The sequence below is a fragment of the Odocoileus virginianus genome, chromosome 17 (genome assembly GCF_023699985.2).
Source record: "Odocoileus virginianus isolate 20LAN1187 ecotype Illinois chromosome 17, Ovbor_1.2, whole genome shotgun sequence".
Lineage (NCBI taxonomy): Eukaryota > Metazoa > Chordata > Mammalia > Artiodactyla > Cervidae > Odocoileus > Odocoileus virginianus.
Genome location: NC_069690.1, coordinates 41,265,615 through 41,337,703, shown reverse-complemented (window position 1 = coordinate 41,337,703; position 72,089 = coordinate 41,265,615). Strand labels below are relative to the sequence as shown.

At 41.0% G+C, this 72,089-nt stretch overlaps 4 protein-coding genes and 1 pseudogene across 4 annotated transcripts in view; 1 reads left to right on the top strand and 4 right to left on the bottom strand.

Annotated features, from left to right (window-relative positions):
• Positions 1–7,194: 7,194 nt before the first annotated feature.
• Positions 7,195–7,761, top strand: LOC110152628 (keratin-associated protein 9-3-like; annotated as a pseudogene).
• Positions 7,762–31,258: 23,497 nt separating this feature from the next.
• On the bottom strand, positions 31,259–32,245 carry KRTAP29-1 (keratin associated like protein 29-1). Its single transcript, XM_020916410.2, has one exon. The coding sequence runs from the start codon at positions 32,243–32,245 to the stop codon at positions 31,259–31,261; it is 987 nt and encodes a 328-aa protein (XP_020772069.2).
• Positions 32,246–37,992: 5,747 nt separating this feature from the next.
• KRTAP16-1 (keratin associated protein 16-1) lies at positions 37,993–40,492 on the bottom strand. The gene has a single exon (XM_020916413.2). The coding sequence runs from the start codon at positions 40,456–40,458 to the stop codon at positions 38,383–38,385; it is 2,076 nt and encodes a 691-aa protein (XP_020772072.2). The 5' UTR covers positions 40,459–40,492; the 3' UTR covers positions 37,993–38,382.
• Positions 40,493–47,486: 6,994 nt separating this feature from the next.
• On the bottom strand, positions 47,487–48,248 carry KRTAP17-1 (keratin associated protein 17-1). Its single transcript, XM_020916409.2, has one exon. It carries the CDS (start codon positions 48,214–48,216, stop codon positions 47,890–47,892), a length of 327 nt encoding a protein of 108 aa, XP_020772068.1. The 5' UTR covers positions 48,217–48,248; the 3' UTR covers positions 47,487–47,889.
• A 23,261-nt stretch (positions 48,249–71,509) lies between these two features.
• The window catches only part of KRT33A (keratin 33A), a 5,455-nt gene continuing 4,875 nt past the window's right edge, over positions 71,510–72,089 (bottom strand). The window contains exon 7 of the mRNA XM_070478445.1: positions 71,510–72,040. Coding sequence (XP_070334546.1) covers positions 71,923–72,040 — 118 coding nt within the window. The 3' untranslated portion in view covers positions 71,510–71,922. The remainder of the gene's footprint in view (positions 72,041–72,089) is intronic.

Genomic DNA, 72,089 nt, shown 5'->3' with positions numbered 1-72,089 from the left:
CTCAATCCCTTATTAGCAATTGGTCTGTTCAGATTTATTATTTCTCTCTGCTTTTCTATTTCTTTTTAATTTCATGTTAGTAGATTGTATGTTTCTAGAATATATGTATTTCTTATAGGTTGTCTAATTATTTTGGCATTAATTTTTCATAGTAGTCTCTTATAATCCTTTCTATTTCTGTGATATCAGTGGTAATGTTTCCCCTTTCATTTCTGATTTCATTTGAGTATTTTCTTTTTCTCAATGAGTTTAGCTAAATGTTTGTCAATTTGCTTATCTTTTTATTAAAAGCAGCTTTTAGCCTCATTGATCTTTTCTATTGTCTTTTTTGTCTCCATTTTATTTATTTCCACCATGCTTTTTGTTATCTCCTTGCATCTGCTAACTTTAGGCTTCTTCTCTTCTTTTTCTAGGTTTTGAGTGTAAATTTAGATTGTTTATTTGAGATTTTTCTTGGTGTAGACGTTCATTGCTATGAAATTACATTTTAGAAATGCTTTTTATGTATCCCATAAATTTTGGCATGGTATAATTTCATTTTCATTTGTCTCAGAATATTTTTTAATTTCTCTTTTGATTTCTTCTTTTGACCCAATGGTTGTTAGCTGGATGGTATTTAATTTCCCTATATTTGTGAATTTTCCAGATTTCTGCTTGCTATTGGCTACTATTATGGTTTCAAAAGACATTTAATATAATTTTAATTTTCTTAAACTCATTAAGACTTGTTTAGTAATCCAACATATGATCTATCCTGAAGAATGTTACATGTTGCTTTTGAAAGGAATGCTTTATACCTGCCTCTTAAGTCCATCTATGATCTGTGGAGCTATTTAAGTTCAATGTTCTCCTGTAGGTTATCTTTGTGGGTGTCTGGATGACCTATCCACTGGTGAAAGTGGGATATTAATCTCCTCAACTACCACTGTATAGCTGACTGCTTCTTCATTTAGATCTGTAAATATTTTCATTATATATTTAAATTCTCCAACAATATAAACATTCTGATCAAGAAGTTCCATGAGCATTTCTACTGTTGGTATTTTCCAAGGAAAATGGAAACATATATATAATATTTATAAATTATATCTATATATTTATAAAAATACATACAAAAACATTTATAACAATGCTATTTAGTATTTTCAATAGTCCCAAACTGCAAAATATATATATACATATACACATTTATATATACACACATATTTGTATATTATAAAGTATATATGACACAATTTAGCTGTTTGCACTGCAGTTAATATATAATATTATAATATAAATTATATATTTTATACATGCTATATAATGTATATAAAATATATTAAAGTATAATATAAAGTATAAATATAAAATATATGTTGCATTATATATTATATATAAATATTATATATATCCATATTGCATATATTTATCCAATATTATACCAACATTATAAATATTATATATGTTATTTAATGATCTATATTTAGCTGTTGATACATCAGCAGTCGTATAAATAGTCAAATTGTGTCATATTTATTCAGTGGAATATTATACAAGAACAAAAACAAATAATACCTAGATAGATCTCACAGTCATAATGTATGAATAAAGCAGTCACTTCTATAATACTTCATTGATATAAAGCATGCAAAATCAACTAACAGTGTTGCAAGTAAATAAAATGGTTGCCATCTTTGGGATGATTGAGGGGTATAATATGAAGGGAAGGAGTTTCAGGTTTTTTTTCTTATCCTGGTAACAGTGACATGGGTTGTTCACTTTGTGATAATCTATCGGACTGAAAATTAATAAATTTTAACAAATTGTAAATATTTTTTCCATTTATTTTTATTAGTTGGAGGCTAATTACTTTACAATATTGTGTGCTTTTTGCCATACATTGACATGAATCAGCCATGGATTTACATGTAAATTTTTCATTTGAACACTTTACCATCATTACCATCTTTCTAAATTCCATAAATATGCATTAATATACTGTATTGATGTTTTCTATAGGTGAGACAGCGAAAGAGACACAGATATAAACAACAGACTTTTGGACTCTGTGGGAGAAGGCCAGGGTAGGATGATTTGGGAGAATAGCATTGAAATATGCATATTACCGTATGTGAAATAGATGACCAGTCCAAGTTTGATGCATGAACAGGTCACTCAAAGCCAGTGCACTGGGACAACTCAGAAGGATGTGGTGGGGAGGGAGATGGGAGGGGGGTTCGGGATAGGGGATACATGTACACTCATGGCTGATTCATGTCAATGTATGGCAAAAACCACTACAATATTGTAAAGTAATTAGCCTTCAATTAAAATAAATTAATTATTAAAAAAAATCTTTTTGAATACTTTATAAATGAATGTTAACCACAAAAATATTTTGAACATGTTAGGACACATAGATACCTTAGGTATCATCTCATCTAGTCTACTTCTTTAATAAAGTAACCAACAAAAAACCATTCAGTGATGAGAGGTCATTGACTCTACAGGCAAAGAACTAAGACTAGAGTCACTAAGTCTTGACTGAAACTGCTTCCAGTTATATGTGAAAATTTCACATCCTGAGAATCCTTCAAATGGTACAATTGGTCACCCCAGAAGACGAACTGACTTATGCTTTCTTAATCTCAGCATATTACTTCCATTCTTCCCACCTGCTTTGTTCTCCTTTGCCATATGAAAGATTGTGCCAAACATCCTCTACCAAGTGTCTGATAGAAGTGAGATACACAAGGAGAGTAGATTGCTAGAGAGATGCCTCACAACAATCCCTGGAGATTATTATCTCCATTTCTCATAAGAAAACATTTCACAGTGTAATGTTGTATAGCTGATATAGAAAGACTCAGATCCAAGACTGGGTCTTCTGCTCCGGCTCAAGGGTACTGGCATTCATATCTCAAGCAAAGTTATTAATAGAAAAACCCTGGGGCAGAGCAATGGGGAGACATTCATTTGCATTTCTTCTCTAAGAAGTGGAAGTAAATGGAAGTAAAATTTTCCTGTAATACAGATAGCATCTCTTTACAAAATTCTTCCCAAATCAAGTCCCCACAATTCAGTAAACACTAGCTACATGCTGGGGGCACCAGGGGCTGCATTTTAGAGCTCTCATAAGTGCAGGCAGAAGGAGAAGAGGATGTCAGAGGATGAGATGGCTGGATGCCATCACCGATGCAATGGACATGATCATGGGCAAACTCCAGAAGATGGTGAGGGACAGGGAGGCCTGGCATGCTGCAGTCCATGGGGTCACAAAGAGTCAGACAAGACTGGGCAACAGAACAACAACAAGTACAGGGAGCTTCAGTCACTAACCAGCCACTCATACCTTCATCTGCATCAAATATTTGTGAACTCCAATTTGGAGAAAAAGACTTATTTAAGAGACTTATTCTTTTATGTCCCATAAATCATACTCTTGTATGGCTTCCTTGTCCTAAGTACCTATTGACAGAGTAAAAAGGAATTGAGTAATTTTCTGCAAAATGTTATGCTCTCCACTTAAAAGCAGTTTGTCATCCTGATCTAAATGTTTTAAGAAAATTAAGTAAGGACAATGTAGGGGACTGAGAAACTATGAAATGGGTATGTATGACTTTGAGTATCTGTAATCTCTGAACCATATAAGGGTTTTGCTTGTGTTTTGTGAGGCAACAATGAAGCATAGTGTTAGTCGCTCAATAGTGTCCAACCCTTTGCACCCCCATGGACTCTACCCACCAGATCCCTCTGTCCTTGGAATTCTCCAGGCAAGAATACTGGAGTGGGTTGCCATTCTCTTTTCCAGGGGATCTTCCTAACCCAGGGATCGAACCCAGGTCTTCTGCAATTCAGGCAGATTCTTTACTATGTGAGCTACCAGGGAAACCCATGAAGCATATGGGAGAAATAAAAAGTCACGTTCCAGGGGAATCAGAAGAATATGAGAAAGATTAAAAGTGGAAGAACCTGTGCATTCCTAGAAAGCAGGACAGATAGAAAACTGGTGCTTTTGGTACTGCACTCATATTGTTGCCTAAGCATTCATTAAGATAAGGCTTAGTTCTATCTCTGAGAGAAGCAGAAGAGTTTCAGACCTGTATCATCTCCTTGGAAATGGTAGACATACCTCTGATGCACTAAAAATCCAATATACAGGACACATGCCAACCTCTGAGACCATGTATCTGGGAAGCTCTGAGGACGCTGCCAAGGCCAAGCTTGCTGACTGCTATTTCTTGCTGGATGTGTGAGTGCAAGAGGTGAAGAACTAACATGTTCTGGGTTGCCTACTATTTGATAGATATTAACTAAATGCTTCCTATACATTATTTTTAATTCTTGAAGAAATATTCAAGGTAGGTATAAATATTCCTATTTTAGAAATGAGGAAATTATGATTGAGAGTGGTAAAGTAATGCTATTACCAAACCAAACTTGGTTCCCCTTATCCACTCACAGTTAAGCCAACCCACTGACACTGAGTTATAGTGAAAGTGGAAAAAAAGTCAAAGTGTCAGTCACTCTGTCATGTCTGACTCTTTGTGACCCCATGGACTGTAGCCTGCCAGGCTCCTCTGTCCACAGAATTCTTCAGGCAAGAATACTGGAGTGGGTAGCCATTCCCTCCTCCAGGGGATCTTCCCAACCCAGGGATAAAACTCAGGTCTCCTGCATTGCAGGCAGATTCTGTACTGTCTGAGTCACCTGAAAGAAAGTGCATTCACTGCAAGACCTAGCAAGGAGTATAGGCAGCTAATGTTCTACAGACCCAAACTCCCCTGTGGCTTTCAGGGAAAGATTTTTAAATACAGGGCGAGGGAGAGGGTTGTGAAGTAGGTGATTAGCTCATGGACATACTTCTGATTGGTTGGTGGTGAGGTAATCAGGAATCAACATCATCAACCTTCTGGTTCCAACTGGTCTGGGGTCTGTTGTTTGTGGTCAATGTGCAGTCAACTTCTTCCATCAGATGGGAGTTCAGTATCTGCAAAAAGGCTCAGAATATTATCTACAATCCTTGAGGGGAAACTAAATGTCCTTAATTTTGTTTAATGGCTAAATTATTATTATTTTGTCTACTTGATTGTTTTCCTTTGTTTCTACATTTTCTCACCTCTGGTTAAATTTGTTCTTTGGATCTGGGGGAAGACTTAGGAGGCTAAAGATTTTCTGCAAGCAAGAGACAGACAGAGGACATGGTCGGTGGGGAGGGGGAAGGTCTGTCCCTGGAAGGCCCCACAGGGTCTTGCTCAGTTACAGTGCCATGGTTTGTTTTCTCCCAGAAGTTACTTTGAACAAAAGATTCAAGTGAAAGTAATTTGGGAAGTGTAAACAAATTGATGGAGAACAGGGAAGTGATACAGGAAAGAGGTACTTTTAAGCCAGGATCACAGTGGGCAACTATAGCTTAAACCCAAGGAGAAATATCAGAAATAATGTAAAACACACATATTAGAATTATCCACATTGAGGCATAAAGGAGCTGGAGTTTTTATTACAACTCTCCAAAGGCATTGGTTGAAGGCTGTTCTCAGAGTGGCAACACAGGCAGCATGAATTCCTCCTATTTTGTGAAAAGAGCTCTTAGGCATAGAGATGCATATCTGGAAAATTGAAACTGACTTAACATCAGTTCAGTTCAGTTCAGTCGCTCAGTCATGTCTGACTCTTTGCGACCCTAAGAATCGCAGCACGCCAGGCCTCCCTGTCCATCACCAACTCCCGGCGTTTACTCAAACTCCATCACGTTGGTGATGACACCAGCCATCTCATCCTCTGTTGTCCCCTTCTCCTCCTGCCCTCAATCCCTCCCAGCATCAGGGTCTTTTCCAATGAGTCAGCTCTTCACATCAGGTGGCCAAAGTATTGTAGTTTCAGCTTCAGCATCAGTCCTTCCAAAGAACACCCAGGACTGATTTCCTTTAGGATGGACTGGTTGGATCTCCTTGCAGTCCAAGGGACTCTCAAGAGTCTTCTCCAATGCCACAGTTCAAAAGCATCAATTCTTTGATGCTCAGCTTTCTTCACAGTCCAACTCTCACATCCACACATGACCACTGGAAAAACCATAGCCTTGACTAGACAGACCTTTGTTGTCAAAGTAATGTCTCTGCTTTTACTATGCTATCTAGGTTGGTCATAACTTTCCTTCCAAGGAGTAAGTGTCTTTCAATTTCGTGGCTGCTCTTAACATACTATGATCCAAATAGATGGTTGACGTATTAAAAACATCGTCATCTATCTTCAAGTTTTTTCACTCAGCTCCAATATCTGCTTCTTCAGTGTGGTAGCTCAAATCCTAGAAGAAGGAGAAGGAGGGGTGAAGAAGGAAGAAAGAAAGAGAAAGAGGGGGGAAAGGAAGGGAAAATGACACAATAACTATACAGTCAGTGACATGAGGTCACTCACTCTGCCGGCTAACAATGTTAGCTCCTCCTTGTTAGCCCAAACTTTCCCACCTACATCTTTTGAAAGTCCCTCATCTTGGGAACTTCCCAGTCCTGGGGAAATCAGAACTATTGTTTACCTCAGGCCATAGATTGACTGATACTTTCTTAGTCCCAGCATAGTGCTTCTGCTTCTACCCATCTGCTTTGATTCTTTGAAAATTTTAAGATATTGTGCCAAAAATCCTCTACTCAACTGTCTTTGATAGAACTGGAATGCACATGACAGGTAGTCTATAGATGGATTCCTCTAGTAGTCTTGAATTCAGGCTTCTGTGACAAAACAGATCTAGACTCAGGCATGGATTCAGTTTGTCACTGTGAAGAATATCACATCCCTCACCCCAAAGATACTTTCTAGTCTACATACACCAAAGGAATGAAATTGAAAAGAGATGTTTGCACTGACCTTCATGAGGCCATCAGGAACTATAACATATAAGCAGGTTATGATCAAAGCAAGAATGGTGCTGATGACAAGACCACCTTCCTTTGTCTGAAAAAGTTCTATGATTCTGTCAATTAAGAAACATCGTAACCACTTATTTTCTGAAGACTCATGGCTTTTAGGGAAAAACTTCTTTTATAATTCTCCCAGTGACTATGGAAAACAATGTAAACAACAATAAGGAAAGTTCCACTTGTTAGCTCCAACTTGGGGTGGGGGGTGGTCCTTGTATAAAAACTCTAGAACCAAAGGAGCCACTATATTCTGGGAAACTCATCATTAAAGAGGAGCCCACTCTCCCCCACCAACACCATGACCCACTCTTGCTGCTCTCCTTTCCATCAGCCTATCTGCTGTAGGACCACCTGCTGCCAACCAACTTGTGTGACCCCCTGCTGTCAGCCCACCAGCTGTGGCTCCAGCCAGCCTTGCTGCTATCCCGTCTGCTGCCAAACTGCCTGCTGCCAGCCCACCTGTTGCAGCAAACCCTGCTGTCAGCTCACCTGCTGTGAGACCATCTGCTGCCAGCCCTCCTGCCCCCCAACTTGCTATCAAACTAGTGAAACTACCTGCTGTAGGACCACCTGCCGCAAGCCTGCTTGTGTGACCACCTGCTGTGGGTCCAGCAGCTATGGATGAACATTCAGTGGGTCCAGCTGCAGCCAGCCTTGCTGTCAGCCAGCTAGCTGTGCACCCGCGTACTGCCACAGACTCTGCTACCACCCCACGTGCTGCTGCCTCCTTGGGTGCCAAGACCAGAGCTGTGGATCCAGCTGCTGCCAGCCTTGCAGCCGCTCTGTCTGCTGTCAGACCACCTGCTGTAGGACCACCTGCTGCCGCCCCAGCTGTGTGTCCACCTGCTGCCCTTCCTCCTGCTGATCCTCCCATCATGGAAGCATGTGAGACACATCAATCTTCTGAGAGCTAACCTATGAGTGCTCCAGTTACTGCCACAGGCTCCACTGCCAGGCTTTGCTAGCATCCAGCATGCAGAAACCATCTTTCTATGAGTCATTTTCCTGATTAAGAGGCTGTGTGAGGTGGTATGGTAGCATGCAGTTGACTTCAGTCTGACTTTCTCCATCTTCCTTTTCTATTAAACTCGGTGATACCTGCAAGTTTTAGGTCTCCTTGCCTTGCAGTCATTGTGTCAGCCTTGCAAAAATGATCACCACTTTTCTTAAGTAACCTTAAGCACAAATCTTTGTGCTGGATTTCCTAGGTTTCTTTCATGCTTAGTAATTTTTTTCTCTAATGGATTCATTAGAGAAAATGACTCATTCTATTTTACTTCCTCCTTCTTAGGATTACCCTGTGTTGTCTTCCCAACTGTGAGAAAGCTTCTCTGATTCCTTCCGAAAAAAGTCTTTGCTGTCTTCTAGCCTATATTCCAATTTGACTTTTTGTACACCATTTTCTTTTAAGTCTTCTCATTCATACTGTATTTATGAGCCTGACAATGACCCCTAAACTGGCAGAATCAAGATGATTGCCCCCCTCTTCTGGATGAGTAAAAGCCACTCGACTATTCATAGGTAGAATTTGGTCAAGAGCTAGGGTCCCTTTGGTTTGTGCTCCAGGGTCTTACAATAAGAACTTACTACAAGCACAAAGTGATCTGAGCACTGGGAATATGTGTGCTTTGGACTGCCTGTGTACCATTGAATATAAACCTTTCCATATGCAGATAACTTTTCGTGTCTATAAATGTATTCTCTCAGCTATTTCCCAAACTTCAGTGACCATTTGCCCACATATGGCCAAAAGACTGGTTTTAAAAGCCAACTACTAGGTTTAAGAATCTTTTGTATTCCTGGCACTCTGCTGGCACATTTAAGCCAGAAACTCATCTAAAAACACCTGCTTTTTTATGTCAGAATAAGTCATTCTGGGATGGTCTGGTTAGATAAATCTGGGGTTTTCTATGGCCACACATAGTATGGAATATTAAAAAGGAATCAGTTGAAGCATATACACTTAGCCATATGTCTTATACTTCTAAACTCTAAGTTCATTTTTTTCTCTAAATTAAAATATTATCAAGACAATTATGTATGCATGCAGAACTGGGAAACGAGCTAACCACACCATGGAAATTTTACCTTAGAGCTATCCACAGTCTCTACAAAACATCCTGAAGTTTATGACATGAAACTGAAGCATGAATCAAATCCAGATGTGTCTGGGATTCTCTGAAGACACTGCTTAGTTTATAATAGGGGAAGGAGATATGGTGGGGTAATAATATGTAATTATATTTAGATAGTAGTCTAAATCAGTGTTCTGCAACTTGGGACTGTTAATATCTGGATTGGTGGGTGGGGGGCAATGTTGTGAACATGGAGAAAGGTTAACAGCATCCTGCCTCTACCCACTAAAAGCCACCAGCATCCCATTCTAGCTTGTGTGACACAGAGCTAAGATGGATGGAGGAGCTGGATGAATGGTAAGAACACAAGTGTGCAATCTACAGAGGAACTGCATAGATATATAAAATTGGATAATAGTGAAATGTGACACAAAACCCATAGGATGTTACAATAGCAATCTTTTAAGGGTAACTTATATGTTTCAATCTTGATATCAGAAGAGAAGAAGACCTCAAAATTAACGTGTTAGATGTCTCACCTTAAGAAATCAAGGGAAAACAACATGGCTGCCACAAACCACATAAAAGAAAACAAATACTCAGAAGGGTGGAGATTAGTAAAACAGAAAATAAAGGGAAAACAGTGAAGCTTGACAAAGCCAAACTTTGGTCTTTAAAAAAAGTAAACAAAGTAGGAAAAAACTCTGGGAAGATTGAGCAGCTAAAAAGAAACAAGACAAAATTATTATTATAAAAGAAAAATTAGGTGTAAAATATAGATTAAACAGAGACTTAAAATAGCAAAAATTATTTTAATTATCTGTTGTTGTATAACAAACTCTCCTAAATGACAGGCCCGTCAATCAAACTTGCTAGTAAACTCCACTTCCCCAACTTTGTTGACAATCAAACATTCTGCTAATTATCTTGTTAATTTGTGAGGCTTCTCAGTAGAGTGGAGCCTGCTTTGGTTTTTGTCTTCCTGATTTCCTGTAGATCCTTGTGGTCTCTCATTTGTCCTCAACACAAAATCATGATCTCAGTCTTAGAAATAAGTTCATACCCTTTCTCTTTAAGAGGGAGGGGATATATGTATACATATAGCAGAATTACTTCATTGTATAGCAGAAACTAACAGAACATTATAGAGCAAAATTAAGAACTTTTTGAAAAGTTTTTAAAAAATAGACAAACAATAAGAATATATGCCACAAGGAATTATAGTCACTATCTTGTAATAATCTACAATGGAGTATAATCTGCAAACATCCTAAATCACTCTGCTGTATACCTGAAACTAGCACAATATTGTAAGTCAACTGTACCTTAAAAAAAAACAAACAAAATGAAGTATATCAGAGAATATGTGCAGGTTTAAAAAAAAAATCTTGAAAAGCAAATTCTTAGGCTTATTCTCCTAAGGATCTGCAAATGATCAGTATATCTGCAAATGATGATTATCAACCATATTATATCAATGTGCTCATTACCCCCGTGTCTGACTCTTTGCAACCCCATGGACAGTCCACGGAATTCTCCAGGCCAGAATACTGGAGTGGGTAGCCTTTCCCTTCTCCAGGGGATCTTCCCAACCCAGGGATCGAACCCAGGTCTCCCGCATCGCAGGAGATTCTTTGCCAGCTGAGCCACAGGGAAGTGGACCATGCACTGGGATTTTGTTTTGCATGGCGATTCCTTTCAAAGTCCTTACACATTTATTGCATCTCGTATTATCTCTTCTACTCTCATAGTGAGTCTCATAGGAATGCCACAAATCGAACAGAGCAAGGATGATCATTTCCACAAATGAAAAAGTCACTTGCCTCATGTGAAACAGTTCATAATTGATATAATTGAGTCCAGTAGCCCAAACCAGATGGTCTGACTACTGATCCAGGACTTTTTTATTTAGATTTTACTGTAAATGAAAATAATTCTGGTGACTGAGTTTGGAGAAGTTTCACAATTTGAGTTGCTTGTCTGCCATTGGGAATAATAATACCTTGCACATGCAGGTCACTTCTCTACCTAAAATGGCAGTTTCCAACTCCGTTTCCCACATACCTACAAAAAATAGCAGCTGGTTTTAATGACTCAAGAAAGTGAAAGGAAACTCATTGCCTGAGGGCTCTGGTCTGCAGCTGAGTAGATCATTCCATCCTGTTTCCTGACACTATCAGAGGGCATTGAAAAGGAAGCTCACTTACAGTATTTTTTCCTCCATATCATGGAAATGGAAGTCTTGCTTGGTCTCATTCATTTGGTGTCAGACACTATATTTCTCCCACCCCCTCTCCCCCCAAAAATGGCCACAGCAGTGGGTATAGTCCTGTTTACTTTCCAGAGACTTGCTAAGTTGTTTGAGTCATGTCCAACTCTTTGCAACCCCATGGACTGTAGCCCGCCAGGCTTCTCTATCCATGGGCTTCTCCAGGCAAGAATACTAGAGTGGGTTGCCAAGCCCTCCACCAGGGGATCTTCCCAACCCAAGGATTGAACTCAAGTCTCTTACATCTCCAGCATTAGCAGGCATATTCTTTACCACTAGCACCACCTGGGAAACCCTAGAGTCTGAGGGATACGAGTAATTGAGCAATGAATACATAACCCTCTGATCCAATCAGTTTCTAGATTTTGTAAGACAAAGATGGAGCTTAAAAGATTCAATATCGTGGGAGGGGGAATCAGGATGGGGAATACATGTAAATCCATGGCTGATTCAGGTCAATGTATGACAAAAACCACTACAATATTGTAAAGTAATTAGCCTCCAACTAATAAAAATAAATAGAACAAATTTTTAAAAAATTTAAAAAGATTCAATATCAAAGTACTAGCTGAAAATGGAAGGACTCAATAAAGAAAAGAAACCAGGCACTCCTGGAAGCCGTGGTGGTATAGTTCTGCAAGGTACGAGACATATTTTCTGAAGAAGAACTGAACAAAAAGATCTCCAGATATTTACTAGAAAAAAACCTGATATTGGCTCTGGAAGGAAAAGACTATTTTGTGACCAGAACAGTCTTCTTCTTTTTTTTTTTTTTAATTTTTTATTTTTTTTTCCATTTATTTTTATTAGTTGGAGGCTAATTACTTTACATCATTACAGTAGTTTTTGTCATACATTGAAATGAATTAGCCATGGATTTATATGTATTCCCCATCCCAGTCCCCCCTCCCACCTCCCTCTCCACCCAATCCCTTTGGGTCTTCCCAGTGCACCAGGCCCGAGCACTTGTCTCATGCACCCAACCTGGGCTGGTGATCTGTTTCACCCTAGATAACATACATGCTTCAATGCTGTTCTCTTGAAACATCCCACCCTCGCCTTCTCCCAGAGTCCACAAGTCTGTTCTATACATCTGAGTCTCTTTTTCGAAGTAAGCCAGAAAGATAAAGACCATTACAGTATACTAACACATATATATGGACTTTAGAAAGATGGTAATGATAACCCTATATGCAAAACAGAAAAACAGAACAGTCTTCTTGTGTTAAATCCTAGAAGAACTCACAGGGACAGGGATTCTGTGAAGAGGCTACCAGGCTTTCTTCATAATGGGGAGGGATAAGCTGAGGGACTGTCATTTACTGAGTTAATACAAGTATTAAGCTTGATATTTTCTCATCATTTGTAATTCATAATCTTGCCATAATAAAAGGTTTTATTTTCCCCATTTTACATAAGAGGAGATATAGGTTACGGGACTTGCTTCAAGTTGCACCATTAGCCAACAGTTTACTTGGCTTCAAGCACTAGGCTGTTTGCATCATACTCATTGGGTGCCCTGTGCTCCCGGCTCCCACCAGCCTGGGGAGAGAACTTGGCTCCATGAAGCCTTGAACATGAAAGCAAATTACTTGTAGGTTTCACACATTTTCATCTCATTTTCTTATCAGTAGTTATGAGTTTGCAAGAGAGAACAAAAACTAAGAGTTACATCTGGAAATGAAAGTGGTTTTTTATTTCAACACGCTTTATTTTTTTCATTTATTTATTTTTAATTGGAGGACAATTGCTTTGCAATGTTCTGTTGGTTTCTGCCATATATCAACATGAATCAGCCATAGATATACGTATGTCCCCTCCCTCCTACCTCTGACTCCACCCTTCCCCTCTATGTTGTCACAGAGTACCAGGTTGAGCTCCCTGTGTTGTATAGCAACTTCCCATTAGCTATCTATTTTACATATGGTAATGTATACATTTCAATGCTGCTTTCTCCATTTGTCCCACCCTCTCCTTCCCCTGCTGTCTCCATAAGTCCTCAACAAGCTTTACTGAGTACTTAGCTGTGTGTTAAGTACCATGCCAGGTGTTTGGCACTATAGAAATGAACAAGAAATTCAAGTTCCTGATCCTCATTGTACTTAGTGGAATACAAAGAAATAAAATGTAACATCAGATACAGGAATTATGAGCATATATCACTAATGATATGGGGAAAGTGGTTTGAGAAGGCTATATGTAGGCAGGACTGTATATGGCTGACACAAACAGAGAGGGAAAGAAAGAAAGGGTGAGGAAGGAGGAGAGAGGATGAAGGGAAAGAGTGAGAGAAGGAAGGAGGAAGGAAGGGAGAAGGAAATTTCATATTGTTTCCATGAATCATGGTAAACATGCAAAATATTAAAGGGTGATATTAAAAGAAATTGGGTGCAGAAGTTCCACAATAATTTATGTGCATAAGCAATGAACACAGACTGGTTGAAATATATAGAGTAATTCTTTCAAAAGCCTGCAGTTAGTAGGTAACAGAACATGCATGATGTAGATACTCATCTCTCTGATTTCAATCCCCATGGCCCAACCTCTCCTGTCTTCTTCTGCAACTGAAAACATATGGATGAGCATAGAAGGAGTGATGCATAAATGACCTCTCATTAGCCTTCCTGACCAGATGCAGAGAATTGATGACATTGAAAATACAAATCAAAAATGGGCACGTATGCAAGGGAAAGTGATGAAGGGACATTCAAATCTCTGGGTATTGCGTGTTAGTTCTTAGGCTAAAACAGAGTAGAAAGGTTTTTTTTCTAAAATTAATTTTTATTGAAGTATAGTTGCCTTGCAATTTTGTGATAGTTTCTTGGTTTAGTTCAGTTCAGTTCAGTCGCTCAGTAGTGTCCAACGCTTTGCGACCCCGTGGACTGCAGCATGCCAGGCTTCCCTGTCTATCACCAACTCCAGGAGCTTGCTCAAACTCATGTCCATCGAGTCGGTGATGCCATCCAACCATCTCATCCTCTGTTGCCCCCCTTCTCCTCCTGCCTTCAATATTTCCCAGCATCAGGATCTTTTCCAATGAGTCAGTTCTTCAAATCAGGTGAGCAAAGTATTGGAGCTTCAGCTTCAGCATCAGTCCTTTCAATGAATATTCAGGGTTAATTTCCTTTAGGATTGATTGGTTTTATTTCCTTGCAGTCCAAGGGACACTCAAGAGTCTTTTCCAACATCACAGTTCCAAAGCATCAATTATTTGGCACTCAGTTTTCTTCATGGTCCAACTCTCACATCCATACATGACTACTGGAGAAACTATAACTTTGACTAGATGGACCTTTGTCAGCAAACTAATATCTCTGCTTTTTAATACACTGTCTAGTTTTCTCATGGCTTTTCTTCCAAGGAGCAAATGTCTTTTAATTTCATGGCTGCAGTCACCATCTGCAGTGATTTTGGAGCCCCCCAAAACAAAGTCTGTCACTATTTCCATTGTTTCCCCATCTACCTGACATGAAGTGAAGGAACCAGATTCCATGATCTTTGTGTTTTGAATGTTGAATTTTAAGCCAGCTTTTTCACTCTCCTCTTTCACCTTCATCAAGAGGATTTTTAGTCCCTTCCTCTCTGTCTGCTATAAGGATGGTGCTAAATCCAGCTTGAACATCTGGAAGTTCTTGATTCATATACTGTTGAAGCCTCGCTTAGAGAATTTTGCTAGAATGTGAGATGAGTGCAATTGTGCAATCGTTTGAACATTCTTTGGCATGGCCTTTCTTTGGGATTAATTCCTAATAGTGTTAACTAGTGTTAGTTTCTACTATACAACAAAGTGAATCAGCTGTATGTATATATACATATATCCCCTCTTTTTTTTTTTTTTTTTTTGGATTTCCTTCTCCTTTAGGTCACCACAGAAAGCTCTAAACATTCAGGTAAACCACATTGAACTTGATATTAACAGTGAGGAGGACTTGCTAAGTAAGTTAATGAGGGTAATCTTACTACAGACAGACTATCTTAAATTTTTTTATAATCAGTCAAGAAAATTCCTTGCTTGACTGGAACTGAGCACAAAGATAATTGCCATGTTTGTAGGAAAAGGAATGTGATTTCCTGGCAAAGAGTGCAGAAATAAAGGGCAGAGTTAATAAGGGCAGGGAAATGCTCAGAAATGCCATTCCGATTGTATAGTCACAGATGCTTCCAATAGAGAATATGTTCATGTGCCTAGGTGAGTGTAACCTGAAAGATGGAGAAACGCTTTAAAAGAGCTTCTTAAGGATGGATCAGACCAATGTAGGAGAAAATAGCTGAGCCAGGTTTTATGTGTTCATGTCTCTGACCAATTGTAGATTTTAATCAGAACTCTTCTTTCATTCCTAGTTAGTAGCTTTCCACCTACCCACTCCATTAAATTTGGCCAATATTGGGGGGCTTATGGTAAGAAGGTTTTTGGTTCTTTCTGTCATGAAGCTGCACACCCAGTAATTCATTTATAAGAAGGTACTACATTAAGTGTCATTTAAAAGACTCAATTTATTACTCTGACACAGTTGCAAACATGGGCATGTTTTATAATGCCTGTCACAGTTTAAGCAAGTCTTTTGCCTTTGATCTTCACATCCCTTGAACATTTGGTATGTGAGCCATCAGTTCACTGCTCTCCCTTTTCTTGGACATTTAGTACCTTGGATCCCCAACCTCTTATCTGAGTTAAGGCTTCAGTGCTCCTTAACTTCTGCCAGTTCTGCCAGACTCAGAAGTCAAACCCACGATTCAGGTCACTCTTATCTTTTTTCCTCCAGCTACTCCATTGCCTTGCATAAATGGAAAGATCTAAAGAGCATATTTTTAAATGTCTATTTACAACTGTTAATGGAAGCAGGGCCCTGACATGCCCTGCCCAATCTCAAAATTGACACAACAAACTCATCCCAGCCTCTCCTGACACCACAAAAACATCTCAGTTAGAGGCCTTCATAGGAGGAGTAGAATCCTATGTTATCTCTTTCCAGGCCTTGTTTGAAGACTCTTGATTTACAACACCAACATGGACCATTATCAGACTCTTCCTCCATGCCCAAATCATAAATCAGAAGTCTAGTTTGTGTAAACTTGATAAGGAAAGTATGACTGCTTCGCCTCTCCTTTATGATGATTGTGTTCATAACTGTCTCTGGCCAGAAAGCCATTGACCATCCTTCTAAACAAAAGCATTCCTTACCTAAGGTAAGGGTATAATGAAAAACCAAGCTCTTAAGCCTAATTCAGATTCTTCCTTGAAACAATGATTAAGATAGAAAGGGACACATTTCAAACGATCTTCTACTTCTTAAGATTGGGATCTATTATTAGCAAAGTTAACCCAGTTTTCCCTAAGCATTCCCTTTTACCTGCCAACAGTAGCAAATATAGCAAAGCATAAATTTACTAAATATGTAAAACAAACAAAGATCCTTTCCCCAGTAAAGAGCTTTTCACCACACAAATAGGTGATTTTAAGAAAGGATAAATTTTCATTTAAGATCCACTGGTAAAATTATGATTATAACTTAAGAGGACTTCTCAATATTGCTTACATACTAATATATAAAGGATAATATTTGAACATGAGTGTAGAAAGAAAAGTAGAAAGAGGGATCCATATCTCCAAGTAGGTGTAAACAGTTTGGAGAAAATTTGGTTTCTCTAAATGAGTTCTAGTTTGCTATCCTTAGATAAATTACTTCTCAAATACTAAGATACTTTCCAAGTTAGAACACTTTTTGTTGACATTTTGAAAACTCATGGGTGATGTAAGGCAAAACAAAAAGACTAGATGGATATCTGTATCAGATAATTTTCATACCATCTGAGTTAACTAAAACAGAAACAGACTCTCTCAGAAAGTAGTGAGTGTCCCAGAGTTTACGATGTACCAAGATTTGAATTATATGAGCTGTTTTTGCTTGCTGACCCTTAATATCCTACCATGTCCATGAAGGCTTTAAACAATCTCTGTCTCTCAGCAAGTGGGTAGCCATTCCCTTCTCCAGGGGATCTTCCAGTCCCAAGGACAGAACCTGGGTCTCTACATTGCAGACAGATTGTTTACCATCTGAGCCACCAGGGAAGCCCATTTCCCAAATACCTACTATATAATAAGAAGTTTGTCATTACTATTGTCATTATTTTATAATAGCATTTACAGCATTTGCTATATTTCAGATTATTAGTGCCTGAATTGCTGCTTCCTCCTGTTTCTCTTTGCTCTAAATATTAACTTGCTTTGTGCAGATCTGTCCTATGAAGTGTGCATCTGGTGCAGCCATGCCAGCTAAACCTCCTTGCATTGAGGGAATGCTCTTTTTTCCCCTTCTTTCCTGATAGATTAGTTCAGTGGTATCAGCTCCTTTTCCGATGGTCTGAGATACATGTAAAACAGGCTACTTGCATTTATTCAAGTAGCCTGAAATAATGCATTATCAGGGAATAACTGGATTTAATATAAGAAAACATGTCTTATTCTTCATTGCCCTTGTTCAAGGGTTGGGCTTTATGGCCACAAGTAATAATTTGGACTTAACTAATGAGTGTCATTAGGAATCAGATAGGAATAAGATCTCCACCTACCTCATCCATCCCTCCTGATGGTCTTTAGTTGGTTAATTTTTCCATCTCTAAAATGTCTTTCTTTTACATTTCTTCGTTGTGCTTATAACTTGTTTTTCCACTCTCTAGTGTCATCTGAATTTTCTTTGCAACTAAGGCATTTCCTGATTTATCACCTAATAAACTCTATTCATTTTGCATGTCCTTTAATGACCTAGATTATGTGTACAGTATGTCTTTCATAATCCCTTATTTATAGGATGTGTTGTGTTTGTACAAAATTCTTCTACTCTGCTCCTGCACACAAAGGCAAGGGGCCAAATTTAAAGACATTTGGCTAGGATTATGGATACCACTCTGAGCTGGCTTGGAGTATAAGTCAGAAGAGGATTTGAGGAGCACCTATATGATTTTGTTTGTAACAACTCTCTACTATCTATCATAAAGTCACTATCATCAAATATTTATCCAGTTCCATCTAAGTTCTGGGCATTGCCCAGGAGTTTCTAAGAAAGTGGACTATAAGAGAAAATTTACTTCCTGATGTCATCAGACTATTGTTATAAGATGAAGCCGTTTATATGAGCAAACTGATGAGACCAACAAAAATAACACCCAGCATCATATATCACATAGATGGGGAAATTATCCATGTTGTGTTTGGGATTCATCTTTTAGGTGTCTTACATGTATCCATTTGTGTGTCTCAAACATTGCTTTCCAGTCTATTTTCTTTATTAATAGTCATCCACAGGATGACTCCCTGTGGACCTTTGGTTTCAAAATCGACCTTTATGAAGTTGCCTCAGTCAGCACACAGATTCTTTTGCCCCCTGTCTTTGTCAAAGTCCATTATGGCAGTCCACATTTGGGATTATGAAGATAAGATAAATGTTTCTGTTCAGTTGTGTCTGACTCTTTGCAACCCCATGGAATGCAGCACACCAGGCTTCTCTGTCCTCCACTATCTCCCAGAGTTTGCTCAAACTTATGTCCATTGAGTCCATGGTGTCATCCAACCATCTCATCATCGGTCTTCCCCTTCTCCTCCTGCTCTCAATCTTTACCAGCATCAGGGTCTTTTCCAATGAGTCAGCTCTTCACATAAGGTGGCTAAAGCATTGGCAGTTTAGCTTCAGCATCAGTCCTTCCAATGAATAGTCAGGGTTGATTTTATTTAGGATTGACTGCTTTGATCACCTTGCTGTCCAAGGGATTCTCAAGTGTTTCCTCTAGCACCACAGTTCAAAAGCATCAGTTCTTCAGTGCTCAGCTTTCTTTGTGGTCGTGCTCTCCATCCATACATGACTACAGGAAAAATCATAATTTTGACTATATGGACCTTTGTTGGCAAAGTGATGTCTCTGCTTTTTAATATGGTGTCTAGGTTTTTCATAGTTCTCCTTCCAAGGAACGTCTTTTATTTTCATGGCTACAGTCATAAGATAAATAATAAATAGTTTTTGCTCTTCAAGAATGGAATTTCTCAGGACAAGTCTGATGTTCACCCTTTTTATTAAATAGATATCAAAAGAATAAGAAAAATGACAGGCAAAATTTTGTTCTAAAGGACACTGGTAGAATGAATGGATTCAGTTCAGTTCAGTTCAGTCGCTCAGTTGTGTCCAACTCTTTGTGACCCCATGAATCACAGCACACCAGGCCTCCTTGTCCATCACCACCAGAGTTTAGTCAAACTCATGTGCATCGAGTCAGTGATGCCATCCAGCCATCTCATCCTCTGTTGTCCCCTTCTCCTCCTGCCCCCAATCCCTCTCAGCATCAGGGTCTTTTCCAATGAGTCAACTCTTCACATGAGGTGGCCAAAGTATGGGAGTTTCAGTTTCAGCATCAGTCCTTCCAATGAAGACCCAGGACTGATTTCCCTTAGGATAGACTGGTTGGATCTCCCTGCAGTCCAAGGGACTCTCTAGAGTCTTCTCCAACACCACAGTTCAAAGGCATCAATTTTTTGGTGCTCAGCTTTCTTCACAGTCCAACTCTCACATCCATACATGACCACTGGAAAAACCATAGCCTTGACTAGATGGACCTTTGTTGGAAAAGTAAGGTCTCTGCTTTTTAATATGCTATCTAGGTTGGTCATAACTTTTCTTCCAAGGAGTAAGCATCTTTTAATTTCATGGCTGCAATCACCATCTGCAGTGATTTTGGAGCCCAAAAAAATAAAGTCTGACACTGCTTCCACTGTTTCCCCATCTATTTGTCATAAAGTGATGGAACCAGATGCCATGATCTTAGTTTTCTGAATGTTGAGCTTTAAGCCAACTTTTTCACTCTCCTCTTTTTAGTTCCTCTTCACTTTCTGCCATAAGGGTGGTGTCATCTGCATATCTGAGGTTATTAATATTTCTCCTGGCAATCTTGATTCCAGCTTGTGCTTCTTCCAGCCCAGCGTTTCTCATGATGTACTCTGCATATGAGTTAAATAAGCAGGGTGACAATATACAGCCTTGACGTACTCCTTTTCCTATTTGGAACCAGTCTGTTGTTCCATGTCCAGTTCTAACTGTTGCTTCCTGACCTGCATACAGGTTTCTCAAGAAGCAGGTCAGATGGTCTGGTATTCCCATCTCTTTCAGAATTTTCCACAGTTTATTGTGATCCACACAGTCGAAGGCTTTGGCATAGTCAATAAAGCAGAAATAGATGGTTTTCTGGAACTCTCTTGCTTTTTTGATGATCCAGCGGATGTTGGCAATATGGTCTCTGGTTCCTCTGCCTTTTCTAAAACCAACTTGAACATCTGGAAGTTCACGGTTCACGTATTGCTGATTAAGTTGTCTTAATTCTTTGAAAAATGTTTTCCTTAGTGTGATTATTGTCCTAGCGCCTTTTAAAATACTTTTCAGTATACAAAGATTGATCAGAGAGAGTTATAAGAAGGTGTATACAAGGATTTGACTGGAAAAAGCCAAGTAAAGAATATGTTGGCTTGAACCATACAAAATTTTCATTTTTGTAGGTCAAAAATAATTGATCATCTGCAGTTAAATATCTGAGGAGTTACAGAAGTGGCCCCTATAGGTGAACAGATGCCATCGCATTCAAATCCCAGCAAATTTCCTGGTGGGAGCTAACTTAAAGCATAGCAATTTAATTCAACAAAAGGTTCATGATCTAGGCATTAAATAGGGATGGCACACACCCATAGGGCTTCCCTGGTGGCTCAGTGGTGAAGAAGTGACCTGCCAAGCAGGAGACACAGGTTTGATCCTTGGATCAGAAAGATCCCCTGGAGAAGGAAATGGCAACCCACCCCAATATTCTTGTCTGAGAAATCCAATGGACAGCGGAGGCTATCGGGCTACAGTCCATGGGGTTGCAAGAGTCAGACATGACTTAGCAACTAAACACACACACACACACACACACACACACACACACACACACGAGAAAAATGAAGGAAGCTTCAACTGCTTACAAAGGGAAAAAATAGGAAACACATCAAAATATGTTTTTTATTAAGTGAATATAAATACATTAAGAATGCCCTTAAGCAAGACAAAAGTCTGTTACTTTGTGTGGTAATCTGGTGTTTGTGCTTGAGATAGAGAAATCAATGCTCCTTTTTTATTTTTCTTCCATCTTTCAAATAGAGAAAATAACCAGCCATCTGTAAAATATCAGGGCATAATAAGGATCCCACGGTCTGAGGAGCTCTGTGGGCTACAGTCCATGGGGTCACAAAGTCAGACACAACTGAAGTGACTAAGCAAGCAAAATAGAAACCAATAGTTTGTCCCAGGGGAGCAGGATTTTCAGGGAGTTTTGGTGACTCAAGGCTTTCCATTTTTTGTTCATACATTTTTTTTCTACATTAAGCATGAGTCTATTTGTTTGTTTGCTTGCCTTTGCCATGCCATGCCACTTGTGGAATCTCAGTTCTCTGATCAGGGATTGAATCCAGTGCAGAGCAGTGAGTTCAATCCTAACCACTAGGCAACCAGGGAACTCTTGAGCTATTTTTATAGTAAAATAAAAATGAAGATTGTAAAATATCCTTCTGAACTAAATGGGGAAATTTGTAACTGTGAGAGAGACAGAGAGAAAAGGAGAGTTTAACTTTTTTTTATTTAAATAAGGGAGAATCAAATCTTATTTCAAAATACATTAAGACTCTTAATATGAAGTAAACTTCTCAGTGTGATCCTGAAAAAAAAAAAAAATGTTTTGCATGCTGCATTTGCTCTCACCCCCTCACTCAACTCATGGTCCATGAGCTGTCAAACATGTCAGCATCTGGCAGTGAAAATCCAGGCTTGTAAAAGGTGTCTGTTTTCCTTAGCTCATGCTGAGACCTGCAATGAGATAAGATCTGAGATCTCTCCTTGGAATGTAGCACAAGGAATGTGAAACTTATGCTACACAGGCTCTTATTTGGTGTCAGTCTATTTAGACAGTGGGGAATAATCAAACTGGAAAAATAACTAAACATTTACAAAGGCAAATAAATTTTACAAATGCCTAGATTCTCAAAATAAACTCATGTCATTGTATGTCTCAGAGCACTCGGAGATTTGAAGTAAACCATACACTGATTTTTTTTTTTTTTTAAGGAGAAGGAAGAATGTATTATTTGCAGCAAATAAGGAAAATACAGGGACTCTTTCCCCAAACAGTCTTCACAAACATTGATTTTGAGGAATGTTAGAGAGCAAGAGACACTAAAGGTGTTGAGATAAGCAAATGCCATTCCATTTTCAACTCTCTACAAATCACAGAATGGGTCGTTAAGAAGACCCTTTGTGGACCTCTGGAGAAAGAACATGGGACCACTTGGACCAAATCTTGTCAGATAATTTAACTTATTTTTGCCTTATTAGTTGATCAATGAAATTCATTAGAAAATGAACCTGAATTTTATCAGGACAATTAAAAAGGACTCTCATAATAGCTTATGAAGGGAATACAGAAATTTATTAATATTTTTATTAGTTGGAGGCTAATTACTTTACAGCATTGCAGTGGTTTTTGTCATACATTGAATTAGCCATGGATTTACATGTATTCCCCATCCCGGTCCCCCCTCCCACCTCCCTCTCCACCCCATCCCTCTGGGTCTTCCCAGTGCACCAGGCCTGAGCACTTGTCTCATGCATCCAACCTGGGCTGGTGATCTGTTTCACCCTAGATATACATGTTTCGATGCTGTTCTCTTGAAACATCCCACCCCTGCATTCTCCCATAGAGTCCACAAGTCTGTTCTATACATCTGAGTCTCTTTTTCTTTTTTTTGCATATAGGGTTATCGTTACCATCTTTCTAAATTCCATATATATGTGTTAATATACTGTAATGGTCTTTTTTTTTTTTTCTTCCATTTATTTGTTGGAGGCTAATTACCTTACAACTTTGCAGTGGTTTTTGTCATACATTGAAATGAATTAGCCATGGATTTACATGTATTCCCCATCCTGGTCCCCCCTCCCACCTCCCTCTCCACCCCATCCCTCTAGGTCTTCCCAGTGCACCAGGCCTGAGCACTTGTCTCATGCATCCAACCTGGGCTGGTGATCTGTTTCACCCTAGATATACATGTTTCGATGCTGTTCTCTTGAAACATCCCGCCCTCGCCTTCTCCCATAGAGTCCACAAGTCTGTTCTATACATCTGAGTCTCTTTTTTCTTTTTTTGCATATAAGGTTATCGTTACCATCTTTCTAAATTCCATATATATGTGTTAGTATACTGTAATGGTCTTTATCTTTCTGGCTTACTTCGCTCTGTATAATGGGCTCCAGTTTCACCCATCTCATTAGAACTGATTCAAATGAATTCTTTTTAACGGCTGAGTAATATTCCATGGTGTATATGTACCACAGCTTCCTCATCCATTCGTCTGCTGATGGGCATCTAGGTTGCTTCCATGTCCTGGCAATTATAAACAGTGCTGTGATGAATATTGGGGTGCTCTTGTCTCTTTTGGATCTGGTTTCCTCAGTGTGTATGCCTAGAAGTGGTATTGCTGGGTCATATGGCAGTTCTATTTCCAGCTTTTTAAGAAATCTCCACACTGTTTTCCATAGCGGCTGTACTAGTTTGCATTCCCACCAACAGTGTAAGAGAGTTCCCTTTTCTCCACACCCTCTCCAGCATTTATTGCTTGTAGACTTTTGGATAGCAGCCATCCTGACTGGCGTGTAATGGTACCTCATTGTGGTTTTGATTTGCATTTCTCTGATAATGAGTGATGTTGAGCATCTTTTCATGTGTTTGTTAGCCATCTGTATGTCTTCCTTGGAGAAATGTCTGTTGAGTTCTTTGGCCCAGTTTTTGATTGGGTCATTTATTTTTCTGGAGTTGAGCTGGAGGAGTTGCTTGTATATTTTTTAAATTAATCCTTTGTCTGTTGCTTCATTTGCTATTATTTTCTCCCAATCTGAGGGCTGTCTTTTCACCTTGCTTATAGTTTCCTTTGTTGTACAAAAGCTTTTAAGTTTCATTAGGTCCCATTTGTTTATTTTTGCTTTTGTTTCTAAAATTCTGGGATGTGGGTCATAGAGGATCCTGCTGTGATTTATGTCGGAGAGTGTTTTGCCTATGTTCTCCTCTAGGAGTTTTATAGTTTCTGGTCTTACATTTAGATCTTTAATCCATTTTGAGTTTATTTTTGTGTATGGTGTTAGAAAGTGTTCTAGTTTCATTCTCTTACAGGTGGTTGACCAGTTTTCCCAGCACCACTTGTTAAAGAGTTTGTCTTTTTTCCATTGTATATCCTTGCCTCCTTTGTCGAAGATAAGGTGACCATAGGTTCGTGGATTTATCTCTGGGCTTTCTATTCTGGAATACAGAAATTTAGACAGAATTCAGTAACTGCCAAGACATGTCTCATTTCCAATGATAGCATCTCACATCATTCAATATTAATAAACACTTGACCCCAAACTCAAGCTGAGACTCCAGATAAACAATATACTAGAAAGCCTGTTAGACAGCTTGGAGCAGACTCGCTGGGATAGTCTTTTCTGCTGATACTCAAAGCACCTGGAGTTTGCTAAGGAGGATGTACTATGGCTAACTTGGATTCAAATTAAAGAATGATATGTCTGAAGCTGATGTTAAATCTGAACCTGAAGAAACTCCCTCTTCCAAATGATGACAATAAGTATATTAGTATGACTGGAGTGGGATTATGAACTTAGCATTAGTCATGTAAAGACAGGAACAGAGAATATCAACACAGGGACCAGGAAACCATTTGAAGATGATGGAAATGACCCCTTCAGGAAGTCACATGCCACTTCACTAAACAGGGGTTTAGTCATTCAGATCCCAGCATATTTCCTAATGGGGTTGAAATCACTAACTTAAAGAACAGTACCTAATTATATCATCAGGCAGACATGACCTGGGGGAAAATATGGGCTATACTCAAAAAAGGAGGATAACTGTTTTACATCCTGGACTGTTAAAGAGCAGCTAGATCTTGAATTAGGCTCTGATGATGTACCTTTTAAAAGAATATTGAATAATTGGAAAGTGCTTTGAGGAGAGCAGATATCCTAGGGATGGAGGTAAAATTCAAATCACATGACAAAGAATGTCAATTCTGAGTGACGAATTCAGTTCCAGACCACCACAATAAAGCAAATATTGCAATAAAGTGAGCCACACAAACTTTTTGGTTTCCCAATGCATATAAAAGTTATGCTAATGCTATCCTGTAGTCTATTAAGTATGCAACAGCATTATGTATGAAAATGTAAATACCTTAATTTTAAAATATTTTATTACTAAGAAATGTTAACTATTATCTATGCCTTCAGCTCAGAGTTGTAATATTTTTGCTGGCGGAGGGTCTTTCCTTGATACTGATGGCTGCTGACTTATCAACAGGGTGACTGTTCAAAGCTTGGAGTAGCTATAGTAATTTCTCAAAATAAAACAATGATGTTTGTCACAGGCTTTCCAGGTGGTGCGAATGGTAAAGAACCCTCCCGCCAATGCAGGAGACATAGGAGACGTGGGTTCGATCCTTTGGTTGGGAAGATCCCCTGGAGGAGAGTTTGGCAACCCACTCCAGTATTCTTTCCTGGAGAATCCCATGGACAGAGGAGCCTGGTTGGCTACAGTCCAAAGGGTCACGAAGAGTCAGACACAATGGAAGTGACTTAACACGCGTGCACATACAATGTTTGCCATATCAATTGACTCTTCCTTTCATGAATGATTTCTCTACAGCACCCAATGCTATTTACAGCATTTTACCCTCCATAGAACATCTTTCAAAATTGGAGTCAATCCTCTCAAAACTGCTGCTGCTTTATCAACCAAGTTTACGTAGTATTTTAAATCCTTTGTTGTCATGTCAACCATCTTCACAGCATCTTCATTAGGAACAGTTTCCATCTCAAGAAACCACTTTCTTTCCTCATCAATAAGAAGCAACTCCACATTTATTGAAGTTTTATCATGAAAGTGCAACAGTTCAGTCCAATCTTTAGGCTCCACTTCTAAATTTAGTCCTCGCTATTTCCACCACATCTACAGTTATTTCCTATAAGGAAGTCTTGAACCACTCAGTCATCTATGAACACTGGAATCAACTGCTTCCAAAGTCCTGCTGATGTTGATAATTTGACCTCTTCCAATGAATCACAAATGTTCTTAATGACATCCAGAATGAGGAATCCTTTCCAGATGGTTTTCCATTTACTTTGCCCAGGTCCATCAGAGGAATCACTATCTATGACAACTATAGCCTTACAAAATGTATTTCTTAAATTATCAGACTTGAAAGTCAAAATTACTCCTTGATTCATGGGCTACAGAATGAATGTTATGTTAGCAGGCATGAAAACACCATTAATCTTGTATACCTCCATCAGAGCTTTGGGGTGACCAGGTGCATTGCCAACGAGCAATAACATTTTGAAAGAAATCTTTTTTATTCTGAGCAGTAAGTCTCAACAGTGGGCTTGAAATATTCAGTTAAACCATGTTGTAAACAGAGATGCTGTACTCCAAACTTTGTTGTTCCATTTATACATAACAAACAATAGATTTAACATAGTTCTTAAGGGCTCTAGAAGTCTCAGAATAGTAAATGAGCACTGACTCCAGTTTGAAGTCACCAGCTGAAGTAGCCCCTAAAAAGAGAGTTACCCTGTCCTCTGGAGCTTTAAAATCAGCATTGATTTTTCTCTAGTCATGAAAGTCCCAGGTGGAATCTTCTTCCAATAGAAGGCTGTTTCATCTACATTTAAAATCTGATATTTAGTGTGGCTGCCTTTGTTAATTATCTTAGCTAGATCTTCTGGATAACTTGCTGCTAGGTCCTACATCAGCACTTGCTGCTTTACCTCATACTCTCATGTTATGGAAATTGCTTCTTTCCTAAACTTCATGAACAAACTTCTGCTGGCTTCAAACTTTCTTCTGTAGTTTCCTCACCTCTCTCAGCCTTCACAGAATTGAAGAGATTTAGGGTCTTGCTCTGGATTAGGCTTTGGCATTAGGGAATATTGTCGCTGGTTTAATCTTCTGTCCAGACCCGTAAAACTCTCTCCATATCAGCAACAAGGCTGTTTCACCTTCTTATCATTCATGTGTTCACTGGAGTGGCATTTTTCATTTTTTTCAAGAACTTTCCTTCACATTCACAACTTAGCTAACTTTTTGGTTCAAGAGGCCTAGTATTTGGCCTTTCAGCTTTTGACGTGCTTTCCTCATTAAGCTTAATCATTTCTAGCTTTTGATTTAAAGTGAGAAACTTAGAGAATCTCCATTTCACATGAACACTTACACTGTAGGGTTATTATTTGGCCTAATATCAATATTGAGGCTTCCTAGGTGACTCTAGTGGTAAAGAACCCGCCTACCAATTGCAGGATACATAAGAGTGGTGGGTTTGATCTCTGGGTCAGGGAGATCCCCTAGAGGAGGGCATGGCAACCCACTCCAGTATTCTTGCCTGGAGAATCCCATGGACAGAGGAGCCTGGCAGGCTGCAGTCCATGGGGTCTCAAAGAGTCAGACACAACTGAAGCAACTTGTCACGTATCAGGGAATAGGGAAGCCTGTGAAGAAGGAGAGAGATGGGGGAATGACTGGTTGATGGGCAGTCAAAACAGTCATATTTTTTAAATTGAAGTATAGCTGATTTAACAATATTGTGTTAGTTACTGGCATACAGCAAAGTGACATATGTATATTGTCATATTCTTTTTCTTTATAATTTATTATAGGATATTGAATACAGTTCCCTGTGCTTTACAGTAGGGCCTTGTTGTTTATGTATTTTATAATTAGTAGTTTGTATCTGCTAATCCGAAACTCCTAATCTATCCCTCCCCTCTCTTTCTCCTTTGGTAACCATATATTTGTTTTCTATGCCCATGAGTCTGTTTCTGCTTTGTAAGTTCATTTGTGTCATATTCTAGATTCCATGTGTAAGAGATATCACAAGATATTTATCTTTCTTTTCCTGACTTACTTCACTTAGTATGACAATCTCTAGATCTATCTATGTTGCTTCAAAAGTCATTGTTTCATTTCTTTTTACAATTGAGTGGTATTCTATTGCATATGTATACATACCACATCTTCTTTATCCATTCATTAAAACACACACATCTTCAGTTCACCATCTTATATGAGAGAGGTTGATGGTGCACTGAAACAATTATAACCGTATCAAAAATCATTGATCACAGATCACCACAACAAATACAACATTAATGAAAAAGTTTGAAATATTGCAAGAATTACAGAATGTGACACAGAGACACAAAGTGAGCAAATGCTGTTGGCAAAAAGGCACCAATAGACTTGCTTGGCACAGGGTTGCCACAAACCCTCAGCTTTTACAAAAAATATATTTGCGAAGCACAATAAAAAAAAAAACAAGGTATGCCTGTCTTTCTCAAAACATCCCTGTATTTTTAAAATTACTCCCCTATCCAGGACATAAATGTAAATAAAAATTTAGTTGCAAGCATGGCTCAGCAGGCTTAGTAGAACAATATTTATAATTGGAGGTTTGTAGGTTTAATGAACAAGTTCCAACAAACCTAAAAGGAGCTAATAAATGCTTTGGTATTTAAACTGTTGCCAAGCACAGGAGATACAAGGCTTCCCAACACACATTTTACCCTTGACATGTTTAAAACATGCAGTTTTGTATGTTGGCAAGCAGCCAGCAAAACACTCACTAGTGCAACAGAAATTCATAACAGGAAGTCTTAGAATAAGATAGACTTAGATCGGTCAAAAATCCATTGCAAGATAAAATTTGAAATTTTGGATATGTCAAGGATTCTGGTATTAATTACCCAAATTATTTAAGGAGATGTGATTTCTTAAACTTACAATGTAAGAAATATTGTTGAAAATTCTGTTCAGGACTGAGCTAAGATACATTCCACTTACCTCATCCCTCCTCCAGCATGACTGAGGAATTTATATGGAAGATGTGGGAGAGAGGCTTTAGATAGAGCATCCATCAATATTTCATTTCTAGAAGACATTCCATCCATGGTAATTCTTTTGCTCTATCAAGGTCCCTCCCCCGCCCTTTTTTCTTCTTTTTAATTTTTTGTTTGAACTTCAGTTGCAAATAATTGAATTAGTTATATTCTTTATGAGGCATGTTATCACTTTTTTCCTTGCAAGTTCCTTATTAATTTTTTCTTTATATACTTATGTATCAGTTAATTTAATTCCTGCTTTCCTTATGCCTCATTCTCTTCTAATAGACAGCTATTTTATTCTATTTAATGCATATTCCCCAGCAGACAGCCTTCAGACTTCATCTTCACCATCATCTCTCCTTGGTCTCTGCCTGTCAGTCCACATTTCAGGCTTACACTACAGATTTGGGCTTGCCAGCCTCCTTAATTGTGTGAGTTAATTCCTTTTAATAAGTGTGTGTGTGTGTGTGTGTGTGTGTGTGTGTGTGTGTGTATGTATATATATATATATATATGTATATATATGTATATATATCTTCAATTGGGTCTGTTTCCGGAGAATCAGCCTAACACAATACCCCATGGAAGGAATCACCACATGTTGCCTATCCACTCTGTTCTCCTTTAAAACTTATGTCATCACATATGCATGAGACTAGTGCTCGGGGCTGGTGCACTGGGAAGACCCAGAGGGATGGGATGGGGAGGGAGGTGGGAGGCAGGGTTCGGGATGTAAATCCATGGCTGATTCATGTCAATGTATGGCAAAAACCACTACAATATTGTAAAGTAATTAGCCTCCAACTAATAAAAATAAATAGAAAAAAAAAAATAAAATAAAATTTATGTCATCACACAAATGCCATAGTGAACATCCTCCTATATGTCCCTTTATGATCTATGTAAGAGTTTTTTTTTTGGGGGGGGGTGGTTCTTAAAATGTTTTGCACACCCAGAGCCGCTTCTTTAACGGGGAGGTCAGATCCCCTTTCGGAAGGGCTCTGTGCCACTGCTACAAGTACATACTATGAATCTTCCTCTAAACTTTCCCCAAAGAAAACCAATCCAAAGAACAAGAGTTTGAATTCAATAATTACATGCTAGAAATAACAAAACTTAGTCAAAATTTCCCTTAGACTATGTCTTTAAAACTGTCTCTTAAAATGTCAAAAACATAGCAAATACCTACTAAAATTTTCTAAACAGTTTTAAATTTCATTTAAATTTGCCATTAGGTGCACTGATAAGTCAAACCAGTTTTAAGTGACTCAACCCTTAATTATTTTCCATGGCCAAAACCTCATATTTATTTTAATCTATGGCTTCCTTGGACAATTTCTGTTTTTGCCTTCCCCAATCTATTCACTGTGGGGAAACTAAGATGACCCAACTCAAAAGAGCTCTTGGTGGTGTCAAGGTTGTTTATCCTTGCTCCTTTCCAGCTTGAGCACCGATAATCTTAGACACAAACTACCCTTGCAGACCGAAGCAGACAGTGATTTGGAGGGCCCAAAGTCATTGTGTTCAAATGGAACCTGAAGGAAATGTACATGTAATATATTGAAAGGAGTAAAAGCATATGAGAGTCTTACTCATTATGCTTTACCAGACACATTTTTATTAGCAGTTGTTAGCAAAAGAGTCTCCTTAAAGACTTGGCAGCATCCAAAGAGGGGGAAAAATGGGAGGAAAGGCTTTGCTGAAGTGAAATGAAATGATAACACCAGGAAAGGCTAGCTACAACACGGGCCATGCTTGCTGAAAGTTTATCCTCGATTAGAAAGGACCTCAGGATAAATTTCCTCACCAGCACCTGGAAGGAATGTGGGACTGAACTCAGAGAAAAGTTAGCAAGCAGGCAGCATTTGTGCTCACCCAGAGTCAGGCACCACAACTATGCACTTGTAGAAAGCAGCAGACTTCAGTGGAGGTACTCCCTCAATGAAATGTTGCTTTGCAGAAGCTGGACTCATAGCTGGGTTGGCAGGAAGTCGGCAAGTAGGTTCCAGCTTTGCAGAGACTTGGGGTAGTTGGTCAGAAGCAACTGGAGCCACCACTGGCTGATTTGCCAAAACCCGTCACACAGCAAGCTGGCTGGCAGGAAGGGGATTTGCAGCCACTTTGATTGCAGAAAGTGGGTTCACCACTAGTTGATTGGCCAGAAAGCACGGTGCCACAGGAAGCTGGTTTGCAAGGGTTCTTTACAGAACAAGGGGACTGTCTGTTAGCCGCTGGCTGGCAGATGAAGGATAAGCATGGTGCAGGTTGGTAGTGAAGTGTCTGGCAAGGGGAGGTCACACAGCATGTAGGACTGCAAAAACTGAACACACAAGTAGACAGCTGGCAGGAAACCGGTATACAGGGAACCATTCTGCAAGGCTTCAACAGGTAGCAGATCGGTTGGTAATAAAATGATTTGCAGGGCTGATCTTCACCACGAATGGGCTGACATGAACCTGCATGGCAGCAAGTTGGCTGGCACGGACTAGCCGCACAGACAGTTGGTAGGCAAGAAGTTTCAGGACAGGAAGTGACCTCAGGGCAGGCTGGCTGACAGGACCCAGCATCACAGCAGACTGATTGGTCACAAGCTGCCTGGCACGACTCTGATGTGTAGACACGTTCCTGGCAGGAGCTTTGTTGGCAGGGGCCGGGTTCACAGCACTTTACCGAACTGCCGGTGGATTCCAAACAGGAGGGCTGGCATGAGCTAACTGGTCCAGGAGACTGACCGGTGCCAGTCTCATAGCAGGCCGTGTAGGAGCAAATGGGTTGGCAAACAAAACCCACACAAGAAGTTGCTGGAAGGCAGGTAGGTTGGCAAGAAGCAGGTTCACAGCCAACTGGGGCGCTGCCACATGGCTGACAGTTTTCTTGGCATGTAACCAGTTGCCATGTTCTGCTCCGACAGGAACTAGGCAAACAGATACCATGTTGGAAACTGCCACCGCTGGAGCATATGGAGGTGGTGGGCACAGCTGGGATGGCAGTGGCATCTCCAAGGCAACAGCTGTCCCCCATGGTGCCCGTGCTAACCTTCTCAGGAGGCTGCAACCTCAGTATACCTGAGTTTGAAAGACATCTAATACATAAGGGCTTTTATAGTCCTTTGCTAGGGGTGTTGGCACAACAGAGCATCTTTCCTTGTTATTGTTTCCATCCGTTTGCATATAAACATCTGATTAGCAGGCTTCAGGAGCCTGGGAGACATTGTTCCCAGTTTAAGAATTTGTCTGTTCAGAGAAAAACCCCAAAATTCAAAAGAAACATGCACCCCAGTGTTCATTGCAGCACTATTTACAATAGCCAGGTCATGCAAGCAGTCTAAATGTCCATCAATAGAGGAATGGATAGAGAAGATGTACATATATATAGTGGAATATTGCTCAGCCATAAAAGGAATTAAATTGTGCCATTTGCAGAGACATTGATGGACTTAGAGACTGTCATTATAGAGTGAAGTAAGTCAGAAAGAGAAAAACAAATTGTATATTAACACACATATGTGGAATCTAGAAAATGGTATGTACTTATTCATTCAGTCATGTCCGAGTCTTTGTGACTCCATGGACTATAGCCCACCAGGCTCCTCTGTCCACAGAGATTCTCCAGGCCAGAATACTGGAGTGGGTTGCCATGCCCTCCTGCAGGGGATCTTCCCAACCCAGGGATCAAACCCAGGTCTCCCGCATCGCAGGCGGATTCTTTACCACCTGAGCCACCAGGGAAGCCCAGAAAATGGTATAGGTGAACTTATTTGCAAAGCAGAAATAGAGACGCAGATGTAGAGAATAAACATATGGATACCACATGGGGAAGGAATAGGTGGGATGCATTGAGAGATTGGGATTGATATATATGCACTGCTACATATAAAATAGGATAACTAACAAGAACCTAACTGTATAGCATGGGAACTGCACTCTGCTCTGCGGTGACCTAAATGGGAAGGAGTCCAAGGAAGAGGGGACAGATAGACATAGCTGCGGCTGATTTGCTTTGCTCTACGGCAGAAACGAACACAACTTAGTAAAAGAACTATACTATAATTTAAAAAAATCTCATCTGTTGAGTTGGGGAGTTTTCATAGCCAAGCTTGGGTCCCTTGCTGCTGTGTCTGCTCTGAGCTAAGCTATCTCTTTTATAGCTTGTTCTCCAGCCTCCCTGAAGCAGGGCTCTCCCCAGGTTAACCTCTCATCAAGAGGCCACAGCCCACTCTTCCACCAGGAATGCAGTTCCACACCATTTAGACGATCAGGAAGTGAAGTCCTGACCCAGCTGAGGGAGGATGATAGTAGAGATGGCAAACAGAAAATCAAGGCGTGCCTCCCAAGGGATACTTCAGTGTCCACACCTCTTTCTAGAATCTTCCTGTTTGGTTTCCTGAAACTCGGCTTTACTAGTACCACTAATAATAAGAACAATAGTAATGGCTTCCACTTACAGTGTTGACTGAAAAAATAAATGCACAACCTAAAAGTTAAGAGTTATGTTTTATTTGGTGAGCATTCTGAAGACTTCAAATCCGGGACACAGCATTTCAGATAACACTGAGCAACTGTTCCAAAGAGGCAAGGGAGGAGTCAGGATATATAGCATCTTTTGCAACAAAAGGCCAGATAGTCAGAACATGAAACCATTATTGTTAATTTTTAAAAAATCAGACATATCAAATTAATGAAACTAGAGCTTTTCTATGTATGGGAGGATGGAAAGTCTGGGCTCATTGAAATCTTTCCTTTGAAACGCACCCCAGCTATCTGAGGTCAGTATGCTATGTTCTCCGTATCCCATGTCTCCTCAGGACGCACTATTAGGGCTGGCTGCAGCACATCAGGGCAGCTGTAATGTGGTGGTCTGATGGCTGCAACATCCTTTGTTTATTAACATGGCTGGCAATATTTTTCATTCATAATAGCATACTTACTATGTACCAAGCTTTTGACTGCATTTTTCATTGAATCTTTGCAGTGATCCTACTTAGCAGATACAGTTGTCACCATTACGTTAGAGGTAGCAAAACTAACTCAGAGAATTTAAATCATGTTCCCAAACTTATGCCAGTAATAAGGGGCAGAAACAAGATTCAAACCTAGGTTGGGCTGATCCCCAAATCTTTGATCTTAACCACCTGTTTAGACTTCCCAACTTTGGAGGTGGAGAGGAAGACTCTAAAATAACGACTGAAGGCTGACCAGCTGCACTGTTTCAAGAACAGGTGGTCTAGGCCCCATGCTGGGGATCCTTTACCCACTCCAGTGACTGTAATCATCAGCTAGATCCAACTGGTATCAATACGCCCAAAGACAATCTTTCAATTTGTAAATTTAGAACTACAAAATGTTTCATTAAGAAAGATTAAACTCATACTATGGAGTCAACAGCATGTCAATTCTGTAAATATGAAACAATAATAGAAGTTATGTAAGGACATCTCTGCAAAGAGGCTTTTGTGTTAAATCACAAAACCTCATCCAAAAGAGATTCATGAGTGACTTTCCCCTGCTCCTTTGGGCTGGTCCAGGCTCTGCATCACTGACCACCTCCAGCATCCCACACTCATCCTTGTCCTGGCGTGGTTCATGCTGAAGATACAAGATGGAATAGAGATCGTGGGTTTGGGGTGCAGATGGGGCTTGTTTTGATTTCTAGCTGTGCTGCAAACTCGGTCTGCTGGACATGTTAGCTCATTACACATTAGTTCAAAATACTGAGAGTTAATCAACTGCATGGCTACTGCTCAGGTTATTTTTATTATTACAGTCTGCCTCACAATTTTCAAAGTACCCATTACAAAATGGCTTCTCTTCATTCTTGCTTTAAAACAATGGTAAAGTTTTCTGATCACAATGCCTGAAAAATCCTCACCCTTGTCGTAAAAATGTGCTTCTTCAACAATTACTTTTCATGCTATGCCATCAGTCACTTCTTTTGCCCTCCATCTCATTGATACTCACTTTAGCATCTTGCAGACTTCAGAGATCCCTACCCTATGTTTTATTCCTGAAAGTCTACATCCCAAAACTCTCATCTGTCAAGGGGAAATACTTTTGGTCTTACCAAATAGGTCAATCAAAATGAGAACATGAACATATTTGAGAAAGCATGAAAATTTCAATCTGAAAAAGTGTAATACACTATATCCATATATACCACATTTACTGTTTCAAAGTAATCCATTTTTACATCAATTTTTCTCTGATTCTGCTCTTGCCTCCCTTCTTCTTAAAGAAACATCTCAATAGTTTCCAAAAAGGGCACAAACTTTCAGCTCTAAGATGAATAAGTTCTGAAGATCTAATGGAAAGCATGGAGACTATAGTTGATAACTCCTCATCATATAATAGAAATTTGCCAAAAGAACTTAAGGGTTATCACCAAAAAAAAGGTAAATATGTGAGGTGATGAATGTGTTAGCTAGATGGGAGGAATCCTTCCACAATATATATGTATATCAAATCATCACAGTGTACACTTTAAATTACCTCAAAATTTTGTCGGTTTTTTCTGCGTAAACTGAAGGGGAAAAAAAGCTCTCAATAGAAACAACTTTGGTTTTGCTATGGTTCAAGGCACTAAAGACATCTATCACAAAGGACTGTTGTGGTCACATCAAGAAATATGCTGATGCACTAAAAACACATGCTTGGACAGAACTGGACTTTAATCGTTTATGTTACTTACCAGCTGTGAATATCCTGAATTTTGTGTTTGTCATTTCCTTGTAAATAGATAGATTGAGATAAAATCATATATATAGACATGTAATATATTTTATAATGTATATATTTGTAAATATATGTATATATGTGTGTATACATATATGTATTTGTGGGTATATTGTTATTGAACTTTAAATATACATATACATATGGCCTCTGCAGGGGCTTCCCAGGTAGCTTAGATGGTAAAGAATCCACCTGCAATGCAGGAAACCCTGGTTCGATCCCTGAGTTGGGAAGATCCCCTGGAGGAGGGCATGGCCACTCCAGTATTCTTTCCTGGAGAATCCCCATGGACAGAGGAGCCTGGTGAGCTACAGTCTATGGGGTCGCAAAGAGTTGGACATGACTGAGTGACTAAGCATAACATACAACATGGCCTCAAGAGCTTTTTTTATCAATCAACATTACAGTGCTAAGGTTCACTCATTTTGTTGCATGTAGCCTTTGTCCAGTTGTTCTCACTACAGCATGATATTCTATTGTGTGAATGAATATGCCACAATTTTCTTATCTGCGTTAACAGGCATTTGGATGGCTTGTCCTTCATATTCTTCACCTATAAAATAGGGGAAAAGAAATCTTACCTCACAGAATTTCTATGATTTACATGAAACACTGGATCTGTGTTAGGCACAGAGATTTAAAAATCTGGCCAACTCATCTCTTGACTCTGGAAGGAGATAAAGATAGATCCCAATGGTCGAATGAGACAGTAACTTGAATACCAAAGTGCAGGGTAAGTTTCACTTTTGAGTTTCTCCCTCTGTCCTTGTATAACCCAGTGGCTCTCAAAGAGGGGATATTTTTGCCCCTTCACTCTGGAGATGGACAGTTTTTGCCAATGTCTGGAACCATTTTTGGTCATCACACTCAGGGGATGCCACTAGCATCTCGTTGGTGAAGCCAGGGATACTGCTTAATATCTTACAATACAAAGAACAGTCCCCACAACAAAGAATTATCCAGCCCAAAATGTAAATGATACCAAAGTTGAGAAGCACTGAGCTATCTCCTCTTGTGATTAGGATAGCCCAAGCTGCACCTTGAGGACAAGGGATAGACCTTTGACCCATGCACTAAGTACAAGGGGTTTAAAGAGACTACTTTAAAGAGACTCTGTCCTTGCAGATTGAAAGAGCACACATATGGAGTCTACAAAAGTGTGTACTATAGAGACTGAGATAACATATCAAAGCTCTTGCACAAGATAGATTACTTTCTTTATTGTAAGTATGACCTCCCCACTTGTTTTCATCCTATTGTGGACCCCAAAGCCCTTGGTTTCCCCCTTATTTTCCCTATACCAAGTCCATGTTTCACCATTCAGGTCTCCACACCAAGGCCAGAGGGACATTCCAAAACCCAGTAGTCCTCATATCACTGCCCTGCCTATGATCCCTCAATACCTTCTCATCAGCCCTGCACCAAACTCAGATGACTCTGTCTAGCACACAAGGCCTGATGAGAGCAGGTCACTGCTTACTTATCTGACCTCAGAGTTCACTCCTCTTCTAAGCACACCTCTGCCCACACTTTGCTTAATGAGTAGTATGCTTACAAGCTCAATTCATTTGTATATGTTTTCTCTGCCTAGGAAGCTCTTCCCTCCTAGTTAATTCTGGTTAATTCCTACTTGTGCTAAAAGATTCAGCTTCAGTATTATCTGTCCCAAGAGTAATTCCCTGTTTCTCCCCATGCCCTGCTGGGTTCACAGTACTGAATGCTTGCCTCTACCCCAGGACTTAGCACAGTGGAATGAAGTAATTGCCTCTTTGCCTATCTCCCCATTAGAGAATAAGCTTCCTGAGAGTAGACTGAAGCTTCTATCTTTTCATTCCCAGAACTCATCTCAGTCCCTGGCACCTAACAGCTATCTAGCAAAGGTTCTTGGATGGAGGGATGGATGGATGGATGGATGGATGGATGGATGGATGGACAGACGGATGAATAGATGAATAAAGCTGCTCTCAAAGATGAAGCAAGTCAGCTGACTAGAATATGACGTGAACAAGACATAAATGAGAAGAGTTTGTTACTTCAACTTTAACCATGTTTATTGGACAGTTAAATATCTTTATGTCATGGAAGAGGTCTCCAAGGAAGAGGAGCCCACACAGCAAGGGAGCACATGCATGAGGACAGAAAAATATTTATTCCAGGAAAGAGACTTGAGATGATACCGCAAAACAGATTTTCTCAGCTCAATGGCAGTAGCAGAAAGGAACCCAGAATGGCCCCATCTCGTGCCCAGAAGATCATCATTTGGGCCATTAGGAGACTGACATTTCTGATGAGTTCTTTGAAGTATAAGCCATCTGGCAAGTGATGCCAGAAAGAAAAAGATTTTAAGTCAGAATGAGCTTTGGGGAAAGCAGACAAATTTTTTATCTAGCCGGAGGCATGCGTTGCAGGAATTGGTTGGCCAGGGCCGGTTCAGTAGTTGGTAGGCTTGGTGGCAGCAGGCTGACTGACTGCAGCCTCGTGGGTGGTGGGACTGGTGGGCTTGGCCTCAGTGGGCTGGCAGGGACTGGCCTCTGAGACCTCCGTCTTGCAGGGAGTTGAGTCAGCACAATCCGGTTGGCTGGAAGTGGACTTTTTGCAATCCCGTTTGCAGGAGTCAGCACAAGGCAAGCGGGAGCAGACCGGGCGGTAAGGGATAGAAGTGACGCAGGCTGGACGACGCAGGATGGAGTAATATGGGCGATAGCAGGCCGGGCGGTAGGAGAGTGATGTCAAATATGGCTGCCTATAGGTGATGGGTCCAGAGCAGATTGGGCGGCAAATCGGGCGGTAGGAGATTGAAGTAGTACAAGGTTGTTTGCAAGAGCTGGGTATGTAGAAAGTTCGCGAGCAAGTTGGCTGGCAGACGGCAGATGCAGAAGACCCTGGGCGGCAGGAGAGAGGTCGGCAGGATGGAGGCGGGCAGGAAACGGGCTCACAGGAGATGGACCGACTGCGCTTGACTACGTAGCAGGTAGGTTGACATGGCCTGGACACACAGACACTTGGTAAGCAGGGGCTGGGCTCAGAGCAGGTGGGTTGGCAGATGCTGGAGACACAGCAGGAGGGCTCTTGGCAAGTGCTGGAGACACAAGGTGGCTCACAAGGGCTTGAAACACAGCAGACTGGACGGATGCAGATGGGCTCACAGACCAGAGAAACACGTGTGGCTGGCTGGCAGATGCTGGACTCTGAGCAGGATGGCTCACAAGGACTGGAGTCACAGCAGGCAGACTGGCAGCTATTGGCCACAGAGCAGATAGATGGACAGCATCTGACACCGGAGGACACAGGCTGGTAGCAACTAGGCTCACAGATCACTGGCTGGCAGAGGATGGGCTGGCAGGAAGTGGGTACACAGAGGACTCGTTGGCAGGGAGGGACCTCACAGCACACAGGCTGGGCACAGCTGCTCACGGAGCAAGAGGGCTCACAGATGGTGGCCTCACAGCTCACAGGCTGGGCACAGCTGCTCACGGAGCAAGAGGGCTCACAGATGGTGGCCTCACAGCTCACAGGCTGGGCACAGCTGCTCACGGAGCAAGAGGGCTCACAGATGGTGGCCTCACAGCTCACAGGCTGGGCACAGCTGCTCACAGGACAGGCAGGCTCACCGATGGTGGCCTTGTAGCTCACAGGCTGGGCACAGCTACTCACGGAGCAAGAGGGCTCACAGATGGTGGCCTCACAGCTCACAGGCTGGGCACAGCTGCTCACAGGACAGGCAGGCTCACAGATGGTGGCCTTATAGCTCACAGGCTGGCCACAGCGGCTCACAGAGCAAGAGGGCTCACAGATGGTGGCCTTGAAGTACACAGGCTGGGCACAGCTGCTCACAGGATAGGCAGACTCACAGATGGTGGCCTTGTAGCTCACAGGCTGGGCACAGCTGCTCACAGAGCAAGAGGGCTCACAGATGGTGGCCTCACAGCACACAGGCTGGGCACAGCTGCTTACAGGACAGGCAGGCTCACAGATGGTGGCCTTGTAGCACACAGGCTGGGCACAGCTGCTTACGGGACAGGCAGGCTCACAGACGGTGGCCTCACAGTACACAGGCTGGGCACAGCTGCTTACAGGACAGGCAGGCTCACAGATGGTGGTTTCATAGCACACAGGCTGGGCACAGCTGCTTACAGGACAGGAAGGCTCACAGATGGTGGCCTTGTAGCACACAGGCTGGGCACAGCTGCTTACAGGACAGGCAGGCTCACAGATGGTGGCCTCACAGCTCACAGGCTGGGCACAGCTGCTTACAGGACAGGCAGGCTCACAGATGGTGGTCTCACAGCACAAAGGCTGGGCACAGCTGCTCACAGAACAGGAGGGCTGACAGCATTGTGGGTCACAGCTGGATGATCCGCAGCTATCTTGACAAGTCACCAGTTGCCACGTCTGGCTCCGGCAGGAACTGGGCAAGCAAACAGGCCCTCTGCAGCTCACTTCAGTGGAACAAAGGGAGATGGCTGGCACGGAGGGGCATTTCCTAGAACAGCAGTTTCCAGACATGGTGGAGGTGCCTCTGCTCCCTTGCCAGTGCTGAGAGGTTGCTGCCTGACTGGATCAGCTCTCCAGAGCCCTCACTTTTATACCCCCAACACTGGCACGTGTTGTTTTGAGCCCCTGCATCTTTTCCTTATTGTTGTTTGGGCCAGTTTTCAGAGAAACATCTTATTATGCCAAGATTTGTTGATCTGGAAGCTGTTTACATACCCATAAAGAAGCTGTTTGTTTATTGACTTGCTAACTTTGGAATCCTTGGAGCTACAGGTCATCTTGGAATAAGCATCATCGCCTCCAAGCTTGAATGATCTGTATTTCTGAGCATCATGAACAGAGGAAAAAGAAAGGAACTTATAATTTAACCATCTTCTAGTCCTTTGCACCAGGCCCTGGGCAGAACACAGGGGTATCCACATGAATAAGACCTACTCACCCACTCTCATGGATCTCACTGTCTGATGGGCAAGCATGGAAGTAAACTCACTACAATGCAACAATAAACTCAACAATAGACATAAAGGGATTAGCAGAGAGGAGCAGCGGTGAGCTCTGTGAGAGAAGGAATATCTGAGCTGCATTTTAAAGGCTGTACTTCAAAGATACCATGCTGATGGATTGGAAGAATCAATATAGTGAAAATGAGTATACTACCCAAAGCAGTCTATAGATTCAATGCAATCCCTATCAAGCTACCAATGGTATTTTTCACAGAACTAGAACAAATAATTTCACAATTTGTGTGGAAATACAAAAAACCTCGAATAGCCAAAGCAATCTTGAGAAAGAAGAATGGAACTGGAGAAATCAACCTGCCTGACTTCAGGCTATACTACAAAGCTGCAGTCATCAAGACAGTATGGTACTGGCACAAAGACAGAAATATAAATCAATGGAACAAAATAGAAAGCCCAGCGATAAATCCACACACCTATGGACACCTTATCTCTGACAAAGGAAGCAAGAATATACAATGGAGAAAAGACAATCTCTTTAACAAATGGTGCTGGGAAAACTGGTTAACTGCTTGTAAAAGAATGAAACTAGAACGCTTTCTAACACCATACACAAAAATAAATTCAAAATGGATTAAAGATCTAAATGTAAGACCAGAAACTATAAAACTCCTAGAGGAAAACATAGGCAAAACACTCTCTGACATAAATCACAGCAGGATCCTCTATGACCCACTTCCCAGAGTAATGGAAATAAAAGCAAAAATAAACAAATGGGACCTAATTAAACTTAAAAGCTTTTGCACAACGAAGGAAACTATAAGCAAGGTGAAAAGACAGCCTTCAGAATGGGAGAAAATAATAGTAATGAAGCAACTGACAAAAGATTAATCTCAAAAATATGCAAGCAACTCCTGCAGCTCAATTCCAGAAAAATAAATGAAAAAAAAAATCAAAAAGTGGGCCAAAGTACTAAACAGACATTTCTCCAAAGAAGACATACAGATGGCTAACAAACACATGAAAAGATGCTCAACATCACTCATTATCAGAGAAATGCAAATCAAAACCACAGTGAGGTACCATTTCACACCAGTCAGAATGGCTGCTATCCAAAAGTCTACAAGCAATAAATGCTGGAGAGGGTGTGGAGAAAAGGGAACCCTCTTACACTGTTGGTAGGAATGCAAACTAGTACAGCCACTATGGAGAACAGTGTGGAGATTCCTTAAAAAACTAGAAATAGAACTGCCATACAACCTAGCAATACCACTGCTTGGCATACACACCAAGGAAACCAGAACTGAAAGAGACATGTGTACCCCAGGGTTCATTGCAGCACTGTTTACAATAGCCAGGACATGGAAGCAACTTAGATGTCCATCAGCAGTCAAATGGATAAGGAAGTTGTGGTACATATACACAATGGACTATTACTCAGCCATTGAAAAGAATACATTTGAATCAGTTTTAATGAAGTGGATGAAACTGGAGCCTATTATGCAGAGTGAAGTAAGCCAGAAAGAAAAACATCAATACAGTATACTAATGCATATATATGGAATTTAGAATGATAGTAACGATAACCCTATATGCAAGACAGCAAAAAAGACACAGATGTATAGAACAGTCTTTTGGACTCTGTGGGAGAGGGCAAGGGTGGGAAGATTTGGGAGAAAGGCATTGAAATATGTATATTATCATATGTGAAATTAATCGCCAGTCCAGGTTCGATGCATGGGACAGGGTGCTCGGGGCTGATGCACTGGGATGACCCAGAGGGATGGGATGGGGAGGGAAGTGGGAGGGGGGTTCAGGATGGGGAACACATGTACCCATGGCTGATTCATGTCAATGTATGGCAAAACCACTACAATATTGTAAAGTAATTAGCTTCCAATTAAAATGAATAAATTTATTAAAAAAATAAAATAAATGCTACACTTCACAATGAAGATATCATTTAAAACCATCAGAAATCCCATGAGGCAAGGATTCATCTCCATCCCCATCCCCCTGATTATAGGTGAAGGAAAAGAAAGGGAGTTAGAAGGTTTCTCACTTGCTAAAGATCACACTCAGCTTGCCCACTAATCTAGGGCTTCTCTCTTCCTCTTCACCATCCTGTTGGACAACCTTTCTCAGGAGCCACATGTCACAGGCTCAGCCCACAATGCTGTCCTCCATCCTGTTTTGTGAGCAGCTCTCCTCTAGAACAGTGGCTCTCCCTATCCCTGGAAAGCACTTGACCTACCTCTCTGCTTCTCCTCCCTCCTTTCCTTCCACCCGCCCCCACCTCAAGCATTCAGTAGCCCTCCAGAATCCTTCTTGCCTTTGATGATTTTAGCAACTACTAAAACAACTCCTCTGAAATGTAAAGAGGGAAGACAAGAGGTCTTTTGAGAAGACATAGTGAACAAAAACAAAGAATACAAATGCTTTCTCAAAGCATTTTGTCAGTGCTACCACTTGAGACAGACACAAGGTAAAAAATGAAACCTAGGCTTCTAAACACCAAGGCCTGACACCCTTGCTGAATGAAGGACCTGCATTGTTTCCACCACATTCTTTCAATATCAATGCATAAGGCAGGCTCTCCTTTGGAAAAGTTGGACTATTATGGCAACCATTCATCATCCCTTCCTTCATTCATTAATGTAGCCATTCAGACTACAGATTTCTCTTTTACTCATCCATTCAACTCAATCATCATTGGGTTCTATATGAGGGATACAAAAAAAAATGACTTTCAATTCCCTCCACAAGGAGTCCAAGTTTAGAAGAAAGACAGATATATACATAAGTAATTATGGGAAAATATATGTTTAAGTGCAGTAGTACATGGATACACAAAGAGTTACAGGGGACATCCAGGAGAAATACAAACATGCTTTTGGGAGAAGTTAGGGAAGATTTCTCAAGTAATAGGATGACCAAATTGAATCCTCAAGGAATAAGGCTGAAAATGGGATGGTAAAGGTAGGGAAAGAATCTGCTATGGAAAACAAAGGCAAGAGCATGATACATTTGGTGAGCAACAAATGGTTCAATAGCCAGGATGAAAAGTACAAGTGGACAGACTAGGACAGTGACCAGACTAGAATGGTTACTGAGCACTCATGAAAGACCTTGTGAACCATAATCAGAATTTGGGTTTTATACTGACACCTGGGAATTTTAAGCAATGGAGTAACTTGACCAGGTTTGACCTTCAGAAGGTCTCTCTGTCCCTGGAGAAAGGATTGGTGAAGGAAGGCAAGCCTGAAGGTAAGGAGGTAATTATGGATGGATCCGGAGTGTTTTAGTCACTAAGTCATGTACAACTCTTGTGACCCCGTGAACTGTAGCCCACCAGGCTCCTCTGTCCATGGGATTTTCCAGGCAAGAATACTGAAATGGGTTTCCATTTCCTTCTCCAGGGGATCTTCCCAACTCAGGGATTGAACCCAGGTCTCCTGCAGTGCAGGCAGATTCTTTACCAACTGAGCTACTAGGGAATTCCATGGATCTGGGGCAATTACCCAAAACTTTCATGTTATCAACCTGAACTGAGCAGTACCTTGGGACTACAGCAATAAGAGGAAGAATCTACAGAACTTAGTGGTTGAAAATGGAAGATTAGAAATAGGAAGTGCCATTGTTTGAGATGTGGCTCTCAGGCAGTAAGGAAAGAAGACTTTTGGACAGCTTTGCAGATGGTAAGGCAGAAGAGGCATTCCCAAGATCCTGGTCCCCACCTTTCCAATTCTCTCCATTCACCTTCTCCTCAGCTAAGTCAGCAATGAAATTCCAGATGGAGATAGCCCTGCTCCCAACAAATCCTTTATAGACTCTTAGCAGAGAAACATATAGCATCATCTGTTTGGCTGGAATATCATCTCTCTAAGGAATTTTTCCCTGCTAACTGATTTAAACCACTCTTTTAACTATCTAGTACATTTCTACCTTGTCCTTTTTAATAGCTCTTTTCCTCTTTGATGTTATCCAAGCACGAGAATGTAAAGGATTTTGTTTATTTGCTAATGTATATCCAGCACCTGGGCTTCCCAGGTGGCTCAGTGGGTAAAGAATTCACTTGCAATGAAAGAGATGCAGGCAGACACAGGTTCAATCCCTGGGACGGGAAGATATCCTGAAGGAGGGCATGGAAACCCACTCCAGTATTCTTGCCTGGATAATCCCATAGACAGAGGAGGCTGGTGGGATACAGTCATAGTGTTGCAAAGAGTCGGACATGACTGAAGCAACTGAACACACACGCATGCACACATCCAGCACCCAGAGCCATGTTTGATACATAGGCAGGTCACAATTAATATTTATTGAATGAATGAATGAAGAACTCTGTGAACAACTATAAAGGGCAATTATCAGTAACTCAGAGAAATTACTACCCTCTACTCACCCATCTGGGAGACCATGGCCACGAACAAGGGAACAATCAGCCACTCAACATTCAATGAACTCTTGGCAACTTGGTCCCATTGACACACTGCTGCTCAGCTGTGACTCTGTCTTGGAGGTTAAAGAGCCAGTTTTTAGGATGCTGATTCCAGCCAGATCCAAAATGACCTAAATAATAAGGTCTGAAATTCAACTAGAGAAGAGCCAAATCTTGAATTCTCTCCAAATGCAAGATGCTACTAATCCAGCTGGGTTTTTGAATGAAACTTCAAAGGAAAGAAACACAGTGAGCTTCCACCATACACTTGCTAGAATGGCTAAAAATGTTTTTTTTTAACGACAATATCAAATTTTAGCAAAGACATGAAGCAACTGGATCTTCTAGACATTGTTGGTGGGAATAGAAAATGGTATAGCCACTTTGCAAAAACAGCTTGGTAGTTTCTTATAAAGTTAAACATTCACTTAGTATTTATTCAGCAGTCCAACTCTTTGGTATTCATGCAAAATAAATGTGAATGTTCACATCAAAATGTCTACATGAATGTTCCCTGCAATTTTATTCATAGTAGCCAAAAAAAAAAAAAAAAAAAGGTAGCAACTCAAATGCCCATCAGTAGATGAATAGTTTTAATTTAGTTTGGGCTTCCCTGGTGGCTCAGTGGTAAAAAAAAAAAAAAAAAAAATCCGCCTGCAATGCAGGAGCCATGGGATCAATCCCTGGGTCAGGAAGATCTCCTGGAAAAGGAAATGGCAACCCACTCCAATATTCTTTCCTGGGAAATCCAACGGACAGAGGAGCCTGGTGGGCTACAGTCCATTAGGTCACAAAGATTTGGATAACTGAGCAACAAGCAGACACACATAGAAATATGAAGTTTATAGTGCTATAAAGCAGACTGATGGTTGCCTAAGGCTGGGGTGGGTAGTGAGGAGTATTCCCTGCAAAGGCACACTATGACATTTGAGGGTTGATGGAAAGTTCTGTATCTTGAATCCTGTGGTGGTTATTTAAGTATATATAATTGTCAAATCTCACTGAACAGTACATTCAAAAAAGGGAGTCCTTTATTATATTATATCTCAATAAATTTGGCTTATAAATACGAAAGAAAAAAATTTAAGTAAAAACAGCATCATCCCAGCTTTATTTTTAAACATGTTTAGAAGGAGTCTGGAAAGATACATATCAGTAATAAACTCTAAATGGTGATAATTCAGGTAGCTATTATCCTTTCTTTATATTTTTCTGCATGTTTTCATATTTTTAGGGATCATCACTTTGCTTATATTCAGAAAACTTGTTTGTTGAATGAAACTGCTTTGTGGGAATGAAAATAAATGTTCTCCCAGGGAAAGAGCTGAATTTGTTTTATTCCACGTGTAGTTTAAAATCATGTTCAGCAAAAAAGAGTTGAATTAACTATCCTCTGAATTTTAATATTCCAACTGGACTCTCACACACCTGAGCCTGGTTCTACCTAGCAGATGTACGCTCACCCTTCTCATCCCTGGGACTGGAGCAGAAGAATTACAGCACTATCCCGGGTGTGAAAAACTAACCCAGAAAAGGAGACTTTGCCAAATCATGAGGCTGGAGGAAGAAACTGGACTTCTCAGAACATCTTTAGAAACTGTGCTCATAAGGTTTTGCCACAGGTATCCCTTCCACTCAGAACCAAGCTTGTTTTACCAAAGCCTCCTCTCCCAACTTTGCGAGAAAGTTCTAACCAATCCAGAAGCCTACCTGCAGAACTATATTGCAGAAGGCAGACGTGCCCTCCCTCAAGGTTAAACTTGACCGGTATCAGCAGTTACCTGCAAGCTTTCAAAATGCAGGTCCCAGGGCCCCCACTCTAGAGCTAAAGGATCAAACGTCTGGCCCAAATTTTTAAATCCTTCCCAGGTGAATCTCACGCAGTACCTAGAAGCTTTAATATATATCTGGGGTTTTGTTAAAAACAGATTGCCAGACCACACCCCTGTGGATTCTGATCCTGCTTGTCTCAAAGAGCTCCAGAATCTCCATGTTTAACTAGCCCCCAGGTGATTCTGATGCAGGTGGTCTAGAAGCCACATTTCAAAACCCTGATTGTGAATGCCAGAATAAATTTTCCTGGCCCAGTGCCCAAGAGGGAGCCAAGGAAGAGGCAGAAGAACTACTTTGGTTATGCCAGCACTCTTGAATTTATTAAGTTAACTGAAGAGAAATTTTCGCATCTCAAAGCAGCAGAAAAGCCAGCCAAGGAGGAGGGGTCAGTCCCAAAGCCACCTTGAATAAGATGCTCTTTCAACTTCATGAAAGAAAAAAAAAAAGTCACAGGGGTTCACCCTTTGACCTTCGGGTACCACTGTGGGTGGGACCCAGGTTTCACTTCTCATCAGCATGTGGCTCTTGTTCTCAGCGCCTTGAAAAGCCAGGGCAGGCTTTGGAGAACAAGCCTTCAGCTACAGGTTAACACGAGAGGCAGGACACCGTCTCGGTGGGGCGGGGAGGGAAGGTCCTGGACACAAGGCGGTCTCCACCTGGAGCAGGTGGAGGTTCTCCATTGGGCTGCCTCAGTGGCGGGAGGAAAGGTCTTCATTTGGTCTCGCAGACAGGCGTGGGCTGGCAGCACACGGGGCCGCAGCACCCAGAGGGGCCGCAGCAACTGGATCCACAGCAGCTCCCGCAGCAGCTCCCGCAACCTCCGCAGCCTCCGCAGCCCCCGCCGCCCCCGCAGCCAGATCCGCAGCAGGAGGACCCGCAGCAGCTGCCCCCGCAGCCTCCGCAACCCGAGCCACAGCCACAGCAGGAACCGCAGCAGGAGCCGCAGCAGCCGCAGCAGGACGGCTGGCAGCAGCACACTTCACAGCAGTCTTGCTCTTCAGCACAGCAGCCGAAGCATTCCCCTGGGCAGCACCCCATGGTCCCCGCCGGTCAGGTCGCAGGTCAGGACCGCGACCAGAGTTCCCCAAGTCTGATGGTCGCCAACCCGACAGCAGCTTTTATATCCCCTCCTGGAGGGTGTTGGCACGAGGGACAGGATGTTGTCTTTGTTATTATTTATGCCAGTTCTCATAAGAACGTCTCATTAGCTGCCTGTTTATTTTCCAGCCCCGAGTGCCTCAACTCATAAAATAGCCCCACTCGTCCCAACTGCTGTTTGTCCAAAGGGTAAAAATACATCTTGGAAAAGACCTGTGATCATGCCAAGCAGGGGCCAGCTGTCATTAGCCCAGGTTGGAGAGAGGAAGGGAAGCCGGCTCCAGACTCTGGTTCTGAAACGGGTGCTACCCTTCCGCATCGGCTCTAGAGGTAAGCTAGCAATGAACCTTCTTGTCATGGATGCTGGTCCTGGAAAACCAGAACTGAAAGTTGGATGTCCTCTGCTTTTCTGCCCTAGGCAGAGGCTGGTAGGGTGGTCTGTCATGTGGCTCCTCCCAGGTACAAAGGGCACCCTCATCCTGGTCCGTGTGACCAAGGCAAATATTTGTCTGTGTGTGGTATGTGGCATGTGCCACAGGTTTGTTTAGGCTTGGTGAGTGAGCATCAGTCACCAGTCATGACTTCCCTATGAAATGGAGAGACACTCATCATAAAACTGTAAGAGGTTGGGAGCCACATTCTCGCTGAACTGAACATTCACTCTTCTTCTCTCTAAATGGGCTAGAAAAGCAGTGGTCAGAGCCTGCAACCCTCTTGCCCCAGCCCTTTCCTTGATAGAAGCAGGTGGTGGTGGCGGTGATGATGATGGTGGTGAAGATGGAGGAGGAGGAAGAGGTGGGGAGAGAGAGGAAGGGAGGAAGGAAGGAAAAGAAGCAGGGATGGGGCAGGGGAAAGAGGAAGGAGGGAAAAAGGAAGCAGATCATTGACTATCCAAAACATTCCATTAAAATGAAAGTGTTGCACATTTAAGAGCTCCAACTTTATCGACTATCTAGCAGAATGAGAGATTAGCCCACAAAACATTAAGAGTATCATCTCAAGCAATACAATTCCTTTAGAAAGTGACTAGAATCCACAGAGGATTCTGGTCCATGTGTTAAATTCTGAGATGAGTCAAAATTCCTGTCTCCATTTTGGGCTTTGGTACCTTGTCATCCTCTTGGAATGATAAAGGCAGTCTGGTGCCTGAAGATTCTGTGTGGCAACTGGCTCATGGTGGACATCCTCAAAAAGGTACATGGTCCTCTCTTTTTCTCAGCCACAATCCTCCCTCTGATGGCATAGCTGATGTATTCGAGTTCTCCCTGTTTTGCATGAATTCTGCACCCACCACCCCATTCAGGAGGCCCAAGATCTTCTCTGTCTGACTACCCAATTTAGTCCACCTCCGAAAGTCTATTTTGAATTGCATAAGCTAAGCATTGACTTGAGTCTTTCTCTCTGCATTCACACAGTAAGAACCCTGCTCCACTGATGCCCAAGTAAAGAGGAACGAGCAGTGTTGAAAGAAATTTCAGAAGAAAGATAAGAAAAAGTGAATACCTCAAGGTTTCCTCCTAACATATATTTTTTAAAAATTGAAATCATACTGTGTTAATTGATTTTACACTGAAGATTGTGCTTAACCTGTGAAAATGCTCATGAGTATGTAGATTATTAAGTATTATGAAAATTTGAGAATTTACATCTTCAAGTTGATATAAACCTTCCCTATTGTTGAATATCTAAGCTATTTACAACTGTCCAATGTTAAAAGCAAAACACTGAGGTGAATTTCCTTAAATGTGAGTCTTTATGCGACAGCCCTCAGATTGGGAGAAAATAATAGCAAACGAAGCAACAGACAAAGGATTAATCTCAAAAATATACAAGCAACTCCTCCAGCTCAACTCCAGAAAAATAAATGACCCAATCAAAAAATGGGCCAAAGAACTCAACAGACATTTCTCCAAGGAAGACATACAGATGGCTAACAAACACATGAAAAGATGCTCAACATCACTCATTATCAGAGAAATGCAAATCAAAACCACAATGAGGTACCATTATACGCCAGTCAGGATGGCTGCTATCCAAAAGTCTACAAGCAATAAATGCTGGAGAGGGTGTGGAGAAAAGGGAACCCTCTTACACTGTTGGTGGGAATGCAAATTAGTACAGCCACTATGGAAAACAGTGTGGAGATTTCTTAAAAAGCTGGAAATAGAACTGCCATATGACCCAGCAATCCCACTTCTGGGCATACACACCAAGGAAACCAGATCTGAAAGAGACACGTGCACCCCAATGTTCATCGCAGCACTGTTTATAATAGCCAGGACATGGAAGCAACCCAGATGCCCATCAGCAGACGAATGGATGAGGAAGCTGTGGTACATATACACCATGGAATATTACTCAGCCATTAAAAAGAATTCATTTGAATCAGTTCTAATGAGATGGATGAAACTGGAGCCCATTATACAGAGCGAAGTAAGCCAGAAAGATAAAGACCATTACAGTATACTAACACATATATATGGACTTTAGAAAGATGGTAATGATAACCCTATATGCAAAACAGAAAAAGAGACTCAGATGTATAGAACAGACTTGTGGACTCTGGGAGAAGGCGAGGGTGGAATGTTTCAAGAGAACAGCATTGAAACATGTATGTTATCTAGGGAGAAACAGATCACCAGCCCAGGTTGGGTGCATGAGACAAGTGCTCGGGCCTGGTGCACTGGGAAGACCCAAAGGGATCGGGTGGAGAGGGAGGTGGGAGGGGGGACCGGGATGGGGAATACATGTAAATCCATGGCTAATTCATTTCAATGTATGACAAAAACTACTGTAATGATGTAAAGTAATTAGCCTCCAACTAATAAAAATAAATGGAAAAAAAAAGTGAGTCTTTATGCATTTTCCTATTATCTTTCTATAGTAAATTCCTAGAAATAAAATTACTAAATCTTCAGCATGTTAATAATATGATGACTACTAATATATATTTTAAAAATTATTTATTTTCTGAAAAACTGTCTCCATTTGCACCCATTTCACAGTACATTCACCAATGCCAGCTGTTTTTTTAGTCTCTGTGTCAATTTGATAGACCAACCATGAAATCTCATTGCTATATTTTTGTACTTATTTGTCACTGCATTTCTTTAATAAATAACTTTTTCTTCTTTAAGAAATTATCTGCTCATGCCAGTTTTCTGATTAAGCTACTAATCTTTCCTAGCATATTTATAAGAGCTTATTTTATGCTAAGTATACAATTTTCCTTTCTGTCACTCACACATGTTGTAAAATTAGTCCAAGGCCATCATTTCTTTTTAATTCTATGGTTCTTTTGTGCACCAAATTTTCTTTTTACATAGGCACACTGTCAGTCTTTTCCTTTCTACTGTTTTATGCTTTGAAAGTTCTTCCTTATCTCCAAAATATACAATTATTAACTTTATTTTCTCCTAGTTTTCTTAGTTTTTTTTTCATATGTGTGTACATTACCCACTCAGTAGTGTCTGATTCTTTGCGACCCCATGGACTGCAGCACGCCAGGTTTCCCTGTCCTTCACTATCTCCCTGAGTTTGCTCAAACTCATGTCTGTTGGGTCAGTGATGCTATCTAACCATCTCATCCTCTGCCACCCCCTTCTCCTTTTGCCTTCAATCTTTCCTGGCATCAGGGTCTTTTACAATGAGTCAACTCTTTGCACCAAGTGGCCTAAGTGTGGAATTTAAGCTTCAGCATCAGTCCTCCCAATGAATATGCATTTCTTTTTCTTTGGGATGGTTTTGGTCGCTGCCTCTTGTACAATGTTACAAATCTCTGTCCATAGTTCTTCAGGCACTCTGTCTATCAGATATAATCCCTTGAATCTATTTATCACCTCCACTGTATAAACATAAGGGATTTTATTTAGGTCATACCTGCATGACCTAGTGGTTTTCTCTACTTTCTTCAATTTGAGCCTGAATTTTGCAATAAGGAGCTCATGATCTGAGCCACAGTCAGTTCCAGGTCTTGTTTTTGCTGACTGTATAGGGCTTCTCCATCTTTGGCTGCAAAGAACATAATCAATCTGATTTTGGTATTGACCAACCATCATATCAGTGATGTCTGTGTGTAGAGTCATTTCTTGAGTTGTTGGAAAAGCACACTTGCTATGACCAGTGTGTTATTTTGACAAAACCGTTTGCCCTTCTTCATTTTATACTCCAAGGCCAAACTTGCTTGTTATTCTGGGTATCTCTTGACTTCCTACTTTTGCATTTCAATCTTCTATGATGAAAAGGACTTTTTTTTTTTTTTGGTGTTAGTTCTAGAAGGTGTTATAGGTCTTCATAGAACCAGTCAACTTCAACTTCTTAGGCATCAGTGGCTGGGGCATATACTTGGTTTACTATGATGCTGAATGGTTTGCCTTCGAAATAAACTGAGATCATTCTATTGCTTTTGAGGTTGCACCCAAGTACTGCATTTCAGACTCTTTTGTTGACTATGAGGGTGACTCTATTGCCTATAAGGGATTCTTGCCCACATTAGTAGATATAATGGTCATCTGAATTAAATTCATCCATTCCCATCCATTTTAGTTTACTGATTCCCAAGACATTGATGTTCAATCTTGCCATCTCTTGCTTGACCATGTCCAATTTACCTTGATTCATGGACCTAACACTCCGGGTTTCTATGCAGCATTGTTCTTTATAGCACTGGCCTTTATTTTCACCACCAGACACATCCACAACTGAGCATCATTTCCACTTTGGCCCAGCTGCTTCATTTTTCCTGGAGGTGTTAGTAATTGCCCTCCACCCTTCCCCAGTAGCATACTGGACACCTTCCAACCTGGGGTCTCATCTTCCAGTGTCATATATTTTTGCCTTTTCATGCTGGTCATGGGGTTCTCCAGGCAAGAATACTGGGGTGGGTTGCCATTTCCTCTTCCAATGGACCACATTTTGTCAGAACTCTTCATTATGATCTGTCCATCTTGGGTGGCCCCACAGCATGGCTCATAGCTTCACTGAGTTACGCAAGCCCCTTGTGTAATCACCACAAGGCTGTGATCCAGGAAGGGAGAGATGCAGCAGGAGTTATGAAAAATCTGTGCATGGAGTCTCTTCTGCTGGCCTCTAGTGTTTGCCAAGTGACATTACACATGCAGCTTCTGGTGGTTCTTTTACAAACACAAGCTATGCCCCAATTCTGACCTCACCAGTAGCAACTCAACAGAAACATGGTTTGATGTAGAAGCTGATTATATCTACAAAGCACTTATTCGTCCAATTAACCATCACTGGCACATTACCAGTCCTTCCCCTGTGTGCCGTGTACCGCACTATGCACTTTATATGTGTTTTCTTGGTTAATTCAAGATGTGTGCTCAGTCACTTCATTTGTGTCCGACTGTTTGTGACCCCACACTCGGACTGTAGCCCACCAGGCTCCTCTGCCCATGGGATTTTCCTGACAAGAATACTGGAGTGGGTTGACATGTCCTCCTCCAGGAAATCTTCCTAACCCGGGGATCAAACTGCATCTCCTGCGTCTTTTGCACTGCAAGTGATTCTTTACCCACTGAGCCACGGGAGAAGCCCCTTAACTCAAGATAATCATATACAATAAGTAGTATAATAAAAAATCTTTATTTTGTACATTGAGGCTTGTGAAAGTCAAAAACTTTCACTGGAAGATGCAGGGCTGGAATATGAAGCCTGATCTGTCTACTTATGAAGTTCATCCCCTCTTCTTCTATGTCAGGCTTTCTTATAGATACCACGGAAAAGTGCCTCTTTGTCTTAAGGCAAGTCTCAAGTAAGAATATCTTCAAGTAATTGTAAGCTTCACAACCACAGAGATTATAGCTGCTTTATTCACCAGTTTATATCCAGTGGCTACTGTATGGTGAGCATGTACAATGTTTCTTAAAGAATTAAATAAAATCGTAAATGAATGTGAGATCACTCCCTGCAGTGTGATACAATCAAAGCATTCAACTAGAAGAGAATGAGATCTCTGTCACCTTTCTTCACTCACCTTTTCTTTAGCTAAAGTATAGTTGACTTATAATATTGCATTAGTTTCTAGTGCACAATGTGATTCAATATTTTATAGATTATATATTATACAAAATTATTATAAAATATTGACTATATTCCTTGTGCTGCATGTTATATCCCTGTGACTTGTTTATTTTATAACTGCTAGTTTGCATCTCTTAGTCTCCTTCATCTATTTTGCCCCTCTCCCAACCCTCTCCCCTGTTGTAAGCACTAGTTTGTTCTTTATATCTGTGAATCTGTTTTTGTTTTGTTATGTTTATTCATTTTTTTTTTTTTTTTAGATTCCACATATAAGTGAAATATACACAGTATTTGTCTTTGTCTGATTTAGTTCATTGAGCATACCCTCCAGGTCATGTTGCTGCAAAAGGCAAAAGTTCATTCTAAGTCCAACTTATATTCTATTGTGCTTGTGTATAGATAGATATACTACATTTTTTCTTTATGTATTAATTCATCTGTTGATGGACACAGGTTACTTCCATATCTTGGCTATTGTAATTAATGTTACAATGAATGTTGGAGTGCATATCTCTTTTGAATTCATGTTTTTATTTTCTTTGGATAAATGCTTAGGAGTGGGATGGCTGGATCATATAGCAGTTCTATTTTTTAATTTTTGAGGAGCCTCCATACTATTTTCCGTAGAGGCTGCATAAATTTACGTTTCCACCAACAGTATACTAGGGTTCCATTTCCTCCACATCTCACCAACATTTGCTATTTCTTATCTTCTTGATGATAGCCATTCTGACAGGTGTGAGATGATATCACATGGTGGTTTTTGACTTGCTTTTCCTGGTGATTAGTGGTGTAGAGTGTCTTTCCATGTGCTTCTTGGCCACCTGCATGTCTTCTTTGGGAAAATGCCTATTTAGGTCCTCTGTCTGTTTTGAAATCTGGTCGTTTATTTTTTTTTTTTTAATATATTGAGTTGTATACATTCCTTGTATGTTTTGGATACTAACCTCTTATTGGGCACTCTGTTTGCAAATATCTTCTCCCATTTAGTGGGTCATCTGCCTTTTGTCTTGTTGGTTTCCTTCACTGTGAAAAAAAACTTCCTAGCCACAGCAATCAGACAAATAAAAGACATAAAAGGCCAAATTGGAAGGGAAGAAGTAAAATTCTCACTATTTGCAGATGCTATGACACTACATATAGAAAAGCTTAAAGACTCCACCAAAAAGCTATTAGAACTAATGAATGAATTCAGGTGCAGAATACAGAATTATATACATAAATCTGTTGTTTTTCTATATACTAATAATGAACTATTACAAATAGAAATCAATAAAACAATTCTATTTACAGTCAAATGAAAAAGAATAAAATACCAGGGAATAAATTTAACCAAGAAGGTGAAAGACTGGTACTCTGAAAATAAGACGTTGATGAAAAATTGAAAACACAGAAAATGAAAACATACCCTGTGTTAATAGGTTGGGAGAATTAATATTATTAAAATGTCCATACTACCCTAAGCTATCTACAAATTCAATGCAATCTCTATCAAAATACTCATGGCATTTTTCACAGAACTAGAACAAATAACCTAAAATTTGCATGGAACCACAAAAGACCCCAAAGAGTTAGAGCAATCTTGAGAAAGAAGAACAAAGCTGGAGATATCACACTCCCTGACTTCAGAGTATACTACAAAGCTATAGTAATCAAAACAGTATGGTACTGGCACAAGACCGGAGGCATAGATGAGTGGAATAGAATAGAGAGCCCAGAAATAAAACCAAACACATAAAGTCCATTAATCTACAACGAAGTTAGCAAGAGTATCCAGTGGGGGGAAAGATTGTCTTTTCAATAAGTGGTATTGGAAAAATTGAATGGATAAATGTTAAAGAGTGAAAAGACTGGCTTAAAACTCAACATTCAAAAAACTAAGATCATGGCATCTGGTCCCATCACTTCATGGCAAATAGATGAGGAAACAATGGAAACAGTGACAGGCTTTATTTTCTTGGGCTCCAGAATCACTGCAGGTGGGTTAGGGTTAGGTTAGGGTTAGGGTTAGGGTTAGGGTTAGGGTTAGGGTTAGGGTTTAATTTCAAATATTATAAAATCTGTCTTATATATTACCTGGATGATTATAAAGACAGCCATGAAATTAAAAGACACTTGCTCCTTGGAAGAAAAGCTTTGGAAAACCTAGACAGTATATTAAAAAGAAGAAACATTACCTTGCCAACAATGGTCTATATAGTCAAAGCTATGGTTTTTCCAATAGTAGTGTATGGATATGAGAGTTGGACCATAAAGAAGGCTGAAGAGTTGACACTTTTGAACTGTGACATTGGGGAAGACTCTTGAGAGTCCCTTGGACTGCAAAGAGATCAAACCAGTCAATCCTAAAGGAAATCAATCCTGAATATGCTTTGGAAGGACTGATGCTGAAGCTGAAGCTCCAGTACTTTGGCCACCTGGTGTGAAGAGCCAACTCATTAGAAAAGACTCTGATGCTGGGAAAGATTGAAGGTTGGAGAAGAAGGAGACGACAGAGGATGAGGCGGTTGGATGGCATCACTGACTCAACGGACATGAGCTTGAGCAAGCTCCGAGAGATGATAAGGACAGGGAAGCCTGGTGGGCTGCAGTCCATGGGGTCACAGAGAGTCAGACACAACTGATCAACTGAACAACAACAAGAAAATGTAAAAGAAACAAACTAGAATGTTTTCCCACATAATACATGAAAATAAATTCAAAATAGATTAAAGACCTAAATGTAGGACCTGAAATCATAAAATTGCTAAGAAAAGAACATAAGCAATAAACTCTTTTGACATCAGTCTTAGGAATATTTTTTTGAATCCGTCTCTCAGGCAAGGGCAACAGGAGTGGAAATAAATGGGATCTCACTCACCTTTCATCATTTTCAATCAATGCTTCACTCAATCCTGGATCCAGAAATAGTACTGAACTCTCTGTAATAATAGAAATGTCTGTCTCCTTTGTTCAATATGGAACACTACTGGACACTTACAGCCATTGAGCACTTGAACCGTGGCTTTTGTGATGAGAAACTGAATTTTTAATGTTATCTATTGCTAATACATTTATATTGAAAGAATTGCATATGCCAGTGGCTTCTATATTACACAGTAAAGCCCCAAAGGGTCTGTTTCTGATGGTATGTCAGGTTAGGTTACTTGGATTAACCTGCATCATGAAAACAACTAAATAAGCAATATTTTTTTAGGTTGGAGTCTTCTTAAAAGCATCAAGTTCTGACAAGATAGTACAAAGTGCCAAGTGATTATCAAAGAACAAGTAAAGCAGGTACTCAGGTGAATTGAACACTAAAAATGCTTCTCTTTCAAAAACTTTGCTAAAGTTGGAAAACTTGAACTGCAATTTTCATGACCTCTCAGACAGAAACAGAAGATCCAGAATCTACCCAAAGTGGAGACGCCCTCTAGGAGAAACTCTCTCCCATAAAGCTGGGACCCGCAAAGGGCCACACCCTTGGTGCAATGGTGACTCAGACACAGGCTCAACCCACACACTCCTACCACCAAGGCAGTTAAGGAAACTTGTCTTATATATTACCAGGATGATTATGAAAACTTCAGGCCATGAACTGAAAGAAGCCTTTGACTGATAGTGTCCCAGTGCACTGGCAGAAACAAAAGCAAATCTTTCTGGAGGAACATACCATCATCCTACCTCAACAAAGTCCCATGAATGATGTTCCAAAGAAAATTAGTGTGCAGTCATTAGTTCTATCACCAAATATTTTTCTCTCTCTCTGCCTTTCAGGATCATTGCAGTAATGCACTTCTCTGTCTCCTTGGAAGTTAGGCATGACCAAGGGACTTGCTTTGTCTAGTAACATGTAAATGTGTTTATGAAGCAGTATGCAATTTGCCACTTTTTCTTCAGCCTCTCAGGCCGATCTGTGGAAGCATATCTAGAATTGGAGCTACTGTCAGTCTGAGTTCTTGAGTAAGTAGAGCCTCCTAATCGCTTGTGTTGGACATGGAGCATGAGCAAGAAATAAACTCTCATTGTGATAAGATTTGGGTAATTTGAGAGTTGTTTATTACTGCAATAACTGCAATGCAGCCTACCCTCACAGATACAATTACCAACTCACAGTCATGCATACAACTAAGCACAGCCTGAGTGAGAATCAGTAGCAATGACGGAGCACAAATAGACTACAGTTCAGACACTGAGATGATCCGACACAAATTATAATGAAGTACAGTGCTATCTTTAAAGAAATAAAAGACAAGCTAGAAAATATCTACAGGTATGGTCTTTGGAAATACAACTGACAAAAGAAAGTCAGCCCCTAGAATTTCTTGGGAAGTCATGACGTAACTGATGCTTTCTTTTGGCTCCCACTTAAAGTGAAGCCAGACCAGAGGCTCTAGAGAAAGCCCTTGTTCCAATCTCTACTGCTACAAAATACACAATCCAAGTAGAGTGATATAAGTCAACAAACATTTTATCATGCTCATGGATTCTATGTGCCAGGAATTCTGAAAAGCCACAAGAGGATCCTTATCTCTGCTCTGTGATGTCTGGAGCCTTACTTGGAAAGATTTGAAGCTGGGGATTACTTGAATGCTGCTTGGGCCTCCTCATAGCAGTCCAGGAGAACCAGGTGGAAGCTGTATTGCCCTTTTGGGAGAGAGTTGGGAGGGGAGATCAGGAGAAAGAGGACACATGTATGCCTATGGCTGATTAATGTTAATGTATGGCAGAGGCTGTCACAAGACTATAGAGTAATTATCCTCCAATTAAAATAAATACTTTTTTAAAATGTGCTTGTCGACTACACAGTAGAATCATGTCTTCCTTAAACAGCAGAGGTACCCATTATTATAGACATTGAAATTAATATTTAACCTAAAGACTTGCATTTTTTAAAAAATTTATTGAAGTAAAGGTATTTTACTGCTTTTTAAAGCATTTTCTTGCTTTACCTTTAACAAATAAATGGTTCATGTTTTATCAAAAAAAAAAGTCACATAGTGTCACTTCCTCTACAGTCAGAAACTCACCTTGATTCAAAAAGAGGGTTTATGTCAACAGAAAAACCAGCAAAGTCTGTTGTAAGAAGACAGGGGATAAGAGACATTGTTGCGGTTCTCTCCTCATACAGTGTCTCTCCCCTCCCAAGCAATCCTCTCCCCAACCACCTGTCAAATGCTAATGACCTACAGTCATTATTCTTTGCTTCTTCTCCCTTCTTTCTCCCAAACAACAAAACCAAAACCAAAGGTGTCTGATATTAGCCATTTCTTCAACTTGGCTAATAACTCTTTAACAGAACCATACTTCGCATCTCAGTCTATTTCTTCTCTCTCTCTCTCTCCAATAGCAAGAAATTAGGGAAATTATGGGAAGGACATTGAAGAAAAAAAAAAATGAAGAGAAACCCTTTCACCCAGCTCTGAAGGCAAATTCAGTATCTCCATGCTCACCAACATTAGAGAACTCTGAGGACCACAAAAGATGGTTGATGTTGAATGCACATGCATCTCCATTCCCAGTCTTCTATTCCTGGGAAAAGCTTCCCAATCCTGTGCTTTATGTTTGGGGCGTATTCATGCCACCACACACTTTAGTACCTTCCATCTTGGAACCCTGCCTCCATGTATTAGTCAGGAATCTTCAGAGAAACAGAACTAATAGGATAGATACAAATAAAAGTGGAGATATTTTTTATAGAAATTAGCTCACATGATTATGGAAGCTGAGAAGTCCCATGATCTGTGATCTGCAAGCCAGAGACCCAGGAGAGCTGGGGGTGTAACTTCAGTCAGAGTCTGAAATTCTAAGAATCAGAAGTGCCAGTGTCCAAGGGTGAGAGGGGATGGATGTCCCAGCGAAGGCAGTGAGAGCAAATTCACTCATCCTCTACCTTTTTGTTCTATTCAAACCCTCAATGGATTGGATAATGCTCACCTGCATTGGGGAGGGTGATCTTTATTCAGACTACTAACTAAAATGCTAATCTCTTCCAGAAACATCCTCGCAGACACACCCAGAAAAAATGTATACCAGCTATCTTGGCATCCCTTTCCCCAATCAAGTTGACACATAAATTAACCATCACACTCCACAATCCTCATTTTTCCGTACTTCTGTTGTAAAAGTTCTCACAAAGAAGGATATCATTGGAAGATATTTAGTAAAAGTCAGGAAATTGTATTTGAAAAAGGAAACTCCATTCTGAACAAAAAAAGTTTCTCTGATCTGAACAAGAAAGATAACGAGTCCACAAGACAGGTGTCTTAGAGAAACTTGCTTGCCCACATGTAGTCACCTTTGGTAACCATACATTTATTTATTGATGCTTCTCTGCTCGAGAACATTTCCGTATTCATCTTGAATATGGTGTTTCCCAGTCCATCATGGAGTGAGGGATGCTCATTATGTATAAGCTTGTACAGTACTTCCAGGAGAACCCCAGACTTCTTGAGAATGGAGATTCAACAATTCACCATGGACTATCTTTTCTGCTCCTCACATTTCTCTAATTTCAATAAACCTGGAGATATTAAATACTTTAGATATTCACATAAAGAAAAAGTGGTTATAGTAAAAGCATAAAACAGCTAGATCTTTTATAATGTGGCCTTTATCTCACTTACCCTCCTTTACCCTTATAATAAGAATGAAAATCATAAATATCTTTACAGAACTACCTAATTGCAAGAATCTGGCCAAATGTCATTTGCCATTACTTTGTGGCTGTTGGGAGACCAGGACCTAACACAAGAATGTGTATCCCCTTGGTTACTCAGCTTATTCTAAAACACCCAAGGTTTCCATCAGGTAAACAATTGCACCATTCAGATTTGAAGGTCTAATGCCCAAGATTACCACAGCCAGCACTGGCTGAAATAAAGAGACTGGCTTGCTTTTCTACTCAGTTCTGTGTCTGGTTTGTTTTGACAAGAATTTTTAAAAGGTCATTGGAAAAGACCCTGATGCTGGAAAAGATTGAGGGCAGAAGAAAGAGATGACAGAGGATGAGATAGTTGGATAGTATCACCGACTCAATGGACATGAGTTTGTGCAAACTCCAGGAGATAGTGAAGGACAGGGAAGCCTGGCATGCTGCAGTCCATGGGATCACAATGAGTCGGACATGACTTAGTTACTGAACAACAACAACAAAAAAAACAACTTAAAGACCTTGACATTAAAACAAAAAAGAAGAAGAAAAGAGCAGAAGAAATATATTTTAAGGTCTGTGTTTCTCTACTTAGGATACTAATCCTAAGGTGTCAATATTTTTTTTTCTTATTTGCTCTATGTTAAGAATTCAAGTAAATACAGTATCAGAGATAACAGAGAGAACTTCTTTGACTTTCATGGCCATTTGAATTCCAATCCCTTCTTCCCAGAGACAAACACAAACATGAATTTAATATGTATGTCCTTCTAGCATTTCATGCTTTTATAAAGATATATACAAGTCCAAGATTTTTAAATTACCAACATAAACATTAACTAGCATTTTTCAGTCAACTCATTTAATTGGATATGCAATTAGTATGAGTTCGAAAGAACTCTTAGTTTCATTCAAAAGGTTCATTTTTCACCAGGTCTTTGTTTATTATTAGTCACAGCTTAACTAGAGAAGAAACAAGTTTCTTCAGACACACCTTGCCCCTTTCAACTAAAATTCAAACCTTTCTAGAATGTGTACCTTTCCTTGTCACTTTTGATCAGTTTTTTGTTTAGTAGAAGGTGCCCTGCCCTCTGTAAAGAGAAAAGCAACAGGGAGAGACCAAAGCTTTTAAGTCTTGGCACACCAGGCAGCACTGTGTTATGCGCATCACAGACAACTTTCTGGGTCTACTTAAGTACCTCCAAGAAGAACCAGAAAAACTCTTGGCATTAATCCCACCTTTGTGTAGTCAAACTACTTTAGTTCTTTATTTAATGTCTCTTTTATATTGGGCTTATTTCAAAAATTACTCTGTACCCTGTTCTTGTCACCAAAATTCTTTGATAATGAAGTTTCATGTCTAATCCTGTAACTGTTGTGTTTGTTAATGTAGAAATGACACCCCGCCTTCAAAGAACACAGTGCCAAGGTTAAAAGAAAGGGGAATTACTCCCTTCTCACTAGAAAAAAAATAACCGTGTACCTTCATGTTTCTTGTTCTTCTCAGAGATACCCAAGAGCATCTCCCCTTCATGAGTAAAAAGTATTTTTTTGCTGTGTGACATTGCTCAGGAAACCTCTCTGGGCTCATTGCCTCATCTGCCCTAAATGAGTTTGTAATTTCAGGCAGGCAGGTTGTTATGTACTGAGCACCTGTTGTGCGTCTTCTATGTGTCTGCCATACAAAGCACTGTTAGGGGAAGCACACTGATTGAAACCACCCACCCTGGCCAGACACCATAGTAACAATTTGCATGAGTTGTTTTATGACAGGAGATCCTGATAAGGAATACGGAACTAGTAAGCCACCACCAACTGGAAGAGTTCAGGAAAGGTTGAAAGAAGACACTGCGTGTCCGTCCACTTCCCAGAATCCCTCTCGCTGGCATCCATCTTGGTTGAGTGATGCCTGCGCCACCAGGAAAAACTCTGAATTAGAATGATTGGCCAAAGACCACCCAGAAACTAATGCCATCACCATAAAACCCGAGACTGCGAGCCATGAGGCAGAGCAGTTCTCCCGGGTTCTTTACTCTACTGCTCTCCACCCAGGTGCCCTTTCCCAATAAAATCTCTTGCTTTGTCAGCATATGTGTCTCCTCAGACAATTCATTTCCAAGTGTTAGACAAGAGCCCAGATTCAGGCCCTGGAAGGGGTCCCCCTTCCTGCAACAGCACTATGAGGATGAGTTAGGAAATGTGAAAATTCTTCGAAGTTTTGAAACTAACTGACTCAAGAGCCTATTTAGCACAAAGGCCTGTATGGAGTTCAGGATCAGACTTGGGGCAGGTTGTGTCTCATGGCTGCCAGGCACAAGAGCACCCAGCTGTGGGGCTGCATAGAACCTGAAGTCCAGCTTATGTCCTGTTTGCCAACCCAGGCAACTGTGGAGTGTGTCCAGCCAGAAAAAGAGCCTTTTCCCACTTCTCCAATGACACACGTGGGTTATTATAGACCTGGCTGGGGAGAACAAGTCATCCTCAGTCATCCCCTTCTCCTCCTGCCTTCAATCTTTCCCACATCAGAGTCTTTTCCAATGAGTTGACTCTTTGCATAAGGTCGCCAAAGTATTGGAGCTTCAGCTTCAGCATCAGTCCTTCCAATGAATATTCAGAGTTGATTTCCTTTAGGAATGACTGGTTTGATCTCCTTGCTGTCCAAAGGACTCTAAAGGGTCTTCTCTAGCACCACAGTTTTGAAACATCAATTCTTTGGCACTCAGCCTTCTTTATGGTCCAACTCTCACATCTATATATGACTACTGGAAAAATCACAGCTTTGACTACATGGACTTTTGTCAGCATAGTGATGTCTCTGCTCTTTAATATGCTGTCTAAGTTTGTCATGGCTTTCCTTCCAAAGACCAAGCATCTTTTAAAATTTTTATGGCTGTAGTCATCATCCACAGTGATTTTGGAGCCCAAAAAACTAAAATCTGTCACTGTTTCCACTTTTCCCCCATCTATTTTCCATGAAGTGATAGGACTGGAGGCCATCGTCTTAATTTTTTGAATGTTGAGTTTTAAGCAAGCTTTCTCACTCTCCTCCCTCACCCTCATCAAGAGGCTCTTTAGTTCCTCTTCACTTTCTGCCATTAGAGCGGTATCATCTGCATATCTGAGGTTGTTAATGTTTCTCCCAGCAATCCTGATTCCAGACTGGGATTCATCCAGCAGCCTCTATCTGAATCTCAGTCCTCAATGTGTGATGGCAAACAGAAGTAAACTTTTCCAAAGCCAAGATTTTTCTGGGACTTGCTTCATATTCTCTCTTTTGGTCTTTGAACAACTTAAAAATTTTTAAAATACATGCACCCTCCAGCGTGTCACGTTCCAAGCTTTAGTCCTTCGGGGCACCACAAATTTCATTTCTGCTGTCACATGAAATCATCTCATGTAGACACCAACATTTCTTGCCGCTGCTGAACACATGGTTTAATGTCTTTTAAATCTGTCTTTGACCAAGAGAGTGGTGAATCTGTCCTGACTTCCCTTAAACTTCAGACCCATGCTTGTCCCTGCATGTCAACAAGTGAGAGTAAAAGAGCAATACCATGCAGCACACCTGCCGTGGGCTCAGGTAAGAGCCCATCCATCTTCCTGGGACACGCCCTCATCAAGGTGTCTGTGAGTTGCACAATAACAAAGGACAGGTCTCATCATGATCACACCTTCTTTTTGTTTTATCAGTTCTTGTAACTTTGGGCACTTCTTATCTGACTTTTCTGTTTTGGATGAGGACTGTGAGATGTTGTTAGCACAGTGACACTCTTTGAAACAAAACAAAACAGAACAAAGCATTTGACTAGAACTGCCATCCACTGTGCCAGTGGTAAATAACCTACCTGCCAAGGTGGGAGACATGAGATGTGGCTTTGATCTCTGGCTAAGGAAGATCCCCTGGAGGAGGGCCTGGCAACCCACTCCAGTATTCTTGCCTGGAGAATCCCCATGGACAGAGGAGCCTGGTGGGCTACAGTCTGTGGGGTCACAAAGAATCTGACACAACTGAAGCAACTTCACACACACACACACACACACACACACACACACACATCATCCACTGTGTTCTGTGCTCAGTCATGTCCAACTCTCTGCAGCTCCAGAGACTGTAGCCTGCCAGGCTCCTCTGTCCATGAAATTTTCCAAGCAAGAATACTGGAGTGGGTTGCCATTTCCTACTCCAGGAGGTCTTCCCGACCCAGGGATTGGAGCCCACGTTTCTTGAGTCTCCTGCATTGGCAGGTGGATTCTTAACCACCAGCACTACCTGGGAAGTCATCCACTACCCTCTAGTTTTAAAAGTTAGTGTCAGCTGATCTATTTCCCACTCAGCCACTAATTGCTCCTTTTAACATCAATGTCAATCAAATCTGTCTTATTAGCCTGTTTCTTCCCCCAGATTTTCAAGAGTTCTTGTGAAATCACTTGCCAAACATAGGACTGTATTTGAAAGATTATTGTCTTATTTTTACAAGGGAAGGAGGTGGAAATTTGATCATTATTTGGTCAATTCCTATCCTGTGCTCTGTGTGAAAGATCAGAGATAGGTAATTTTTCTATCAATGTTTCTAAACATCAGTGGATCTTGGGGGTTAAAATAGTGAGTATCTTCAGCTTAGGTCATTTCCCTGGCTGATGACTTAGTGATTAGTCCCCAGAAGCCTCCTTGAGACAACCCCAAAATAAACGTTTTTCAGTGTTACAATTTTATTAGCCATTTTATTTCTTTTCCAGATACTTCCAGATATTTCTTTTTTCAGATACTCCTTTAGACTCTACTAGAGTTCTTGGATGGGGCTTCACTGGTGGCTCTGAGGGTAAAGGATCTGCCTGCAATGCGGGAGACATGGGTTCGATCCCTGGGTCTAGAAGATCCCCTGGAGAAGGAAATGGCAACCCACTCCAGTATTCTTGCCTGGAGAATCTCTGTGCAAAATGATTGTTTGGGCTCCAAACTCTTTTCAGAGAAGGTAAACGCTTTATAAAGAGCTGAAATGGAAAAAAAGTCTAAACTAGATAAATGCCTCCAAGATGCCAGTTGAAGGCAAATACTGGGACTCGATCTCTAAACAGTAGTACAGTTCTCAATGTTAAATTCAGCCAAGAATCATCTCTATGTTTGATTTAGGCAGAATCTTCTTACCTAACCGAATATTTTAAAACGGCATTATATTGCCAAGTCTCTGGTGCTAGGGGCACTGTTTTAGCCTTTCTAAGACTTTCCTCTTCACTTAAAAATGCAATCAGATGTTCCCAGAGCCAGGGAGACTACCGCTAGCCCCAGGTCCTATGGCCCCTCCCTGGCTTGTCACTCCATCACTGGCCTTCCCTCCTCCTTCAAAGGCACCAGCCTCATTCCCTCCCATGATGTCCTTCTGTCTGGAATGCCCTTTTCCTCTGGTCTGTTTCTTCTCACTTTCCAGGGTCAGCTCAGATACCACCTCTTGGAAAGACCAGCCTTGACCATGGCAACTACTATTGCCCAGATCCCATCCATCACCTTGCTTTCCTTTCTTCTCGGTGCTTTCCATTGTTTAAAAGCCTCTTCTTAAATAAATAAATAAAATAAAATCCTCTTCCTGCTGGACTGGTTTACTCAGTGCATCTTATTTACTGCCTGTCCCCTCCACTGTTCTGTGAACTCTCAGTGAGCATGATCCTTCCTAACTTCTCCACTGAGGCATTCTGGTGCTGAGAACAAGAACAGGCCCAGTGTAAGCACTTAATAAGTATTCACTGAGCAAACAGATGAATCCAAACATCCTCAGTGTTTCCATTGATTGAACTTCTAAGTAATGTTGTCGATGTTGTTTGGTCTCTAAGTTGTGTCTGACTCTTTTGCAACCCCATGGACTGTAGCCCACTAGGCTCCTCTGTCCATGGGGATTTCCCAGGCAAAAATACTGGAGTGGGTAGCCATATCCTCCTCCAAGGTATCTTCCCAACCTAGGGATCAAACCTGCATCTCTTGCATTAGCAAGCAGATTCCTTACCGCTAAGGCACCAGGGAAGCCCAAGTAATGTTGTAAATATGTCTCTTCTATGAACCTGTCCTAGAAGAAGTCCGTTTCCCACTTCATTCATCTCTAAGTTCCAGAATCTCTCGACCATCTCCAAAGTGTCATCTGGCATTCTGTTTCAAAGGAAGGAAGACTCAGGTTGCAAGGGTACTTTAAATGCATGTACCTGGAAGGCCTGGCACAGTGGGACAGGTGTCAGTCTAGGAAAAGTCATGGTATCAGCTCCCCTGTGAATGGAGGGAGAAGGTCAAAGCACCATTGGAGGGACTTCCCTAGTGGTCCAGTAGTTAAGAATCTGCCTTGCAATGCAGGAGATGCGAGTTCAATCCCTGGTCAGGGAACTAAGAGCCCACATGCCGTGGAGAAACAAAGCCCATTCTCTACAACTACTGAGCTCATGCACCACAACTAGAGAGTCCACGTACTGCAACAAAATATCCTCATGAAGCAATGAAGATCCTGTGTGCTGCCACTAAGACCCAACACCGTCAAATAAATAAACATATTATTTTTAAAAAGCTCCATTTGATGGATGGATGTGAAAGCAACCATACCAGATCCAAGCTGGTGTGGGGAGAAAAGCCATATTTCAGGGATAGGAAGATGAAAACCTGGCTCCACCACTGACCTGCAGGTTTTGGCCAAGTTTCCTAAATCTACTCTCAGTTTTCCATCTATGGAGTGGCCATAATTCACTGCTCTCCCTGGTTTAAAGCAAAAGTAGTTAGTAAATAGATGTCAGCTCCTCTCTTATCAAGCATTGGAAGCCCCACACTGCTGCTACTGGCCACCTTGCTGGCCTTATGAGCCACAATATGCAGGAAGAAGGGAAGAGACAGGTGGTCTGTGTTCTTGCTCCAGATGTTCAAAAAACTCAGTTTGCCTGTTTGCAAAATGGAGAAGGGCCCGGTGAGGGGGTGGGAGTGGGAGGATTATAAAGCAGCACAAGGAAGCTTTGGGAGATGGTGGCTATGTGTGGTGATGCTTCTCTGGTATGTACTGTTGTCAAACCTTACCAAACTGCATGCTTTTACATGTGTGCAGTTTATTGTATGTCAGTTATCCATCGATGAAACTTTATTTTAATGGAGATAGTGATACCCATGTATCCCCACTTGACACATAGAACAAGCCCAGATGTAGTTGTGGATAAGAGGACATTTGAGAAGGAAGTACCAATACCCACAGCGGTTCTGCTATTCTGGACCCTCACCGGCACAAGACCCACAGGCTGGGAGTGCAGCTGGGAGCAGGTGTTCTGGAACAAGCTCACCCCTGTGAGCAGGCTCCCCTTCCACAAGTTGGATAAACAAGCTTGTCCAACACACCAGGCAAGGCTGTGGGGTCAATATTCCAAATGGGCAGATGAGGAACAAACAGTGGCCTGAGGCAGGGCTTGGGATTGAGTCTCTTTCAACATCAGCAGTATTTTGTATTCAAGGACTTCACGGAGTAGATCCCACTTTGGGTGCACCCAATACCATGAAAAATGGGCTTCTAGAAACAGTCAAGGACTTGGATGAAAAATTAAGCCTCCTGAGAGGAAATGAAGGCTCCTGACAGACTTTATCTTCTTGGGCTTCAAAATCACTGCAGATGGTGACTGCAGCCATGAAATTAAAAGACACTTGCTTCTTGGAAGAAAATCTATGACAAACCTAGACAGTATATTAAAAAGCAGAGACATCACTTTGTCAACAGTTGTCCATATAGCCAAAGCTATGGCTTTTCCAGTAGTCATGTATGGATGCCATAAAGAAAGCTGAGCACTGAAGAATTGATGCTTTTGAACTGTGCTGTTGAAGTAGACTCTTAAGAGTCCCTTGGACTGCAAGGAGATCCAACCAGTCCATCCTAAAGGAAATCAACCCTGAATACTCATTGGAAGGACTGATGCTGAAGCTGAAGCTCCCGTACTTCGGCCACTTGGTGTGAAGAACTGACTCATTTGAAAAAGACCCTATGCATGAGACAAGTGCTCGGGCCTGGTGCACTGGGAAGACCCAGAGGGATTGGGTGGAGAGGGAGGTGGGAGGGGGGACCGGGATGGGGAATACATGTAAATCCATGGCTAATTCATTTCAATGTATGACAAAAACCACTGCAATGATGTAAAGTAATTAGCCTCCAACTAATAAAAATAAATGGAAAGAAAAAAGAAAAAAAAGAAAAGAAAAAGACCCTGATGCTGGGAAAGATTGAAGACAGAAGAAGGGGATGACAGAGGATGAGATGGTTGGATGGCATCACCGACTCAATGGACATGAGTTTGAGCAAGCTCCAGGAGTTGGTGATGGACAGGGAAGCCTGGTGTGCTGCTGTCTAGGGGGTCACAAAAAGTTGAACATGACTGAGTGACTGAACTGACTGACTGACTGAGAAGAATTCTGTTAATTCCTTCAACAGAACAATGGAACAAGACTTCTGGACCTTAGCAGCTATAGGATTTTCCAGATAAACAGCAATCCCCACACGTGGATATTCCACATCTTCTTGGCCAAGTGGAGGTCCTCGGTGTTTCCAGGTTGCTTCTGTTCAAAGTCCTCCCTTGAGCCTCTTGATAATCCATCCTGTGAGTGACTCCTTCTCAGAGCCACCCATATGGAGCTGCCCTCAAAAGGGAACTAATGCAGGTGCCTATAAGAGACAAGAGGTTAAAACATGTATCCAGGAGGAGAAAGGTGGCAGATCATCCCACATTCCTTACCCCACATCTTCCCACATTTCCCCACAGACAATACTCTTTTCATTGCTCACCACCAGGCTCTCCATTACATTCCAGTCTCTATGATTCCTCCTTTCATGTCAACCACATACTAGTCTGGGTCCTAGAATTCCATGAGCAAGCAGGGAAGAGGGACACCAGGAATAATGGAAGAGATTAGTCATCTCTAAGGGGAAGTGGGAAGTTAGTCTTGCATGACCCCAGCTCCACGCTGATAAACAGGAGTCCAGGTTACACCAGTCAAAGGGAGGAAAAGAAGGACCTAAGAGGAAGCTGGAAATACACAATCTTAAAATTAGACTCAGAGCCCAAGAATTAGTATTCAAGGTTAAAAGGGTCAATGGCAATAATATTAATAATATTAATAATATTGTTAATATTAATAATAATATTATTAATAAAATATTAATATTATTAATAATAATATTAATAATAATAATGTATGGGGCTTCCCTGGTGACTTTGTTTTTCTTTTATTATGTGTATGTAATGCCATGCCTCCAAGTACAGTGACCATCATAACGTGAGACACCAGCCCAGGTGCTCTCTCAAAGGAACAGTCTGAAGGTTAGGGAAGTAAACAACACCTGACGCTGTCATCTGGTGAGTAAGACTCTGCCCAGCCTTGTACTTCATGTTTCACGTGGAGGGCAGAGAGGGTTTGGGAGGCAATTCCCAGGTTCTGGTACTCTTGTTTCTGGGCTATGACAGCACTGTGTCTAGGAACTTATGACCTTGGTGATGGTGGGCTGAGGCCCCCATGGAAGAAAGAAATTGATCTTAAGCCTAGAGAGCCCAGAGTTGAATGGAAGGAACTTACCTGTAAGAGAGCTCTTTTTCTCTTCCTCCCTCTTTGTTGCTGCTAAAAGACGATTTTAAAAACTAGAGTTTTTAAACTAGAACTAGAGAGTTCCAGACCCATTTTTTCTCTTCTTATAATAAGCAAGCAAAAGATATTTATTAATAATGATGATGTGACTTTCTATGTGGATTTGAGACCTATCTTGTATCCATGTTAATCATTTTTGAAGTTAACTTTTAAAATATTTTCTACTGATTCTTCTCTACCAAACTCTAAGGAATTGTTTTGTGCATGTGGTCCTCTGTCGATATTTCAGCCAGTGACCCGCTCTGCTGAAAAGGGCACTGATTCTCAAATCTCGGAATAGATTAGAAACATCTGTTCTCCCTCCTACAGGATTCTGCTCCCTGAGGTCAGAGTGGTACATGATGCTGTTGTCCTCCCTGTGATTCTCTCAGATTCCCTTTGAAGAAGTTTGCAGAAAATATTTGCAGATACTCTCTGGTGGATTTGTCATCCCTTTCCTATCATCTTCCTCCAAAACACAAAATCCATGGCAGAGGGAGATATCTTTGAGGGTAGTTTGGACAGCAAGGAGATGAAACCAGTCAATCCTAAAGGAAACCAACCCTAAATATTCATTGGAAGGATTCATGCTGAAGCCGAAGCCCCAATACTTTGGCCACCCGATGTGAAGAGCTGACTCATTGGTAAAGATCCTGATGCTGGGAAAGATTGAATGCAGGAGAAGGGGATGACAGAGGATGAGGTGGTTGGATGGCATCATGGACTCAATGGACATGAGTTTGAACAAACTCCAAGAGATAGTGAAGGACAGGGAAGCCTTGCATGCTGCAGTCCATGGGGTCACAAAGAGTCAGACACAACTTAGCAACTGAACAACAACAGACCATCTATTGGGGTGATGACTCCTTCATCTGATGGGAAGAACACTGATTCTTTTTTATCTATAGAAGACACCCAAGTTTGAAATGAATGAATGAAAAGGACAATTACCATTTTTGTGCCAGAATAAGAATTTATTAAGAGATTAACAAGGGATATTTATCACTTCTCCAAAGACCAAAAGAGTGACAAGGAAGATTTCTTCCAATTATGTTCAGTTTCATAGCTTCCCTACCAGCTCAATCATACTTAATGTAATTATTTAAAATCACAGATAAGTATATGTTAGAGCATAACACATTAGGCAAATATATCTTTGTGAGCATAGACATTACTTGATCCTGCTGTAGATTTCTTCGTGGGACTCAGAAGACAGAGCCATTCATGGACTTTGCAGCCTTTTGTGATAAAGGATCTAACTGGGAATTCAGTGGAAGCTGATGCTTGTTGAAGGCTGGTCCCAGAAGTAGAACTGAGATGTGACTTTGGAGCCCTTGACCTCTTGCTGGCACTGAGGCCTCTAGTGAACAAAGGTGTTGCAAGGTCCACACCGAGCACGTGAGACACAAGGATTGGAGATGCAGGGCCCGATGGGCCTTTCACAAGCGTTGGTGGTAGCACACGGGTTGCAGGGGAGCCTGGAGGCAGAACACCATTAGAGCATGTTACAGGAAAGTGAAATGAAGA

Excerpts from the sequence above, each read along its gene's own strand:
- KRTAP29-1 (XM_020916410.2), bottom strand. The coding sequence starts at position 32,245 with ATGGGGGACAGCTGTTGCCTTGGAGATGCCACTGCCATCCCAGCTGTG.
- KRTAP16-1 (XM_020916413.2), bottom strand. The coding sequence starts at position 40,458 with ATGTCTGGAAACTGCTGTTCTAGGAAATGCCCCTCCGTGCCAGCCATC.
- KRTAP17-1 (XM_020916409.2), bottom strand. The coding sequence starts at position 48,216 with ATGGGGTGCTGCCCAGGGGAATGCTTCGGCTGCTGTGCTGAAGAGCAA.